Source organism: Acomys minous, assembly GCF_964271855.1.
Source record: "Acomys minous genome assembly, chromosome: 8".
In the NCBI taxonomy this organism is placed as follows: Eukaryota; Metazoa; Chordata; class Mammalia; order Rodentia; family Muridae; genus Acomys; species Acomys minous.
In genome coordinates this window covers 33,846,876-33,918,419 of record NC_140489.1, presented here as the reverse complement: position 1 = coordinate 33,918,419, position 71,544 = coordinate 33,846,876, and the positions used below count along the sequence as shown (strand labels likewise).

At 40.1% G+C, this 71,544-nt stretch overlaps 2 protein-coding genes across 6 annotated transcripts in view; both read left to right on the top strand.

The window, feature by feature from the left end:
• The first annotated feature begins 14,839 nt into the window (after positions 1 to 14,839).
• Positions 14,840 to 61,659, top strand: RBM25 (RNA binding motif protein 25). Of its 4 annotated transcripts, XM_084792069.1 has the most exons (21): positions 14,840 to 15,027; positions 22,240 to 22,305; positions 25,350 to 25,467; positions 25,579 to 25,699; positions 27,294 to 27,343; positions 28,291 to 28,458; positions 29,325 to 29,382; positions 31,339 to 31,499; positions 39,089 to 39,274; positions 40,078 to 40,131; positions 40,354 to 40,437; positions 43,699 to 43,979; positions 47,670 to 47,892; positions 48,013 to 48,102; positions 50,992 to 51,065; positions 52,040 to 52,190; positions 52,841 to 53,165; positions 53,540 to 53,814; positions 55,381 to 55,479; positions 56,698 to 56,745; positions 60,100 to 61,659. In XM_084792069.1, exons 3-21 carry the CDS (start codon positions 25,426 to 25,428, stop codon positions 60,190 to 60,192), a joined length of 2,583 nt encoding a protein of 860 aa, XP_084648195.1. In that variant the 5' UTR covers positions 14,840 to 15,027; positions 22,240 to 22,305; positions 25,350 to 25,425; the 3' UTR covers positions 60,193 to 61,659. The 4 variants fall into 4 exon arrangements, with proteins under 4 accessions (XP_084648195.1, XP_084648196.1, XP_084648198.1 ...); XM_084792070.1 differs by lacking the exon at positions 22,240 to 22,305; XM_084792072.1 differs by lacking the exon at positions 25,350 to 25,467 and having other exon boundaries at positions 14,841 to 15,027.
• A 5,581-nt stretch (positions 61,660 to 67,240) lies between these two features.
• The window catches only part of PSEN1 (presenilin 1), a 59,521-nt gene continuing 55,217 nt past the window's right edge, over positions 67,241 to 71,544 (top strand). The window contains exon 1 of one of the 2 annotated variants that reach the window (XM_084792117.1): positions 67,241 to 67,392. The gene's annotated coding sequence lies outside the window, so the exon portion shown is untranslated. The remainder of the gene's footprint in view (positions 67,393 to 71,544) is intronic. The other variant, XM_084792118.1, reaches the window with a different exon arrangement.

The window sequence follows — 71,544 nt, the reverse complement described above, 5'->3', positions numbered from 1 at the left end:
AGGCAGATCTCTGTGAGTTCGAGGCCAGCCTGGTCTACAAAGTGAGTCCAGGACAGCCAAGGCTACACAGAGAAACCCTGTCTCAAAAAAAACAAAAAAGAAAAAGAAAAAAAAGAAGAAACGAAGGAAGCAAAAGCAACAACTACACGTATGGGAAAGCCCTGAAGGTCTATCCTGTTACCATAATGATTAACAGCTGTGTAGGAGAGAAGGGCTCTAAGCAATGGACTATGAAGGAGTCCTGGGAAGGAGCCTGGAGCCTGAGCAAGCTGAGCCAAGGGATGGGCTAAACAGCAGAGTGCCTGGCAGAAAACGGAGGCCAAGGGGCATGTCTTTTGTAACTGGCTGCAGGTGACTCTCAGCATTTACTCCAATAACACTGGGAGTGAAATAGTCTTACCATCATGAGGCCAGAAGATAGAAGCCAAGTGACCATGGGGCTGCTGGTGCCTGTGAGCACACAGCGACTATAAACAGAAATCATTTCTGGTTTGGTTGGTTGGTTGCTTGGGTGGGTAGGTGAATGTCTTCTCAAGACAGGGTTTCTCTGTGTAGCCCTGGCTGCCCTGGACTCACTTTGTAGACCAGGCTGGCCTCGAACTCACAGAGATCGACCTGCCTCTGCCTCCCAAGTGCTAGAATTATAGGCGTGCACCACTGCCCCAGCAGTGAATGCTGCACGCCTTTAATCCCAGCACTTACTAAGGAGGCAGAGGCAGGAGGATCTCTGTGAGTTCTAGGCCAGTCTAGTCTATGTAGAGAAACCATGTCTCCAAAAACAAACAAAAAACCCAGCAAGTAAAATCTGTTTACTGCTGAGATTTCCAGCTATTATAATTATCAAAGATATAAATGGAGACAAAATTAACTTTTTTTTTCAAACAAAGAAAATCAGAGAGAAATCATCAGAAGCAAACCTGCACTATAGGAACAATAGAGAACATTGTTCAAGCAGAAGGAAAATACCCAAAGGAATTTAAATAGATACAAAGGAATGAAAAGTGTTAGAAAATATCTATTTTGAATAATTGTTTCTGCTCCAGGATTCCACCATCACCAAGGTGGAAATTTTTAGGAGATGAATACAACAGAGAGGCTCTACTCTAATGCATGAAATTTGCAGACTTATAAAAAAAACTGAAGGAAGCTGGAAGATAGGGAGATAGCTTGGTAGGTAAAGTGCTTGCTGCTTAAGTCTGAAGACCAGCGTTCAGTTCCTATCACCTACAAATAAAGCTAGGGACAGAACTCACCTGTAACTCCTTTGCTGGTAATGTAGAAGACAGGAGATTCCCTGGAACTCACTGGCTTGGTAACTTAGCCAAAGTGGCAAGCTCCAAGCTCCAGATTCAGTGAGAAACTCTGTCTTGATAATAAGGTGGAGAACAATTGAGGAACACCCAACCTGAACCTCTGGCCTCTGAACACCTGCACGTGCGCGCGCGTGCACACACACACACACACACACACACACACACACGAAAATGTATACATACAGCTGGCGTGGTGGCGCATGTTTCTAATCCCAGCACTTGGGAGGTAGACGCAGGTGGATCTCTGTGAGTTCAAGGCCAACCTGGTCTACAAAAAAATGAGAGTCCAGGACAGCCAGGACTACACAGAGAGACTGTGTCTCAAAAAACCAAAATAAATAAGTAAATACATAAATAAAGCAGCAGTAGTAGCAGCAGCAGCAGCAGCAGCAGCAGAAGAAGAAGAAGAAGAAGAAGGAATAAGAAGAAAGAAGAAGAAGAAGAAGAAGAAGAAGAAGAAGAAGAAGAAGAAGAAGGAAGAAGAAGAAGAAGAAGAAGAAGAAGAAGAAGAAGAACAACAACAACAACAACAACAACAACAACAACAACACACACACACACAATACTAGAGAGATAGCTCAGTGATTAAGAGTTCTTGCGGCTCTTACAGAAGACCTCAGTTCAATTCCCGGCATTCATATGGTGGCTCACAACAACCTGCAACTCTAGTAGGGACTCTGACCCCCTTTTCTGGATTCCATAGGTGTAGAGGAATTTTAATCCAGCAACATGGCTGCTCCAGCAAGGGATCACATTCAAAGACTTAAGTCTGTGTGATCCAGCTGAAATACAGACATACCCACCTTTAAGGTGTAATACACACCTTTAATCCTAAGCAATGCCATCCAACTGAGGGACAGACAAAGTGACGAATCAGAGAAAGATTTGACAGAATGAGTCAGAGATAGGATAGGTCCAACTCTTATGAGAACAGACAGGAAAGAGAAGCTACCTAAGAGCAGTGCAGGGGTGGAGGGAGTAAGAAAGTTCATGGAGACAGTCAGTCGAGTTCAGGAGTACAGTACAGGTCAGTACAATTCAGTGCAGTTCGGTGCAGTTCAGCTTGTGCAGTTCAGTTTGTGCAGTTCAGTTCAGTTTGCAGAGTTCAGAGCCAGTTTTTCCAAGTGAGCAATTCAGTCAGAAGTGGAGAGAAGCCAGTTTCAATCAGTCACCTTGGAGAGGGGTTTTGAGCCAGAACAGCTGACTTGAATGAGAGTGCCAGAGCTCAGAACTAGAGAGGGTGAGCTTGTTCAGCACTAAGTCTCAGAGGCTGAAGACATTCTAGGCCTAGGTTAGTAGACAGAGGCTGTAAGCTGAAGCCTTCAAGGTCCAGGTTTGCACAAGATTAGATTGTAAGGAGGCTAGAAGCTTCCAGGCCTAGTCCTAGGAATAGACAGAAATGCTTTGGGCTCAGCCCAAGCCATGTATTTGTAAAGCTTTGGTACAGTTCTTATCTCATCCCCTCATCTGAGGAAATGAAAACAACATATACACATAGGTATCTGCATACATGTAACACACATACACACACACACAAACACACAAATAAAAAAAATTTTAAAAAGAAAAAACATAGCTGGGTGGTGGTGGTGCAAGCCTTTAATCCAGCACTTAGGAGGCAAAGGTGGGTGGTGGTGGTGCAAGCCTTTAATCCAGCACTTAGGAAGCAAAGGCAGGGAAATCTCTCTCTCTGAGTTCAAGGCCAGCCTGTTCTACAAGGAGTCCAGGACAGCCAAGGCTAGCCCAGAGAGACCCTGTCTAAACAAAACAAAACAAAACAAAACAAAAACAAAAAACAAACAAACCCCCAAAAAACAAAAAGAAAATGACTTGAAATATAAATAGGTCCCACACCTTTAATCCCAGCACTTGGGAGGCAGAGGCAGGTAGATCACTGTGAGTTCAAGGCCAGCCTAGTCTACAAAGCGAGTCCAGGACAGCCAACACTACACAGAGAAACCCTGTCTCAAAATAAAAAAATATAAATAGGGTAAAGGGTAAGAAATATTTGCTATGTAAATACTATACAAAACTAATATTAACATCTGGAAGTATTTGGAAATTGAACACACCTTTAAATAATACTTCAGAGGCCGGGCATGGTGGCGCATGCCTTTAATCCCAGCACTCGGGAGGCAGAGGCAGGTGGATTGCTATGAGTTCAAGGCCAGCCTGGTCTACAGAGGGAGTCCAGGACAGCCAAGACTACACAGAGAAACCCTGTCTCAAAAAAACAAAAACAAAAAAAAAAATAATAATACTTCAGGCTAGCTGGGAGTATGGTTTCACAGTACTCCGTAACTCCAGTTCAGAGGACCTGATGTCCTCTTCTGGCCTCTGCAGGCACTGAATTCATGAGGTACATAGACATACATGCAGACATAATACGCATATGTATAAAAGGAAAAAATTTTCAAGTGGAAACAGTGCATCAGTGTCTAGAGAGATTTTTTTTTAAAGAGAGAGCTAAAAACCAATGGCTTGTGTTTCTACCACATAAAGGTGGAAAAGTAAAAGCATATGAGATCCAAAATAAGCAAGCACTATAATAAAGATTACAGAAGCTGGGCAGTGGTGAGCACACCTTTAATCCCAGCACCGAGGAGGCAGAGGCAGGACGATCTTTGTGAGTTCAAGGCCAGCCTGGTCTACAGAGTGAGGTAAAAAAAGAAAAAAGGAGGGGGCGAATATGGTACTAGTGTTTTGTAGTGATACACATCTGTCTATTCTTATTCTTGGTATTAGGGAGACTGAGGCAAGAGAAACACACAAAGTTCAACACCAGCGTAGGAAAAAAAGAGTTGGGGGTGTATCGCAGTATCTCATGGGTAGAGAGAGCACTTGCTCAGAATGTACAAGGCCCTCACACTCACACACACTATTATTTACTAATAATTTTATATGTAGGAGGTATAGGAGTGTGTGGAGGTTCCTGTGTGTGCATGTGTGTGCAGAAGCCAGAGCTTTTTTTTTTTTTTTTTTTTTTTTTTTGACATGGGCTCACTCAGTAGAACCTATTGCTCATTAGTTAAGCTAGCGTAGCTGGCCATCAGGCTCTGATTGGCCTATGGCCTCTCCAGCACTGGCTTTACAAGTATTCTACCACACTCAGCTTTTGTTTGCTTGTTTGGGTCTTGGTTTTTTTTTAAAAAACAGGGCTTCTCTGAGTAACATCCCTGGCTGACCTGGAATTCAATCTGTAGACCAGGCTAGTCTTGAACTCAGAGAGATCCAACTGCCTCTGCCTCTCAAATGGTAGGATTAAAGGCATGCGCCTTTATCTCTCTAACTTTATTCCATTACATAAATTTATTTGCAAGAAATGGCCAACTTGAGAGGCAGAGGTAGGTGGATCTCTGTGGGTTCGAGACCAGCCTGGTTTACAAAGTAAGTCCAGGACAGTCAGGGCTGTTACACAGAGAAACACTGTCTCAAAAAAAACAAGAAAAGAAAAGAAAAAGAAATGGCCAAATGCCTATCAGGGTAAAAGCTGCCAAATAGCACTCAGAAAGAAAGGACAATCTGAATAAACTTTTACCTAGTTAGTAAATTGAATTGTTGTTAAAATATTTTCCCAGAAAAATGATTCAAAGCCTGGGTGAATTTGCTAGTGAAGTTTATCAACCACTTAAGGGGGAAAGAAGCCCCAGTTATGTACAGATCCCTTCATGAAATAGAAAAGCAGGAAGCATTTCCCAACTCTTGAGAGCAGCATGACCCTGATACAGAATCAAAGGTGCGAGAAACAAAAACACAAACCAACCTCCCTCATGCCAACAAATACGCAATTTTTACAACATTTTTTAAAAATTATGCATGATGGAACACAACTGTGATCTGTGTATCTGGGGGGTGGGGGGGGGTTTGAGGCTGGAGTTGGAGTTCAGCTGGGACTATAATAAAAAAAACCTGGGGGCTGGAGAGATGGCTCAGAGGTTAAGAGCACTGACCGCTTTTCCAGAGGTCTTGAGTTCAACTCCCAGCAACCACATGGTGGCTCACAACCACCTATAATGTGACCCGATGCCCTCTTCTGGCCTGTAGGCGTACATGCAGTCAGAGCACAGTATAAATAATAAATAAATACATTTAAAAAAAATAAAAAAATAAAAAAATAAAAAAATTTTAAAAACCTGATTTAAAAAAACAACAACAAAACAAAACAGCCAGGAGTGGTGGCACACGCCTTTAATCCCAGCACTAGGGAGGCAGAGGCAGATTGCTGTTAGTTCGTGGCCAGTCTGGTTACAAAGCAAATCCAGGACAGCCAAGGCTACTTGAATTCCATCACTACTGCCTGGCCCAAAAAAAACGCTTGCAATGATGACTCCACCAATTAATTGATTCATTGATAAGAGCCCTTTGAGTCCAATCAGTTTCTAAAGTACGTCTCTGAACACTATTCCTGCGCTTGGGCAAACTTTCAATAGATGAGCCTTTGGGGTGACATTTTCTTCACATCTACTATTTAACACCTCCCAGCTCTCCTCTCAGAGTCGGGGCTTCGGTTGGCAGGTCTCATGTGCTCATGTGTGGGCAACTCCAGCCTTGGTCCCTAGAGTCTGGAAGGACGTACGCCATTTATTACCTATTTGTCTTTTCTCTGCAGTCCTAAGACCCATCTCAGAAGAGCACTTCCTCCAGGAAGCCTTCCCTGATTCCCACACACCTCCAGCATGGAGTAAGCATCATTGCCAACACCTCATAATTTTATTTTTCAGGGCTGAGTTTCTCATTCTCTCAACCCAAAGCATATAGTGTAACTTAATCCTCATTGACAAGGATGGTTATACATTTTGAAACATCTGTTTACTTTTATTTCAACTCTTCTTCTTCTTCTTCTTCTTCTTCTTCTTCTTCTTCTTCTTCTTCTTCTTCTTCTTCTTCTTCTTCTTCTTCTTCTTCTTTACTTTGCCTTGCTGTGTAGCTACTGCTGACTTGGAACTTGATATGCAGAACTGGATGGCCCAGAACTGGCTGTGTCTGGGCTTGAACTTGCTTTTGCTTTTGGAGTGCTGGGATTACAGGCGCGCACCTCTATACTGCCCGGAACTCCATCTTTCATTCAGCATTGCTACTTGCCGTTCATTGACTTCGGAAGCTCTAACACAGTGTAAAAAGGAGCGGGGCATGGGACCTAGAGACGGTCCAGCAGTTAGGAACTCTCCATCTGGAATCCTGAGGACTAGGGTCTGGATCCCAGCGCCCTGCACAACACAGCAGATAACCATGCCGAGCTACCCATCCAAAGCCTGCAGTAGAACTCGAAGCAAAAAAAAAAAAATTCTTGTATCCCCAGCTCCGAGGTGGGCAGAGACAGGAAAGTTGTTGCTGGTTTTCAACCTACCCAAGAAGGCCTGAGAGGAGGCAGGGGAGGGGTGGGGGGAGAGTAGGGAGGGGTGAAGCGGGAAGATGGTTCTGTGGTTAGGAACATGTACTGCTTTTCCAGAGGACCCAAGTTTGATTCCCTGCATCCACATCAGGCAGTTCAAAACTGCGGGTAACTCTGGCTTGAGGGTCCTGCCATCTATGGCCTCTGCAGGCACACACACACATACACACAAATGGATCTGCCCCCCACAACACACACACACAGGGTTTCTCTGTGCAGTCTTGGCTGTCCTGGACTCATTTTGTAGGCCAGGCTGGCCTTGGACTCACAGAGATCCGCCTGCCTCTGCCTCCCAAGTGCTGGGATTACAAGGACAGGTGTGTGCCACCACGCCTGGCTACAAATGGATCTTAAAATAATAAATAAAAGAAAAAGGAAGAAAGAAACTGCTGCTTCTTTTCCATTAACCTTAACTACCATTCCAATCTGTGGAAGAATAGACTAGGATTGGTGGCTGATCTAACCATTAAGTGGCCTAGTTAATAGGAGCAGCCACCTAGTCTTGTGCAGTGAGCTAAGTCCTCTGGATTTCATAAGCCAAGCGGTGAACAGGCATTGACACACACTTATGCGCAGAACTTCCTGGACTAGCACCTACCACACCCAGCCAGTGTGTAAGCACCCAGTGCCCTGGTGCTACACGGATGGCTGTCTCCAAGCTGTGCAGAGGCAAATCTGCAGCCTCACAGACATTTTAATCCTGTGAAGTAGTAATGGCTTGGAAGTCAAATGAAGCCTGAATTTGGTTTGTTTCATTTTTTTTGAGACAGAGTTTCTCTGTGTAGCCTCGAGTGTCCTAGATGGATTTGTAGACCAGACTGGCCTCGAACTCACAGAGATTTGGCTGTCTCTGCCTCCCCAAGTGCTGGAATTACAAGTGTGTGCCATCACATACAGCAATGAAGCCTGAATTTTTTTTGTTGTTGTTCTGTTTTTGTTTTCTGTTTTTTTGAGACAGGGTTTCTCTATGTATCCTAGGTTGTCCTGGACTGTCCTGGACTCACTTTTGTAGACCAGGCTGGCCTCGAACTAACAGCGATCCACCTGCCTCTGCCTCCCAAGTGCTGGGATTAAAGGCGTGTGCCACCACGCCCGGCGTGAAGCCTGAGTTTTGTCTTTTAAATATATTTATTTATTATTATGTATACAGTGTTCTACCTGCATGTACTCCTGCAGGCTAGAAGAGGGCATCAGATCACATTATAGATGGTTGTGAGCCACTATTTGGTTGCTGGGAATTGAACTCAGGTCCTCTAGAAGAGCAATCAGTGCTCTTAACTGCTGAGCCATCTCTCCAGCCCGGAAGCCTGAATGTTGAATGGCAAAGCCTGAAACAGAACTCAAAGCAAAAATGTAGAGGAGAAAAAAAATATATATCTAGTTGCTTAAAATTATTTTTTCTTCTTTCATTCTTTTCCTTCTTTCCTTCTTTCTTTCTTTTTCTTTTCTTTTCTTTTTTTTTAAGGTTTTTGAGACAGGATTTCCCTGTGTAGCTTTGGCTGTCCTTGAACTCGATCTGCAGACCAGGCCGGCCTCGAACTCACAAAGATCTGCCTACCTCTGCCTCTTAAGTGTTGGGATTAAAGGCATGTGCCACCACTGCCCAGCTAAAATGGTTTTTCTATGTTCTCTATTTTGTAAAGACATATTGTCTTTCCCCCCCATTAAACATTAATTTGAGGCTGGGTGTGGTGGTGCAAACCTTTAATCTCAGCACTCTGGAGGCAGAGGCAGGCATATCTCTACAGAGAAACCCTGTCTCAAAAAAACAAAACCAAACACCAACCAACCAAACAAACAAAAAACCCCAAAACATTGATTGGGTTAAACTGGAGAGATGGCGCAGTGTATCAGTCCAGTTAGAGTCATCTTGATTGACCTGGCGGTCACTTTTTTGTCCAGTGCTGGACATCAATTCTAACGTCTCACACATGTGGACAAATACTACTGCTGACTGCATTTCAAACTCCATGACATAAAGACCTTCGGCATCAACTTATTATGTCTTCTGTGTCTCTAGTTTAGTCTTGACATCTGCTTGATTCACCTAAATAATGCTTTTCCTGTTTAGGCAGTTTTTCCTAGCAGGTCACCCAATAGGCTGTTGAACACTTGTGCCAAATGTGCCTGTGGGGACAGTATCAGAACATGCATGTTTATTATCTACAGCCGTCTTCCTAGCAAGTGCCTGACACTGCAAGTGGATGGCTTAGCCTGTCCTTCACCAGCGAGAAACAAGCTTCCTGGTGGCTCATTCTCGTTTTTTCTCTTTTTAAATGTACGAATGCTCTGTCTGCGTGTACACTTGCATGCCAGAAGAGGGCATCAGTTCCCTTTATTACAGATGGTGTTGTTGTTGCTGGGATTTGAACTCAGGTCTCTGGAAGAGCCCCCCCCCCCCCAGTGCTCTTAATTTATGTACTCTGAGCTTGCCTCAAACTCCCCATGTAAGCAAAGATAACCCTGAACTGATCCTCTCGCCTCTACCTCCCAAGTGCTGGGAGTAAAGGGCGACAATTTACACTGGTGTTTGTGTTGCGCTGGGGATCCAATCCAAGGCCTCATGCATACTAGGTAAGCCCTCTACTCATCGAGCCAAGTCCTCTGCAGGAAAACTTTTTCAATAAACTGAGTTTATGTGTGGTGGTGCTCGACTTTAGGGAGGCAATTAGGTGGGTGGGTCTTTGTGAGTTTAAAGCCAGTCTGGTTAATTTAGTGGGGTCTAGGCCAGCCAAGACTACATACATAGTGAGGCCTTTCCTCAAAACAAAAACAGAAAAATCATGAGTGTACAAATGTCTTGAAGGACTTTGCGAAGTTACAAAAAGCCTACATGAATTTCTCCTGAGTAGGTTGTGACATTTTATTTTCCTTTATGCCTTTTCAAACCTATGAGAGGAATTATTTTGGCAGTTTTGCAGTAAGGTCTGGTGTTGTTTTTAATTATATGTATTATTAGTATTATCAGTATGCCTGGCTAACAATCAATTAAGACACTGACACCTGTTATATTTTAAAATAGCCTTAGCTAACCTGGGGCAGGGCAGACATTAATCCTCTAAACTACTTCCCATAGTGGGGCAGGTATGGGATCCCTGCTTCAATCCCATGCCATCTGTTTCTACTAACTTGGAAGCTACCTCCTGGATTTCCCATAATCCCAAAGACTTGCTAGTATTCTTCGTTTGGGCCAAATTCTCCATCCATGCCGGCCATGTGCTTCTCCTCTAGCTAACCAATAGTGGTCTTCTTCTTTCTCCTCTTGGGACCCTCTCTTTCTCCCTAAGCCCGGAAATCTTAGCCACACCTCTAACTCCTCTGCCCTGCCCAGGTGGGATGACTTTTTATTAATCAGAAGGTGGGTCACAGAGGCAGCAAGCAGTAATTAGCATCAAAATACATTAGACCATCCCCCAACAGTCTGGGTAGGTAGCTGCAGCCTTTTCGAATTTTCAATATTCCATGCATTCACAGCCTGCTAATGTTCCTTTTAAGGCCTAATTTGTTACCTCCCCCCTCCCCCCAAGACAAGGTTTCTCTGTGTAGCCCTGGCTGCCCTGGAACTCCCTCTGTAGACCAGGCTGGCCTGGAACTCAGAGATCCACCCACCTCTGTGTTCTGAGTACTGGAATCAATGGTGTGTGTCACCGCCTAGCTTCCCTCTTTTTTTTTTTTTTTTTTTTTTGGTTTTTCGAGACAGGGTCTCTCTGTGTAGCCTTGACTGTCCTAGACTCACTCTGTAGACTAGGCTGGCCTCGAACTCACAGCGATCCGCCTGCCTCCGCCTCCCGAGTGCTGGGATTAAAGGCATGCGCCACCACGCCCGGCTCTTTTTTTTTTTTTTCAATAATTTATTTTTATGTTGTGTACATTGGTGTTTTGACTGCATGTATGTCTGTGTGAGAGTGTCAGAGCCTCTGAAACAGGAGTTACAGACAGTTGTGAGCTGCCATGTGGGTGCTGGGAATTGAACCCGGGTCTTCTCTAAGAGCAGGTAGTGCCTTTAACCGCTGAGCCATCTCTCCAGCCTCCCTCTTTTTTTTTTTAACAGAATATTTTACTTTACCATTAATTTTAGAATATTAAGTAAGTTCCTTCTACTGAATTTTCTTTTTTTTTATTTAATTTTTCGTTTTTGTTTTTCAAGACAGGATTTCTCTGTGTAGCCTTGGCTGTTCTGGACTCACTTATAGACCAGGCTGGCCTCGAACTCACAGCATGGCTTTTGTTTTTCTAGTGGTTTCATTCTCTATCTTTCTGTAAATTCAGGGTTCTACAAGGCAGCTTCATCCACATCTCTTCACCGTCATTTTCATTCATATTACGAGAAAGCAGCCTATTCTCTATCTTTCTTTCCCCCCCCCCCCCACCACCCAGGGTTTCTCTATGTAATAGCCCTGATTGCCCTGGAATTCTTTTTCTAGACCAGGCTGGCCTTAAATTCAGAGATCTACCTTCATCTGCCTCCTAAGTGCTGGGATTAAAAGCTTAGGCCACCATGCCTGGCTCCTTTTATTTGGTCAGGTAGTTGCCACTCTTCAGTCTTCTTAAGACCTGATCCAAGCTGGGTGGTGGTGGCGCACGCCTTTAATTCCCATACTCGGGAGGCAGAGGCAGGTGGCTCGCTGTGAGTTCAAGGCCAGCCTGGTCTGAAAAGCGAGTCCAGGACAGCCAAGGCTATACAGAGAAACCGTGTGTGTGTGTGTGTGTGTGTGTGTGAGAGAGAGAGAGAGAGAGAGAGAGAGAGAGAGAGAGAGAGAGAGAGAGAGAGAGAGAGAGACCTGGTCCAATGTTTTTTCCTTTTTTAATTATTTTCTACATGTATGGGTGTTTGGCCTGCACGTATGTTTGTGCACCACATGTATGCCTTCTGTTTATGAAGGCCACAATAGGGCATCTGATCCCACAGAACTAGAGTTAGAGTTTATGAACTGTCATGTGGGTGCTGGGAATTGAATCCAAGTCCTCTGCAAGAGCAGCAAGGATTCTGTGGGTATGTTTACTTTTCTGGTTACTGTGCCAAAAAAGTCTGACTCTTCCTCCCCATTAGCCAAAAGGAAAAGAAACTGAAGGAAGAGTTGATTTTAGCGCTCAGTTGGTGAGTATAGTCCATTATGGCAGGAAGTTAATCTGTGGGTTCCACTGCATCCACAGCCAGAAAGCAGAAAGCATGAATACTAGCGCTCAGCCTCTCTCTGTTGAGTTCGGGACTTCAGCCCATGGAATGGGGTCACCAACATTTATATGTAGGTATTGCACCTCAGTTAATCTAAAGAATCCCCCCTAGGCATACCCTGAAGCTTGTATCCAAGGTGAGGCTACATGCTAGTTACACTATAAATAACCCTCACACTGGGTAAACGTAAACGAAAATACATACTCCACAAAGGTAGCCAATTGTCAGAGACCACTTGTTAACTGTTTTAACAACTTTATGTGTGTGAATATTTTGTCTGCATGTATGTGTACGCGCACTTCCTGCATGGATGCTGCTAGCAGAGGTCAGAAGGGGGCACTGGATCCCCTGGAACTGGAGTTACAGAGGATTGTGAGGCAACATTGGGTACTGAGAGCTTAACTCAGTTCCTGTGCAAGAGCAACAGTTGTTCTTTTCTTTCTTTCTTTCTTTCTTTTTTTTTTTTATTTTTGGTTTTCTGAGACAGGGTTTCTCTGTGTAGCCTGGGCTGTCCTGGATTCACTTTGTAGACCAGGCTGGCTTTGAACTCAGAGATCCACCTGCCACTGACTCCTGAGTGCTGGGATAACAGGCTTGTGCCACCATGCCCAGCTGCAACTATTATTAACTGCTGAAAACTCAGAGATCCATTTCTGCCTCTGTGCGCCACCACTACCTGGCTTATTTATTTTTTGGTTATTCTGTTTTCATTTATTTATTGCTTATGTGTGTGCCTATTTGTGCACTTGAGTGTATGGCATAGTGTTTACTTGTGGGAGTTTGGTGTCCCCTTCTACCGTGTGTGTTCAGGGATTGAACTCAGGCTGTCAATTCTGGTGGCAGGCACCTGTATCTGCTGGGCCATCTCACTGGTCCCCAAGGCTTTATTAAACAAGTGATATTATACAATGGAGGGTTGGCTCGGTTAAGGACACTTGTGGTTTTTGCAGAGGGCCCTGGTTCAGTCCAGAGTCCATAAGATGGCTCACAACCATTTCTAATTCCAGTTCCAAGCCACCTACTGCCATCTTCTGTCCTATGACGTGGCTCACAGACATATATGTAGTCATACTTATTTGCATAAAATAAAAATAAATCTTTAAAAACAAAAAAGAGTATATGTGGCAATTTGAGAGGATATCTATGTTTACATTTGTAGTTGTAAAAACATTTATAAAATGTAAGTAATGTTTAATGAGCATTTTCTTGTAGAAAGTACCTTCTCATATTAGTTAATTTAATCTTTGCAAAAGTCTTGGGAAGTAGGCCTTCACCTTTTTATAAAAACCTGTAAAAAGTAATGTATGTGAACATAACATTTAGGGAGGCAGTAGTGTCAAACTTTCCTATCCCCACTTTTCTTGCATTGCATTCTTTTGGTACCTATGAGAATTTCCTTTTTGTTGCTTTTCTCTCTCTCTCTCTCTTTTTTTTTTTTTTGAGATAGGATCTCATTATGTAGCCCTCCCTGGGGGTCCTGAAACCGAAGAGGCTAACATTGAATTCAGAGAGAACCTGCCTTGCCTCAGCTTCCCAGAGGGCTGAGATTCAAAACACATGCCATACCATACTGAATCATTTCCTTTATTCAACAAATGCTGAGACTCGCTAGATACCAGTCACTATCCTAAGCTCTGCAGCTGCAGAAGATGAAAACCCTGTGCACTCTTCCTGCTGATAGTCTAGTGTGGAAGGAACCGGTGGACCATAAAATGAGACTAAAACTAGGAGACAAAAGCCAGGAATGGTGGTGAACGCCTTTAATCCCAGCACTCAAGGAGGCAGAGGCAGGTGATCTCTGTTTGAGGCCAGCCTGGTCTATAGAACAAGTTCTGAGACAGCCAGGGCTACACAGAGAAACCCTGTCTCGAAAAACAAAACAAAAACAAGGTCTGCTATTTGTTACTCCAGTTCTCCCAGGACAGGAATAAATCTCACTATCTTTGTTTGAAAACAGGGTTTCTCGCGGGGCGTGGTGGTGCATGCCTTTAAGCCTTTAATCCCAGCACTGGGAGGCAGAGGCAGGTGGATCGCAGTGAGTTCAAGTCCAGGACAGTCAAGGCTACACAGAGAAACACTGTCTTGAAGGACAACAACAACAAAAAAACAAAACAAAAAACAAACAAACAAACCAACCAACCAACCCGAAAACAGGGTTTCTCTGTGTAGCCCTGGTTGTTCTGGAGTCAAACTCTGAGATCCACCTGCCTTTGCGTCTCAGAGTGTGTGCCTTGGCATCCAGCATTACACCAGGTACTTAGAGAGGAAAGATCCTTCTGAAAAATTATAATTCTTTTGAGCAGCAGAAGACTAAGCAGTAGATACTGCTTATAAAGCCCATAAATTGAATAACCCAGTAATTTGTGACTATTCATTTTCATTATTTTATATTCTTTTATCATTCGCACACTACAGAAAGTTGTGTTAAATATTCTTTCATGTTTTTGAAATTATCAAACATCTAGTTAGCTTTTTGACCCTATTACCTCGCCTAAGATGTCCTGCGTGTACACACAAAAAGTCCAAAAAACACAACATAGCCGTTGCCAGTTATATCTTGATGTGAGCAGTTCCTTTCGAAGGACAAATGACATTTGGGGTTTCTATTGAGGTCCTCGGTCCCGCCCAGGTATCAGCTCGTCGAACCTCAAAGAACCTGGACACCAGGGTTCTAATTCCTGGAAAACGAACCACCAAAAAGTGAGAAATCCTGTAACAAGCCCCGCGCGGGTAATCGGCCGGAACCTTGACCTCAAGATGGCGTCGCTCAGTCATAAGATTCAATCGGCTCCAATCAAAAATGGCAGGGTGGGTCGTAATTTACGGCTTGGGCCTCTCTAGGCCCACTAGGCGCTCCTTCTCTATGGTCATTCTTCTGTGCGTAGTGAGTCAGAGGCAACCGTGGAGACTCTCTATGTATAATCTTCTCTATGGTTCTCCCCCCCGCCCTTTCCACGCCTCCTAGCGCAGTGCACGCCGGGCAAGAGGAAGACCTCCAGAAGCTCCCCGCGCAGCGCGGCTGTGTTTGCGGCCTATGCGAGTAAGGCGCTTCGGAACCAGTCTCCTCAGTCCGGCGGAACCGGCGGAGCTCACTCATAACCTGACGCCCAGAGGCCGCGGAGACATTACCGTTTTCTCAGCGGCGGGTGAGTTCGCGCTTCCGAACGCGCGAGGAAACCGGTCGACCGGGGACCTCAGCTGCGGGAGGAGGAGGAGGAGGAGGAGGAGGAAAAGCCAGGGTAGCTGCTGAGGGCCGAGTGGGGTGGGGGGTGGGGGGGAGAGGGGGTGGGGAGGTGGGGGAGGGGACGGGCACGAGGCTTGAGCTGCTCTTGCTCCTCCAAAGGCCTCGGAAAAAAAAAAGAAAAAACAAACCCTGTAGGACCGGGAGGCCGTGGGAGGCCGGGCCCACGTCCTGATCGTTCCTTGGTGATTTTTTTTTTTTTTTTTGTCGCCCGTTTTTCTCTTCTGTTGCTTCACATTCCGGTTGGGAGAGTCGCCTCGGCCCCGGCGGGGCTCCGTGTTAGAACACGGATGGGCTCGGCCGGCCTGGAGGCCCGGCGCTGGAGGCTCTTTCCTTATCGGGCCTCCGGATCCATCCCCCAGTAGATTTCCGGGGCTGGGGACCCATGCGCCTCAAGGCTGCAGGCCTTTAAAATCGCCTTGCGCCCACTCTTTTAGCGAGGTGCCTGGGTCACCAACGGATTCCTTCCCCTCTCTGGTCGCCCAGTGCCAGCCGCCGGCAGGACGGGCCCCACCCCTCCTTGAATTTCGCGAGTGTCTACGTTTTGTGTGTGTGTGTGTGTTTTTTTAAAGCACCTTTCAGGCTTGTCGAAGGTGGTGATGGTGATGAGTTTCACCGTCTTGTCCCCTTTCCGATCGGAAGGATGCTGTAACCAGTTTATCTCCATTCATTCTAGGCCTTCCTATTAAAAACGTGTTACCATCCTTTTGTTTTCAGTATTGATTTGTAAATACCGTTTTCGAAATGGAGTATGAAGGTTATCTCGAAGTTATGTAATGATAGATTTATATTGACGTGGAAGTGCCACTTTGATACAGGACAGGGTAAAGCCAACCAAAAAAGGTGGCGCGGGGCGGGGGGCAGATTGGGCTTCTCTTGTGTCATAGTGCTTTAGAATGGAAATTTAAGTGTATCGGGTGGCAAGCAATATTGTAAAAACAGTTTTTTTTGGTATTGTCTGGGAACACCCTCCCCATCAATTTCCCTTCAGTTTAAAAATCTTGACCTCAGGAATAAGTGAATTTAACAAGTAAGAAGGTCACCGTATACTGTTGATACTTTGAAGCCTGAATATGGAATTAGGAAGAATTGATAGCTTAACGGGGAGTATTCACTCTACAAATGTAATTTTGTGAGAACTTTAGGTTGAGAGAGAGAGAGAGAGAGAGAGAGAGAGAGAGAGAGAGAGAGAGAGAGAGAGATATCCATCCCAAAACACTCAGAGGTCTCAAAGGCATTCCTTCAGTTCTTGTGATTCAAGCAATGTGCTCTTCCTATGAAACTTTAAGTCTTGATTTCCTTCTATAAAAAGAGTTATATTGTGATCCACTTCACAGATTCGACTTGGGGACTGAAAAAAAAAAAGATATAAACTGTTCGATAAAGTATTAGCTTAATATGTTGATTTATACTAATAAATTTTACTTCAGAGTTAGAGTCATAAGTTTCAGAGACTTTACATTTCTTCCTGTGTAATCAGAGTAGACCTTAGTATATAAGTTTCTTTCTTTCTAATTGGTATGTGGTAGAGTGAAAGAGCCTCCGAATTGGTGATTTCAGGATAGTGTGGTACTTTGGAGTCTCCACACACTGTTCCCTTGAACTAGTTAGCTTCTTCACCAACAGACAGTAACAATTGTACACCAGGTATAATAAGTATTGAGGGCTTTTGCAAATAAAAGTAAATAAAAATGTCAGCATCAAATCATTTAGCATTACCTTTAAATTTTTTTAATGTGTGTATGAGGAGTGTCACAAAAGTATGTACTTTAAAAAAATTTTTTTTGACAAATTTATGTGTATGGGTGTTTTGATTCCATGTATGTATACCACATTTATGCCTGGTGCAGCCAGAGGCCAGAAAAGGATCCTCTAGAACTGGAATTAAAAATGCCTTTCTCTAGGGGATCAAACCCACGTCCTCTGGAAGAGCAGCAAATGCTACTAAAGGCTGAGCTATCTTTTTCCTTTCTTTTGGTAGGATACCAGAAACGGCGAGGAAAAAAAATGTTTTATTGTTTTGGATTTAGCCATACTGTGTTAATAATTTTGGTTAAGTGGTTTTTATTTTGTGATTATCTTTTTATTGCAATGTTGAGTCTCTGGATAGAGATAACACACACACACACACACATACACTTGTACATGCTAATGATGTTAATGTTGAGTGATTACTTAAGAGCTGGTGAGGAATATTTCAAGTTACTTTTTAGCTACAGAACTTTGAGTTTATTTTCCTCATGTATGATTTGGAGGAAAATTCATTGTTTTATAGCTTTGAAAAAAGCTAACATTAAATTATTAGCATTGTTAAAAGTAATCACCATCTTGGAAAACTTTATATTTTTTAATCTTAAAAAAGCTTTTTTTGGGGACAGGATCTCTATGTAGTTCTGGCTATCCTGGAAATCACTATGTAGACAAGCTGTCTTCCAACTCACAGAGATCCACCTGTCTCTGCCTTACAAGTGCTGGGATTTACAGGTGTGAGCCACCATGCCTAGTCTTAAACATGCTTTGTGGGTTAACGTAGTTATTTACTTTGTGATGCTGGGCAGCAAATCCAGGGCCCTGGACTTGTTAGGCAAGTTCTGGTCCCTTGAGTTAGAGCTCCAGACCTTTTTAAAATCTCATGTCTTACAACTGCTATTCACATTCTTTAAGGGGCTTTTGATTTCTTTTTAAAGCCTTCTTGAATGCCTTTGTACTTTTGATTTTTGATGGAGGGTGTCATCAGTAAGTAGCCCAGGCTGGTCTCAAACTCAGGCTTCTCTTGCCCTGTCCTCTCCAGTGCTGGGATTTTAGGCATGCACCTAAACTTGGCTTCTTTTTGTACTTTGTTTTTATTTTGTTTATTTTTATGCGCATTAGTTTTTTTTTCCTGTATGTATGTTTGTGTGAAGGTGTCAGATCTTGGAGTTACAGAGACTTGTGAGCTGCTATGTGGGTGCTAGGAATTGAATCCAGGTCCTATGGAAGAACAGTCAGTGCTCTTAATTGCTGAGATCCTAATTTTTGTACTTAAAGCAATTTTTTAAGTATCTGGAGAAAAACTACTAAGAATTATTAGTATTTGCTGTTTTTCCTTTACCCTTTTCTTAAATTTGTGAGATAGTGTCTCCTACTCCAGCCCACGCTGGCTAGCACATGCAGTCCAGGCATACCAAGAACTCATGACATTGTGTTGTTTTTTTATCTTTTTACTTTGACATAAATTAAAATTTACCAAAAGTTACCAAATAGAACAGTGAGTTCTCAACCATCCTAACTCTGGGGTTCCTTAGATGTTAACATTTTTGCCAATTTGCTTTTGTACTTTTCTCCTCTCTGTGGTTTTCTTTTGACATATTTTGCTACGAAGTTGTAGATGTGATGCTCCTGTATCCACAACATAAAGTATTTCCTGAAAGCTCTACCAAATTCCTTTTTTATCACTTAAAAATAAATATACAGTGATCACAATCAGGAAATTAACATTGGTACAATATTGTTATGTCTTCGGACCTTAGATATTGGTAGTTGTCCTACACTGATAACTGCTCTTTCAAAAATAGTAGCTTTAGAAAGGTCAGTGCTTTATTTTTTTAAGTACATGTACTGAATTGTGCAACCATTACCCAGAAGCATCCCTCTAGCCTGTTTGTGAAGCGCTGTGTATTCCACTTTAGTCTGTCATTCACTAGTCTGTATAGGCAGTGCTGCATTTTTCTCGTTAAAAATGGTGAAGCAATACACTGAACAGGTAATGCGCTTTTTTCTCATTGAAAGTGAAAATTTCTGAGGGAAAGCTGATTTTTTTTTTTGTTTGTTTGTTTTGTTTTTGGTTTTTCGAGACAAAGTTTCTTTATGTTATCTAGGCCTTCGTGGACTCACTTTGTAGACCAGGCTGACCTCAAACTCACAGCGATCTGCCTGTCTCTGCCTCTCCAGTGCTGGGATTAAAGGCGTGCGCCACCACCAGCCGGCTAGATCTGCTGATTTTTTTGTGTGGGAGGGGGTTAGACTGCTGATTTTTTTTTTTAAGTGTTTTTGTCCAGTGCTAGGGCCTTGATAGACAAGAGCTCTGTGCCTACGCTATGTCCCCTACCTGTTGATAAGTTTTGCTATGGAATAAAAGTTTCTTTTCAACATTTTTATTTGGGCACAGGACTTTTTAAAGGAATGGTTTCTGCAGAATCCAGGTCTGTGTAAATCCAGTTAGTGATTTTTCTAAAGCAGTGTTTAGTGCTGTGCAGGCTGTAAGCAGGTTGAGAGACAGTGTCACATTCATTGTGGAGCTACTGGGCTAGTTGTAAAGGGTTATATAGTCACTTAAGATCTCATCCTTTCCTAACTAACACAGATGGTTTCTAGAGGAGAACTTGCAAAATAATTGGAGCTCTATGTACTTAGGAGTGTTTGCTAAGGGAAATCTTTTGGTTTATTCTTACCATTTCAGAAATTTGCTACATAGTGTTCCCTTGAGAGAGCTAATGTGTCACCCACTCCCTGGTGACATTTGTTTTTATCTAGGTAGAGATGCAGTGGAGGACTGTATACCTCTGTATACCAGTATATTCCCAGGAATAAGGGAAAAAATGGGCTGAAAAATAGAAAAAAGTGAGAGTTGAATTGAATAGTATAAATATATTTTAGGTCTTTTCTTTTTTAGACTAAACACATCTAAATTATATGTAATAAAATCAAAATTTTTTTTGTTTTTTTTTGAGACAGGGTCTCTGTGTAGCCTTGGCTGCCCTGGACTTGCTTTGTAGACCAGGCTGGTCTCGAACTCACAGCGATCCGCCTGCCTCTGCCTCCCAAGTGCTGGGATTAAAGGCATGCGCCACCACGCCCAGCCCATAAAATCAATTTTTAATTCCAGCGAGTCTTGACAAATAGAATAGTGTGATCACTATTAAATTAGATAGAGATTGGGAACACTTACATCACAGACAGTTATTTTGGCACAAAATAAACAAATAAAAATACTTTGAACTAGCCAGGTGGTAGTGGCTCACATTTTAATCCCAGCACTTGGGAGGCAGAGGCAACCAGATTTTCTGAGTTCAAGGCCAGCCTGTTCTACAGAATGAGTTCTCTCTCTCTCTCTCTCTCTCTCTCTCTCTCTCTCTCTATATATATATATATATATATATATATATATATATATTTTAGGTAGATAAATCTTCAAAAGTTAAAACATTTAGGCCAAGCATAGTGATACCTGGGAGGCAGAGACAAGAGGATTGTTGAGGCCAGACTGGTCTAATAGTTCCAGGACAGCCAGAACTGCATAGAAGTCACCCTGTTTTGTAAAACAAAAAACAGCTCCCCAAACCCCCAAAATAAAAAAACAAAATTTAAGCAGGGCGTGGTGGCGCACAGCTTTAATCCCAGCACTTGGGAGGCAGAGCCAGGTGGATCTCTGAGTTCAAGGCCAGGCTGTCTACAAGGCAATTCCAGGACAGCCATGGCTAACACAGAGAAACCCTGTCTGGAAAAAAACAAAACAAAACTTACAAAAACCAATTTTGTAAATAGTATTAAAATAATTTGAGTACTAATAACTGCATCTTTTTTTGACTTTTTTTTTTTTTTTAAATAATAACTGCATCTTATATCTAACATAACCCCTCAGGAAATCCTTTTGACTATCTTTAAAAATGTCCAGAACCTGAGCCAGGTGTGCTGGTGTGCAGGCCTGAAATCTCAGCACTCAGGGAGGCAGAGGCAGGTGGATCTCTGAGTTCCAGGCCAGCCTGGTCTGCAAAGAGAGTCCAGGACAGCCAGGGCTACACAAAAACCCTGTTTCAAAAAACAAAAGGAGCTAGAGAGATGGCTCAGAGGTTAAGATCACTGGCTCTTGTTCCAATGGCCCTGAGTACAATTCCCAGCAACCACATGGTGGCTCATAACCATCTATAATGAGATCTGATGCAAGCACACATACAGGCAGAATAATAAATAATAAATTAAAAAATCATCTTATAAAAACAAACAAACACGTCCAGAACCCAGCAACTTGTTACCTACTACTTTGATCATTCCTTCCTCCTTCAGGACACAATCTCTTGTTTGCATTATTGTAGTAGTTCTTTGCTTCCATTTTGTTCCCTTCCAGGAATAACAGGTGATAATTAAGTTGAGCCAGACACTTTTCAAAAATGTGTTCTGTCTCATTTAAATAGCAGTCAAATCTTTACAAAGCCCCGTCTATCCTCTTTGAACACTTCCTCTTCCCCAGTTAATGCTCACTTTTTATCTGACGCTGAGTTTGTTCTTCTTTAGACATACAGCTGGTTTGGCTGGTCTTCCCTCAAAGGCATGTCTACCTTAGTCTCTTTGTATTTCCTTTTCTTGGAAGGCTTTTGCCTCTGATATGAATAGGGCTTCCTGCCTCAGCCTCTTTCACATCTTTGTTTTGTGAGGCCTGTTCATTGGAACTGAAAGTAAACCACTCCCCAGCTTTTTCCTTTGCATTATTTTTCTATAAACCTACCAACTTTCATGTCCTTAAAACTTAGAAGATAGTATAATTTATTATTAAATTTAAATTTATTAAAAAATAAAATTGGTACCTCTTGCTTGCTATGATTGTATTTTTAGTTCACATAACAAAGCATAAAGCTGTTGATACTCAATGTTTAAAGTGAATATTTATATCATCAAAGTCATCAGCAATGTCTTTTTTGAATTTCCCAAGGAGAGGGGAACATTATCTTGAAGAAGGGGACTGTTCATAAACGTTGGACATTGAATATATTTTTTCATCTTGCAGTACAGTCCATGTTAAGTTTTGAGCAGCTTTAAATAAAAGAGAGGTATTTCATAGGAAAACTAGCAATGTATGCGATAATTATATTGGTAAAAACTAAAATGTATCTGGTTAATTAACTTTTAATATTAAACACCATAAAATAACTTTAATCCTTAATATAGCTTTATTTTAAAAGTACTGTTTATATCTAATACTGGTGGGAGAGAAGTGGCTTTAAAAGTGAATCCATGGCCCAAGTTTATACCATTGTGAAACTAGGCACTGGACTGTTGCTGATATGTAGTAGTGTTTAATAAATTTGTCAATGAGTCCTCAGATATTGTTTACTGTTCATTAATTAATGTATTTATTCAACAGGTACTATACCACCTGCCTTCCTAAGAAAGTGCTGAGATAGAGTATTATTATAACACAAGAGCTTCTGTAAGTAGGACAGTAGCCTTCTGTGTTAACAGACACACCTTCCTGCTCCTTTCCATGCAGAACATTTGTAATATAGATAATTTAAAAACTCAGTGGGGAAGGGGAACAAATGAGAACATAGTGTAATAACACATGTGTGAAGATGCCATAATTGAAACCCATTACTTAATGAGGTAATTTTAAAGGTAATAATTAGAAAAAAAAAGACAAAGAACACACCGAAATTGAATGCATGTCTTATAAACTTGTGTCTTTCCTTTGTTAGATATGCTGATGCTTACCTAAGTTTTAAAAGGATTTTCTAGCATCTTTTTGCTGATATAGAAATCATTGTGACAAGTCTTTTACTTATGAATAAGAACTGGCTTCTAAAATCAAAGTTTTAAGTTTTACGGAATATTTTTTAAAATTATTACTATTTTCTTTGTTTTTTTTGTTTCTTTGTTTTCCAAGACAGGGTTTCTCTGTGTAGCCCTGGCTGTTCTGGAACTTTGTCGATAGACCATGCTGGCCCGAAACTCAGAGATCCACCTGCCACTGCCTCCTGAGTGCTGGGATTACAGGCATGTGCTACCACCTCCTGGCAAAGTATTTTAAAAATATTTTTAAAGTTACATTCCTATTTACTTATTTTGGGGCCGTATGTTCAATGAGATGTGTGGAGGTCCGAGGACAGCTTGTGGGAGTCAGTTCTCTCCTTCCACCCTGTGAGTCCCAGGTGTGGAATTTAGGCTGTCAGGTTGGTGGCAAGTACCTTCATCTGCTGATCCATCTCACCAGCCCTTAGAGATGATTTAAAAAGTCAGAGGAACAGTCTAAGAAGAAACAGTTGTGAGCGTGGAGAAGTTTTTTTCTGTTTCAAAGAAATGCTTATTAACAGGTAAAAAGATAGTCAACTTTTAGGGATTAGGGAGCTAAACTGAAATAAGGGAATTGGGTTTGTTTGTTTTTAACCTCATATTCTTATAAGTTAATTGATTTATTCTAACACGAGGAAAGGATATATTCAATACACTGGTAATATAAGTAAACACATGTTTTGGGAAATGAGTTAGTACTAGAGTTTGGATGCAAACAGTGATAATCTGTATTACAGAAATGTTTGTGGGCTCACAAATGGCTTAGTAGGTAAGGGTATGTTTGTCACTATGCCTGACAGCGCAAGCTCAAGACCCAGGTGATGGAAGGGGAGAGTTGACTCCTTTGGCTTCTTCTTTGACTTCCATACATGCCGTAACCATACACAAACGAATAAATGTAATTAAATACAATTCTAAATATTTGCAAAGATAAAATTAAATGCCTAAGAATGCTCAGTGTTTTTCAAAGGGTTAAAAAGCTGAGGCAACTGGTATTTCTGTATTATATTGTGTTATAAAGACAAGAACTGATGTGAAGAGATGCCAGTGACATTGAAGGAGAAATGCAGGTAACAGTGTAGTATGAATACAAAGCATAAATTAGTAAATATTTGTACATCAAAAGATACATAGAAAACAAATATAGCAAAGTGAGATTTCTTGGGTGAGAAAAAGTAGAAGACACTGAGTTTTAAAAATTTGGCTACTGGAGCTGGGTGTGGTGGTATACACCTTTAATCCCAGCGCTTGGGAGGCCGGGGCAGGTGAATAGATGTGAGTTTGAGGCCAGCCTGGTCTACAAAGCAAGTCCAGGACAGCCAAGGCTACACAAAGAAGCCCTGTCTCAAAAATAAAACAAAAACAGAACAAAAAAAATTTGGCTACTGAAGGGTGAGTTTAAAAAAAAAAACCAAACAAACCAGGCATGGTAGTACATGTATTGAAAGGCTAAGGATGTTGGGTGTGAGACCTACTTGGGTCATGCAGAATATCTTAAGCAGAAAAACCAAATATTTATACTCAACTACTAAAAACAACATGCTTTTGAGGTAGGGTCTCATGTAGCCCAGGCTGTTCTCAAATCCAGCATAGCATTGCTACATAACAGTCTGGCCTTGAACTCATCCTCCTGTGCCTCCACCTTCCAATTTCAGAGTACAATTATGTGCCACCATGCCCTGCTTGGAAAATATGTTTATAGCATATGGGGAGGTAGAGGCTGGTGGCTCACTGTAAGTTCAAGGCCAGCCTGGTCTACAGAGTGAGTCCAGGACAGCCAAGGCTACACAGAAAGAAACTGCTTTAACAATTCTAGGCTTTCTCTGTTACAGAGTGTGGGATTTAATGTTATAGGTGTAGGCATTTTTGCTAGTGGTTTAACAGTGGTTTACTGCTTAGTAACAAAACAAAACAAAACAAAACCTCAAAATTCTACTGGAATCAATCACCAACTACCAACTTATTTCAGTTTTGGTTTTTGAGACAGTATCTCCCTATGTAGCCCTGGCTGGTGTGACTGTGTAGACAATGCTGTCTTTCCTCTGTCTCTCCAGTGGTGGGATTAAAGATATATGTCTCCTTGCCCGCCCCAGACCTTGGATTTTTGAGACAAGTCCTAGCATAGTCAAGATTCTTCTGCTTCTACCTCTGGGATTGGGATTGCAGGCTTGTGCCACCAGGCCTGGCTAGAGGTTTGCTTGAAGAGAAATATCTTAACTGGTATGGTGGTATATACCTGTAATCTCAGTACTTGAAATAATTGAGATCAAGTGTTCATAGTTTTCATCAGCTGAGTAGTGTTATAAGTCCAGCCCTGACTTCCTAAGGTCCTTGTTGCCAAAAAGAAAACTGTTAACCTTACTGCAAACTGTGGGCTCCTTTCCGCCTTAGAGCAGTTACTATGTGACCTGATAGCAGGCACACCCTCTTTCTCCTCAGTTGGTAATTTAATGACACATTTGTCTTTGAAGAACTAGCTAAGTCAAGTATTGTTAACCTTGTTAGTTTAGTTTTAGGAGAGCTATTGAGTTAAGTTGAATGTATCAGAACACTTAAAACTTAGCTACCCTCCTGGATTCTGAGTTTGTTTTAAAAGATTCATTGATGTTTGGCGTTTAATTTTTTGATATTAACTGAACCTCAAAATTTTTTTCTTCCTTTATATGTATTCCCACATGATTGTAGGAGTCTATCCTGAACTTAGTTCGTGTACATTTTGGGAACTTATTTTAGAAAAGATCTAAGTTTTAAAAAATTCTCAATGGACAGACAGAGAAAAGAGGGTCTTTGCCAACTCCTTTGGGTAAGAAAACTTTAGAATTTTGCAGATAACTCTAAAAATGAAGGTCAACAATATAGGCATATCAAGATTGGAAAAGTTTCAAATAAGATGATTTGTCATTTCTTCCTTTAGACTGGTGCAGTCAGAATGTCTTTCCCCCCTCATTTGAATCGCCCTCCCATGGGAATCCCAGCACTCCCTCCAGGGATCCCACCCCCACAGTTTCCTGGCTTTCCACCCCCAGTACCTCCAGGTAAGCTGGATCACATTGTCTTTCTTTAGCCTGTATCTTTGTCACTGTGATATTTTTGGAACATAAACATATGTGATTTATGAAAATGGTTGTCTGAATTTGCTTTCTTTGGGGGAGGGCTGGTTTTGACAGAGTTTCTTTTCCTTTTTTTTTTAAGATTTATTATTAAATACACATTGTTTTGCCTGCATGTGTGCCAGAAGAAGGCACCAGACCTCATTGTAGATGGTTATGAGCCACCATGTGGTCGCTCCGATTCGCACTTGGAACCTTTGGAAAACAGGCAGTGCTCTTAACCTCTGAGCCATTTCTCCAGCCCCTTGACAGCATTTCTTTGTGTATTCTGTCCTACACCACAGCGTTGAACCAGGCTGGCCTTAAACCCACAGAGATCCTCCTGCCTCTGCCTCCTGAGTCCTAGCATCAACAGTGTATACTATTAGTGTCTGGTTTTTCTATGGCATTAAGTTATTGTTTAAAGATAGAGTCTGTGTAGCCCTAGGGGTACTTCTACCTCTCAGTTGTCCTTCAGGCTCCAGAATGCTGGGATTATAGTTTTGAGCAACTATACCTGATATGCCAATAGATTTGTATTTGTGTCTGAGTTTCAGACTCATTGTGGGAATTCCTTAAAAATTGTAAATATTGCCAGACCGTAGTGGGCATGCCTTTAATCTAAGCACTTGGGAGGCAGAGGCAGGCAGATTGCTGTGGCTTCAAGGCCAGCCTGGTCTACAAAGTAACCTTGTCTTGAAAAAAATGGGAAAGGAGGTGTCTGGGTAGGCTTTCAGGTGGCCTAGGATGGTCTGGAACTTGCTGTATTAATCAAGCATGGCTGATCTTCCTGCCATACCTCCCAAGTGTGAGATATGTGTGTTCACCAGCACGCCTAACTCTGAGTATGTTCTTGTAAGTCCTTTTCTTTGTAGCCTTGACTATCAAACCAAAGGGCCTTCTGATTTTTTTTCCCTGATTGTTAATGTTTTATATGTGTGCATTTATTCGTTTGCAAATACAAGGGAGAGGACAAAGGATAGCTAGTAGTTGCCGTTGGCTCTCTCCACCATGTGGGTACCAGGGGCTGATAGGCTGTCCGTCTTGGCAGCAGGTACTTTTATCTACTGAACCATATCTCTAGGCCCCTCTGTCTGATGCAGAATCTTTTACTGGAACCAAGGATTCCTGTTTGGGCTATGATGGCCACTTAGTGATACCTGCGGACCCACCTGTCTCATGTTCTCCCCTTGTTGGGGTTAAATGCACTAGTCCTAAGCCTTTTCTTTTTCTTTGTTTCATTTTTAAAAAGATGTATTTATTTATTACATATACAGTGTGTTCTGCCTGCATGTGTGCCTGCATGCCAGACGAGGTACCAGATCTCGTTTAGATGGTTGTGAGCCACTGTGCTGTTGCTGGGAATTGAACTTAGGACCTTTGGAAGTGCTTTATCTTCAGAGCCATCTCTCTAGCCCATTCCTGTGCTTCTCATCTTCATGCTTGTGAAAGAGACACCTTAGTGTGCAAAAATCTCTCCAGCTCTGTAGTTATTTTTTAATCGTATTATTTTAAAAAGCATATGCTTTTTCCCTCTTAGGGACACCAATGATTCCTGTACCAATGAGTATTATGGCTCCTGCTCCAACTGTAAGTATAATTTTTCTTTTTCTTTTTAAGACAGGGTCTCATCTCCTCCCCCTGGCTTTACTTTGTAGCTAAGGATGACCTTGAACTTTGATCCCCTTGCCTATACCTCTTGAGTGCTGGAATTGCACACACACTAGCTACGCCTGGTTTATGTGCTGGAGATTATAGGGAAGTACTCTGCCAAGCTGAGTACTCTTACTTCAGCCTTGTAAATATAAAGGGAAATTAAGATTCAGGATAAGGACAGCACTTTTTGAAATACAGAACTTTGGTAAGCTGAGGTAACTTAAAAGAACGACTGCGTGTGTATGTGTCCTGCTTGTCAGTATGTGCAGCAGTTGCGTGCAGTGCTTTTGGAGGCTAGAAGGTGTTGGTCCCCTGGAACTAGTAGTGTTACAGGTGGTTGTGAGCTGCCTGATACAGTTTTGCACTGAATCTGGGTCCTATAAAAGCAGTGCCTTAGTAACTTTTCTATTGCTGTGACAAAACATCGTGATGAAGGTGAGTAATAGAAGGAAGGTTTGAGATTATTAAAAAAACAGCTAGAAACAGCCAGGCGTGGTGGCACACGCCTTTAATCCCAGCACTCAGGAGGCAGAGGCAGGCGGATCACTGTGAGTTCGAGGCCAGCCTGGTCTACAAAGTGAGTCCAGGACAGCCAAGGCTACACAGAGAAACCCTGTCTCCAAAATCCAGAAACAAACAAACAAACAAAAAACCCTCTAACATAAACCTTGACATTTTTGTTTCCTTTTTAAAAGTAATTAACAATCGAAATTCATTTTTGAAGAGAAAATTTGCATTAATGAAGCATACTACATGGTTTAGGAGTTTTAGGTCAAGTGTTCAGGGTCTTTAACGATATATATTTATACGTTACAGTTGGTACTTTTAGCATAATGTCATAATTGCCATTTCAAAATTTTTTTCCCTTTTCTTTACCATAGGTCCTCGTACCTACGGTGTCCATGGTTGGGAAGCATTTGGGAGCAAGAAAGGATCATCCAGGCTTAAAATTAAAAGAAAATGATGAAAATTGTGGTCCTACTACTACAGTTTTTGTTGGCAACATTTCTGAGAAAGCTTCAGACATGCTTATACGACAGCTCTTAGCTGTAAGTTAAACTTTATTTTCCATTTTTAAAAACTTACAAATTTCAAACTAAACAACAACAAAAAACATTGAATAGCTTGTTTTTTTTATATGTGTGTGTTACAGCATCTCAAGTAGTTCAGGCTGGCCTCAAACCTGGGAACCTCCTGTTTCTACCTCCCAGATGGTTGAAACTGAACCCTATGACCTCATACCTAGTTTCTCTCTCTCTCTCTCTCTCTCTCTCTCTCTCTCTCTCTCTCTCTCTCTCTCTCTCTCTCTCTCGGGTTTCTCTCTCTCTCTCTGTGTCGCCTTGGCTGTCCTGGACTTGCTTTGTAGTACAGGCTGGCCTGGAACTCACAGAGATCCACCTGTCTCTGCCTCCTGAGTGCTGGGATTAGATATGCGCTACCACTGCCGGATAAGGCTTTATGGGTTTTTTTCCCCCCAAGACAGGTTTTCTCTGTGTAGCCTTGGCTGACCTGGAATTCATACTGCAGACCAGGCTGGCCTCAAACTCAAAAGAGATCTGCCTGCCTCTGCCTCCTAAGTGCTAGGATTAAAGGCATACACCATTGCACAGCCAGGCTTTATGTTTTTGTTTAAACAGTTTGCTATATATTTCATGTTTATAGGCGATTGGAATAATTTTAACAAGCTTAGTTGCTAACATGCTAAGAATTTTTTTTTTCCTCTGTATTGGTGGTAGTGTTATTTTGAGACAGGGACTTGCAGGGGTCCAGGCTGCCCCTCAAATTTGTAATCTTTTTTCAGACTCTTGGTTTATAGGTGTGAGCTACCATACTCTATAGCTTATAACTGATCTAACTTATCTTTAAACTGTTTTATTTTGTTTTGAAGTGACAAATTCTTAACTTTCTTTTTAAGAAATGTGGTTTGGTGTTGAGCTGGAAGAGAGTACAGGGTGCTTCCGGAAAACTTCAAGGTATATATATTTTCTTTATTTGTTGCTCCTACCTTAACCTGTTTGTATAAATCACTTAACATGTTTTACTTTTATTTTCTTAGAATGTATTAAAAGATAAAAAGTTTTGGCATTAGAAGATTCAAAAGTTGAAGCAGAAAAGGAGGTAGAAGAGGAAAAAAATTAAAATTATTCAGTTTCTTTTTTGTTTTGTTTTTTGTTTTTGTCTTTACTCTTTCAATATACTAGACTGGACAAACCCAGCAGTTTTTTTAAAAAAATCTTTTTTATTATTAACTGCCTGTAATTTGTGTGGGGGTTTCTGCATGTGAGTGCAGTGTTTATCAAAGCTAGAAAAGGGTGTTGCCTGCCTTAGAGCTGGAGTTAAATCTGTTTTCCAGATACCTAAGGGTCCTGGGAATCTTCTGTATGAGTAGTATGTATTTTATTTTTTAATTTTTTTAAAAAGAATTATTTATTTTTTTATATATACAGTGTTTTACCTGCATGTATGTCTGCACACCAGAAGAGGGCACCAGGTCTCATGGATGGTTGTGAGCCACCATGTGGTTGCTGGGAATTGAACTCAGGACCTTGGGAAGAGCAGCTAGTGCTTTTGAACCTCTGAGCCATCTCTCTAGCTCCCCACTATTTTCTTACACGTTTAAGGATATTTCCCTTGAAAGTAAGGCTGTCAGATCCAGTTGGAGGGATTAGAGTTTAGGAAAAGGATAATCAGATGGCCTGTTTTCTTCCTTTTCCTCTTTCTTCTTCCTCCTCTTCTTTGTCCTCCTCCTTCTCACTTACTCTTTTTTCCTTCCTTCTTTCTTCTTCTGTGTATAAGTATGTGCTTACATGTATGCTTGTGCCTCTCATGTGTTCAGTTCTGTAGAGGCCAGAAGGAGTCTGAGTCTCTGGAACTGGTGTTATAGATGCTTATGAGCTACCCTGTGGATGGTGGGAATGGAACCTGGGTCCCTGCAAGAACAAGTGCTTTTACTGCCAAGCCATCTATATAGCTGCTCTTTTTTGTTATGTATATGTAGTCATGGTTGTTGGTTTCTCTTTGTCTTCTTCACTTGCTCCTCATAATAGAGTCTGTTGGTGAAAGAGCTTGTAGATACTAATATAGATAGCCAACTTGTCCAGGGGATTTCCTCATGTTTGCTTCTGAAGGATGGGATTACTACATGTTACTTCCTCTCTCATTGGGTACTAGGGATCAAAACTGGTCTTGACAATTCTATGTCAAATGCTTTCCTGCTTACAGACGGCCTATTATATTACTTTTGAAAGTAAACTATTTTTCAGTGTAGACAGAAATACTGTTTAATTCCCTGTTCTTGGTGCTTTGGATGAAGTCTAGTGTTTTATATATGCAAATACTCTTTATCACTGAGCTGTACCTAGTCTTGATTGTAAAAAACTTCCCCCCACCCTCCTTGGTGTTTTGAAGACAGGGTTTCTCTATGGAGCCTTGGCTGTCCTGGATTCACTTTGTAGACTAGGCTGACCTCAAATTCACAGAGATCAGCATGCTTCTGCCTCCCTCTGTCTTGAGATTAAGGCGCACACCACCACACCCTGCTTGGTTGCTGGATTTTAGTTTTTCTCCTTTCCCATGTTTTTTAAAATTTTTTATTTTTTGAGACAGGGTTTCTCTGGCTGTCCTGGAATTACTCTGTAGACCAGGCTGCCTTCAAACTCAGAGATAACGCCTGCCTCTGCCTTCTTGGGATTAAAGGCATGTGACACCAATGCCTGGCTTTTTTTCTTTTCTTTTTTTAATACCCCCTCTCCCTCGGTTGGTTCATGGATGTTAAAAGTGAAATGGTTATTAGAGGGTTAAAGAGCAGGGTTGGAGTGATGACTTACTACCCTTATAACTTTTGTATTTAATCACTGCTGTATTTTTTCATTTTTTAATAATTTTCTTAATACCTGAATATTTCACACATTCCTCTTATTTATTGCTAGCTTTTGGATTTTGTGAGTATAAAGAGCCTGAATCTACCCTCCGTGCTCTCAGATTATTGCATGACCTTCAGATTGGGGAGAAAAAACTACTTGTTAAAGTTGATGCAAAGACAAAGGCACAATTGGATGAGTGGAAAGCAAAGAAGAAAGCCTCTAATGGGGTATGTAATATCTTTTCTATTCTAGGTGTGCTAAGTCAGGCTATATATTCCATATTGTAAATAAATCAAACATGGAGACTCACAAGATCATTATCATTGTAATATGTGCTTGTGGCTTATGCAGGAGTATATTTTTATAGTTTGTAGATAATAAGTCTTTTATCTACCCACAGTGGGTGGATGACTGTTGGTTTGCTTGTTCCAGGTTGGGATGAAGGTAGTAAGGGAGGCTGGACAAGGTTTACTTGCCAGAGAAAACACTTGTACAGACTATTCCAATCAGAGCTAATTCATTAAGGCAGCTTTGTAAGTAAGTATAAAATAAATATATTTACACAATGTTTATTAGTTATCCTCTCTTGTAGACGCACACCGATTGGATTCTGCAATGAATGAAAATAAGACTTAATACTTCATGTATGGGGTGACTTTACTCAGACAGTTTTTTTTTTTAATTTTAAATGAGGACAAAGGAGGTTTTTATGTCTTGTGTGGTAATGTATTGTCTCCTTTACAAAACAAAAGGAATCTTAAACCAGAGTATATACTGTGTCCCATTCTTTTTCTTTTGTCTTCCTTTTCTCCCTCCCCAAACCAGCAAACCAGCCTTTGCTTTCATATATACTTTTAAAGAAATTTATTAAACTCAAATTTAAGCAAAATATAAAAGGAATTTTTTTCCTTTTTTGGATTTTTGAGACAGGGTTTCTCTGTGTAGCCTTGGCTGTCATGGACTCACTTTGTAGACCAGGCTGGCTTCAAACTCACAGCAGTCCACCTGCCTCTGCCTCCCAAGTGCTGGGATTAAAGTACCTCAAGTACTTTACTATAGACATTTTGGTCTCATGTTCTTGTTTTTAAAAAAGATTTGTATTTTATTATATGTACAGTGCTCTGCCTGCCTATACACCAGCAGGCCAGAAGAGGGTGTCCAATCACGTTATAGATGGTTGTGAGCCACCATGTGGTTGCTGGGAATTGAACTCAGGACCTCTGGAAGAGCAGTCAGTGCTCTTAACCTCTGAGCCATCTTTCTAGCCCTGGTCTCATGCTCTTAAAGATATTTCTTTCTGTTAAACTGAATGTGGTCTTCTGGCCCCTCTTATTTTTTCTTTCAGTATTAGAGTATAGCCCATGACTCCTCTGTCATATGCATGTATTACACCTATGAGCTACATGCCTACCCACCCCATGAGTATAGCTTTAATTGGAATATTTTTATATCATAAACACAGGATTAAAGCCAGCTATGATAGTTCAGTCCCTGCAGTTGGGAGGTAAAGGCAGTGGGGCAGGAGCTCAAGCTTATGAGCGTACAGGCCAGGCTGGGTGACGTGAGACTATCAAAACCAAAAAGGGTTAATTTTTAATCAGGCTTCCTTCTGCTTAATTTTTGTTTCCTTTGGATTTCTAGTACTTAAGTAATTTCACCGACACATTCTGCATGTATTTACAAGAAATAATTACTGTTACTTATTTGTCAGACTCAATCTTAGTGGTTTGAATTTCCTTACAGAGGAAGCCTGTGTTTGGTGTAGTATTCAAGTTTTGTTGTATTGCATATCTCTTGGTATTTGTTTTATTTTGTCTATAGAGATGTATTTTTATTGATGTGTGAGTGTTTGTGTGTGTTTATGTGCACTGAGGAGGTTATTATTCTCCTGGAACTGGATAGAGGTAAAAACAATTGGGAGCCATCATGTGTGTTCTGGGAACTGAAACAATCTCTCCAGCTGCTCTTTTGGCTTTTTTTTTTTTTTTCATAAATAGGATCTCATGTAGTCCAGGGTGGCTACTTACTCCCTGTGTAGTATTGACCCTGAACTCTAAGGCCATCCTCCCAAGTGCTGGAATTAGTCAGATGTTATTAAGTCATTTATTGAATTTTTAAAGAAATTTGTTTGACTTTGTGTTTGAATGTGTGTATGTGGAAGGGAGAGGACAACTCGTGGAAGTTCTCTTCTTTCATGTGGTCCCAGGGATCAAACTGAGGTTGTAAAGCTTTGTGGCAGGCCCCTTCATAGGTTGAGCTACCTTCTGGTGCAAGTCCACAGATTTATTTTTTGTCATTACTTGATGTCGTTGGTCATTATTACTCATCCTCATTAAAATTTTATCCACCTAGTTATAATTAACATGTCCTTTGATTTATATAGCTGTTCTATGATGAAGCTTTTATCGGGGAGACACAACACATGTCAACTCACCCCATAGAAGGAGCTCATGACAGACCAAAATATGAATGCATCTGAAGTCCAACTTGGAACCAATGTGCTTCATTGGTGTTACTTATAGGAATATGGGTGAGGGGATTACAGGAGCAGAAATGATTCAAAACAGCTACATCACCAAGGCCTACTCCAACATGGGTAACAGCTCACAAAAACTGGGAAACTTGGAACATACTGCACAGCCTGCAGGCAGCTCCATAGATTGGAGAGTGTTCTTTTCAAGTGATTCTGGTCTAAACCTCCTCTTGACAGCTTGGGTGGCCTGTTCTTTCTGGTCTCAGTCTTTTTTGCAGCCTCTCTCTTCTGAGGTACTTCTTTGAAGCTTTCCATCAGAGAAAGCTTTTATTTTTTTATTTTATTATTCTTTTTAAAGATTTATTTATTTATATTATGTGTATGAGTGCTCTATCTACATATTCACCTGTACACCAGAAGAGAACATCAGATCACATTATAGATGGTTGTGAGCCACTATGTGGTTGCTGGGAATTGAACTCAGAAACTCTGGAAGAACAGGCGGTGTTCTTAACCACTGAGCCATCTCTCCAGCCCCTCAGCCTTTATTTTTTATTCTGGCAGGGTAATTTGATCAGTTTCAGGGACTTCCTGAAATTACCTTCAGTTGTTAACCTTTCTGCTTATAACTATAGGATTGAATGTCTGAATTCAGAAAAATTTCCACACAGCAATAACTCTTACCATTTATTGTCTTGTGTTTGAATTCTGTCTTTCTGTTTACACTCCCTTCCCACCATGGTCTCTAGTATTTACTTTCTATTGCTCTCATAGCCCATTACACCTTCTCTGATTCTCATATTCTGTCTACCTTCTATATTTTCAGTAGAAGGGGAAGTAATTTGAGTAACTTTGCTTTTGTACCTTCCTTATCACCTAGGAATCTGTCTTCTAAATTAATAATGGAGTGAACATTTACTGAAAAGCAGCAGCAGTAAGAGTAGTAAACTCTTAGTTTACTCTGACTCTGAGGTAAAAGAGAGATAAAAAAACAAAATAGTTTTAATGAGTCAAAGAAAAACAAGAACATGTATGAAAGGAATGAAATATTTGTCCTGATTTTGAGTTTTAAGAAAAGGCTTCTTGTCAATATTTAAGTCTGTAAGTGAATTAATTTTCTGGCATTTAGTAAAATTGTACTTCCTTTGATCTATTTAGTTCATACCCTGCTTGCTGCTTCCTGTCTGCCCAGCAATGAGTCTATAGAGATAGATAAGCTTGTGTGATTGTTTTAAGATGTATTTGCTACCCATGCATTCAAGAGTAAACTGGGCTGGAGAGAGGACTCAGGTTACTAGCACTGGCTACTCTTGCAGAGGACCCGAGTTTGATTATCAGCACAAAGAGAAGCTCACAACTTCCATGTTGTCTGGCACCCTCTTCTGGCCGTGCCTCTGTGGGTACCAGGCATCTAAGTGGTACACATACATACACATACTTATAAAAGAACACACTTACAGCACCCATACACATGAAAGAAAAACAAACAAATTGGTGATCTTGTTGTTATGGTTGGTACATGCCTTTAATTTTAGTATTTGGGAGAGAGGCAGGGTGATCTCTGAGGCTAGCCTGGACTGTCTATTAAATCAGGCTAGCCAAGACTAGCAAAGTCTTAGAAAACAAAACGAAACAAAATGAGAATGAACTGGTAATTGTTGAAGTATAGATAATCTCTGAAAAGCCATGTTCATTACCTTCTAGTAGATAAGGGAGTTTCAAGTAGCTGGTGTGGAGGCACACGCCTGTAATCCCAGCACTTGGGGAGGCAGAGGCAGGCAGATTTCTGTGAGTTTGAGGCCAGCCTGGTCTACAAAGTGAGTCCAGGACAGCTAAGGCTACAGAGGAAATCCTTAAAACAAAACAAAAAAGGCTTCATGTGAATATCTTCACATACTTGCTTCTAAATACGTCTAGTTGAGACAGTATTTTCTGAAAGGACTGCATTTGCTTTAGGTCCCCTTAAGTTGCTTATTTCAGATTATAGACGTTAGTCTTGAGAATGTCTCTAAAAGCTGTTACATTACCTTACCCTTGTTAGTGTTGCTTAGTATCCATTTTGGAATTTGGAAGTGGAAGTTGAAATTGAGAAATTGTTTGGGAACTCAGTGAGAGCTTTGGATCAGAGTTGGTGGCCTGTCTAATTTCTTACCTTCAATGATCTTTCAACATACTCTTGTTTTATTGATAATTAGCGATCAGTTAATAGACTTAGGCCACTAAACTTTCTTTCTAAAAATGTAGTTCAAGAGGCTACCTGCCATTTGAAAGATAGAGTGATTTAGCTTTTTTTTTTTAAATATAAATCCCTCATGGTTATAACTCTGGCAAATAGCTGTATTGATCCTTAAATTTTCAGTTGTTGGGATGATAATTTAATGTCTGTGAGTGAATTATTTTTATATTAGCAGGCCTTTGAATATACAACTCCACTCTATTCTTATGAATAGAAACCCATGGAGAGTCTTCTGAGAGATGAAAAAAAAATCAGGAGTGTAGAAAATGTCACACAGATTGTATGCTGTAGATAGTTTAACTTTATGACCCTGGTTGGCCTGGAATTCATAGAGATCCACCTTCCTCTGCCTTCCAGGTGCTGGGATTGAAGGCTTTGAGCACCACACATGGCCCAGCAGTATGCTTTCTAGTGAATATTTTGATGGTATAGAATTTAGAATCAAAAGTCAAGTTTCAAGAAACTGGATTTGTTACCATATAATTGTAGTTTCAGCAGTTATGAGCTTGTGACAGTATAGTAAGTTCCATGTGAACAAAAAGGAAAAACAACAAAACACTGAAAAAACTAAATTTGAATGTCAGTCATGTTATTGGAGCGTTCTCTTTCATATAAAACTTTGAGAAGGCATAATTATTAAGGATTTTAATGACAGGTGTATAAATTCAAATACCATTTTTCTTTATTTTAGCAATTTGAAATAAAGTTGCCATAATTATACTTAACTAATATTGTTGATAAATAATTTTAATAGTTTAATTTCAGTCCTGTGTAAAACATCTTGTCTATATCTAAGATGCCAAGTAGAAAATTGGCAATAGGAAGATTGGATGAAGATGCAGGTTTGAGAAAGTAAGAAACTCTTAATAGAGTGGATTGCTTTATCTTTGACACAATACCTTATGCCTTCTATTTCTTATACAAGTGAATGTTATGGGGAAAGTTCTGATTTAAAAATTTGTTCTTATGCTTTCTAACAGTATTATAAAGTGTGCTCTGAATAAGAATTTTGTTTAAATGAAATTTTAATATATTTCTTATTGAATACGTACATGAAAATATTTCTAATGAAAGAAACATCTTAATGATGGTTGCTATGAAATAACTGATAAGTTAAAATTACTAAATAATCACAAAGCTTGAAATTTATCTTCAGTAAAGTTGAATGTGAAGATTTTTCTCTTAATATATTGGTAGTTGTTTCCAGAATTTCACAGGTTAGGCATGTCCCGTGCCACTGAGCCATACCCCTGGCTTTACAAGTATGATTTTTGTTACCTGCAAATGTACTTAGTATATATTCACCATGAAAATTGCTATTTTAGGAAATATACATGTGTAATTTTAGTTTAGTAAAAATGGCTTTGTATGTGCAGTTTTTCATGTTTTTTTCTTTGTCATTATTATTGTTGTTGTTATTATTATTATTATTTATTATATTTTATTTTTGGTTTTTCGAGACAGAGTTTCTCTGTGTAGTCTTGGCTGTCCTGGACTTACTTTGTAGACCAGGCTGGCCTCGAACTCACCGGGATCCACCTGCTTCTGCCTCCCCGAGTGCTGAGATTAAAGGCCTGCGCCACCACCAGCCGGCTTGTCATTATTTTTTCCCATGTTTTGAGTAAAAAGGTCAGTTGAAAGGGAGGGGAAAAACAAAAGTTTTCAGGTCATAGTATAAATACTATTTTTAGTTTTAACTGAATTCCATATCTAGGGGCTTTCAAGCATGATTAGAAGTTATAATAACAACATGTTAGTAGTTTTTTTTCCCTGAGAGACAGATGTATGTTTGCTTGCTTGTTTTGAGATAAGGTCCCCGTATTTAAGGGACTCTTGCTTAGTGATTACCATCATGCCTGCTGAAGGCTATTTTTGTTATCACTGCTGGCTTTGAGTAAAGGTTAAATTTTTAACTTTTCATTTGTGGCCTTTGCAGATTCATAGATTTATCCTGTTTTTGATGTCTTTGTATCTAGTTAAAAGGAAAGGGAAAGTCATGTAATCCAGCTGCCCGCAAATTCCAAATTTTATCTTCGCCTCTACAGTGCTGGGAATACAGACATCAACCACCATTGGCCAATCAGAAATTGAGATCCCTCCCCCCCATCCCCTTCTCTCTCTTTTTCCGAGAGAGAGTAGCATTGGTTGTCCTGGACTCAACTTTGTAGTCCAGGCTGTCCTTTAACTCACAGAGATCTGCCTGCCTCTGTCTCCCAAGTGCTGGGATTAAAGGTGTGTGCCACCACGCCAGGCCAGAAATTACTGTTAAATGATTATTATTAGAGTATGATACTGCTTTGGAGAAACATTAAACAAGTTGTATGTGTATGGGGTTGATTAATTCTTGTTGTTCTATTCTTTTTGAGACAGAGTTTCTCTGTATAGTCCTGGAATTTGCTCTGTAGACCAGGCTTGTCTGGGATTGGCTTGACTTTCCCTCCTTCTGGCATTAAAGGCATGCACCACCATTCCTGGCTAGGGTTTGATTGATTCTTAACAGTATTGCATGTGCAAGTCAGGGAAAGACATGTATATGGTATAGAGAGCATATGGTGCATGGTGGAAACATGGTTTTCACTCTGTAGCTCTAGTTGTTTTGGACCCATATACAGACAAGTCTGGCTTTGAACTCGGGGATCCAGTGGCCTGTGTCCTAGGTGCTGGGATTCAAAGAGTGTACCTTCCTTGCTGGCAAGATATATGGTTATTATAAGCATCATTTGCTGTACCATAAAAATTGTAGTAGCTGGCTGGTGCGATGGCTTTTTAGGTAAAGGAACTTTGCCGCCACACTTGATCACCCAAATTTGATTCCTGAGATTCATGTGGTGAAAGGAGAGAACTAACATCCTCTTGATTTCCACATGTATGCCATAGTGCGCACACATTCACATGTACAAATAAATAATTTGGTTTTATTTTTAGGATTATAAAGTATGTAGAAGCATATGTGTGGAAAGAAACCATCATTTGCAGCATATAACCTTTCTGATTTTTACGTTTTTGTGGATAAAGCTATCTAGTATTTTTCTTTGTTTATTTAATTCAGCCTATTCATACTCTGGAGTAATTTTTTCCCGTTTTTCCCAAATTGTCTTGGTTTTAAGAATGCCAGACCAGAAACTGTCACTAATGATGACGAAGAAGCCTTAGATGAAGAAACAAAGAGAAGAGACCAGATGATTAAAGGGGCTATTGAAGTTTTAATACGTGAATACTCTAGTGAGCTAAATGCCCCCTCACAAGAGTCTGACTCTCACCCCAGGAAGAAGAAGAAAGAAAAGAAAGAGGACGTATGTGTTCTGACAATATAGTCATTTCTATAACTTACTTTTCTGGAAAACTATAGTATTTTTTTTAGAAACTTAAGGATTGTCTGCATCATCAAAAATGCTACTAAATATACATATTGGCTTTTAAGAGATAGTGAAAAGTTATACTATTTTGAGTTTTAGTGGCTTTTAGGGTCGTTTTTCTTTGGCCAGGTATGTTTGGTCTTAAAAGCGGAGTCTTCTTGGTCTTACTGGGAATACTAATTTATAAAGTTAGTCAGGTATTAGGTAAAATTGAAAATGTCTTCCTCCATTGATGTTGAATAAGAATAATAACTAATAATAATTGTGAGGGTAAGTTACAGAAATACTGTTCTTTAGCAAGAACTATCAGCAAATCTTTCTGTAAGGTAGTCACATTTATTTTATTTACTTACATATAAAGACGTATTTTATGTATGAGTGGTCTATCTGCATGTACACCTGCATGACAGAAGAGGGCGTTAGATCACTTTATAGATGATTATGAGCCATCATGTGGTTGCTGGGAATTGAACCTAGGACCTTTGGAAGAGCTAACACTGCTCTTAACCTCTGAGCTACCTTTCCAGCCCCAGTCCTGGTACTCTTGAGGATCATTTTCCCTGTCTGCTCCAGTATGTTATGGGTGATAGAGGAGGAATTTAAAGAAACTATTTTTACTGTAATTTAAGATCAATAAAATATCACAAGTAGTGTGTTGTTTCCAGCGTAAATGCATAGTCAGTTGAGTTACAGCGTACTGTGAACTGTTGTTAAAAAAATCTTTGTGGGTTTCTCTGCAGATTTTCCGTAGATTTCCAGTGGCCCCACTGATACCTTACCCACTCATCACCAAGGTTCGTCTGAACTATAGGCTTTGATCTTATGTGTATGCTGATGATTGCCAGATTTGTCATTTTTATTATCATCATCATATAAAATAGAACATTAGATTTTGATGCCAAGTTGGTGATTTTACCTAGTTGTATTTGTAGTATTGCTCAAAATACTGAATCATTATATTTTATATTAATATATGTAAATCCCTTATTTATTCCTTTTTGTTTCCTTAATTTTAGGAGGATATAAATGCAATAGAAATGGAAGAAGACAAAAGAGATTTGATATCCCGAGAGATCAGCAAATTCAGAGACACACATAAGGTAGTATTCTTGTTTTTTTCACCTGATACCAATCTAGACTTTTTACAGAATCCAAAGCAAACAGACAAGAAAAATCACCTTTACATTAGAATATAGTTTATTGCCTTTGATAGGCTTAATTAATACTGAAGTAGAAACAAAAGAACAGAAGACTAGGACCATATTTAAAAAGTGGTCACCGCTAATTTTTCTCAGTCACTGACTACAGTCATCTCACTTTAATATAAACAAAAGTTAATTCATAGGTTGCAACATGAAAGTCAAAGTCAGATTAAACTATATTCAGGGGGCATCAGGATAACATACATGTAGTTTAGCTTATTTTTGTGGGCAGTTCTTTAAACTTAGGAAAAAAAGAGCTGAGATATAAATTTAAGATTTATATTTGTGTGGATTTAAGTTTGAGTGGGGGAGATATTAAAAAGTAGGTCAGTGATTACCAGACTTACCAAATTATAGATGCATGGAAGAACTGTAAATTCCCATAAAGCTAATCTATTCATTGACCCCCACCATTATGATAGAGATCATATGGTGACTAATGCAAGATGAAACTCTCAGCTTGGAAAGTAACAAGGAATAGGATGTAAGTATGAGCTTCTGTTTTTTATTATATTTATGGATGCCCCCTCAGAAAAATATGCAAAGGGGTAACTGGCTTGGAAATGGGTGTTTGTATATAGTAAATCCCACTCACGAGTTTTGCCTATTTAAAGCTTCTCTCAATGACAGTGCATCTGTGAGTGTTCGCTGGTATTGAAGGTGGTGCTTTTGGGTGGTGAAATAAAGTGCATGAGATGTATTGTAATGTTAGAGGTGATAAGATATTACTGGTTCTGACTAGACTGAGAGGTACATAACATAACTCAGTGGTGTTAAGTGTTCATTCTTTCTATTGAATCTTACTTTTTTTTTTCTCATTGCTTTCAAAATCCCAAGTTGACAATGCTGATGAGTCAATGCTGCTGAACACTTAATGTCCAGATGCCCAACCATAGTTCACATGTAGTGCTTTTTCAGGAATTAAATGTGTTTAAAAGCACAAATGTAACTCCCAGAATTTGAGAGTTACAGTGGTGGTCTGTGGAACGTCATTGTAGAATATTTCTATGTATGTTCACTATTCCAATTCAAGGCTGAGTAAGCTTAAAAATGGTATACAGTTGTGTGTGTGGTTTACCCCTTCTGTTTTTATTTATTTGTTTTAAACCCTGTCATGTTATTGGAAATGAAGTTCGTAAAAAATTTAATTCATAAGATACTACTTCAGCATTCTAAGGGTTTGTCAGACATTTTACTGCCTTAGTATTATATAGATGGGAATGGTCTGAATTTCCAAAATGTGATTTAGAAATCAGTCAAAACAAAAAAATAAAAACCAGTTTTCTTTGGGTGGTGTGGTTAATGGGATATTTGAATTCTTAGCAATAAAAAATGAGCTCAGTGAACCTTTGCATGTTTTGGTATGAGTTTATTAAATAACCACAGACTGTCAGGGTATCAGCGTGGCAGGGGGCGTCCATTTACAGCACGGATGAGTCTGAAGAGAGAATAAGGTAAGATTTTTTTTAAAAAAACTCTTTCCTTTTCTCTTCAACTTTGTTTTAAGGAGTCACTTGTTTCTTTAATCTTTCTTAAAACATACGCTATATCTGCTTGTATACATACACATATTGCATATATAACTTCTTAGAAAGCATTTAATATGAACTAGATTTTCTCACTTTTGCTTATATAGAACAACTAAGCTTTTTTAAACAATGAACTTTGAAAGAAATTGTTTTTACATCAGAGAAAAGGTAGCATATTAAACAACAGGAATTAAATAATTGAGGGCTTTGACAAAAGAAATTAAAAATCTGTAAGTATATATTATCTCCGAAATAAATTTCTTAAGTGTATATAACACTGAGGTAAGTTTTATTTAGTCTAGTTTCATTTTAAAAATAAAATTTAAATTCCATTAAGAATGTTTCAGAAATTAGATTTTATCCCTGTAATAGCTTTCAGTTTCTCACCTCTCTCCATGTCTCCTATCTTCCCTTCCTAATCTCAACGTATTCAGTATTGGCTCTGCCTGTATGCTAATTTAGTTCAGCAGCTGGATATATTAATGCCTCATACACTAGCTTTTCTTTCATAATCCTCTATCAGTTCTTTGGTCCGTGAGCAAGAGAAAAAGTATCTAACAGGTAAGACTGCTTTTTAAAGTTTTAAATGCTTTACATGACTGAGAAAAAGAAAATGCACAGTTTGTTGTTGTAGTTTAAATTTCATTTCAGTGAAATTAAACATGGGACTTCAGGGATAAATGTGTTTTGTTTTTGTTTTACTTGTTTGGGGTTTTTGTTGTGTTTTCTTTTTTCCCCTTCTTAGTTTGTATAAAAATCTTGTGGTACACTGGTAATCTTTCAGGATACACATTGGTTTGACTGTTAATTGGTTTATTGTGAACCGTGTACTTGCTCTTCCTCCCAGAAACATAGCTTATAGGCAAGGTTAATCCAGTGTTGGCGATCCATGTCCTAGCACAACATCTGTAAGTTAACACAAGATCCTTGCAAGATGGATTTATCATTGTAAATATATGTTCTATTGTGTTACAGGCATAATGGTGGGCATAACTATATTGCATTTAACTACTTAAAATACTGTAATTATGTACATGTTGCTTGAAGTGATTGGTTTTCAAAGCTTCTGTATTTGGTGTACTATCCGTTTTGTAATGATGGGCATACATACTTCCATGGTTACAAAAAAAGGTCTTGACCAAATTCAGCTTCTGTTCCTATTGGAGGGTGGTCAACCTGGAGGGCAGAAGATTGTTGTTACCATGACTTGACTCTCTTCCACTACATTTAAGTAGTGAAAAGTCTTGGGTTATAAATACTTTCATAGTTCCCACTGACTTGAAGATAATCATAAAGGGCAGAATTAAGCATTAGCTTAATCGATTGTCTTTCTGGAACTTACTTGGAATCATAACATTCTTTATGGCTATTTTATATCTAGTCAGTGGTCTGCTTTTTAAACACAGTTTTCCCCACTCAAGATTAGACATTCCTGGTTTGTGTAGAATATATGGCTGTACAAGAAATCTAGCCTTGTGATAGCTTCACTTTAATTTGTCAAATAAAGCCACAAGTATGTAAAGTCCTGGTGGTTTGATGCTTTTCTTACCAGTATTGGGCATTGCGCCGGGGAGAGTCTGAATACTGGAGCCACAGAACTAACTCTAAAAGTACTTTTATTGGTTTCTAGAAACTGGAAGAAGAGAAAGGCAAAAAAGAAAAAGAAAGACAGGAAATTGAGAAAGAACGGAGAGAAAGAGAGAGGGAACGTGAAAGGGAACGAGAAAGGCGAGAACGGGAACGAGAAAGGGAAAGAGAACGTGAACGAGAAAAAGAAAAAGAACGGGAGCGGGAACGAGAACGGGATAGGGACCGTGACCGCACAAAAGAGAGAGACCGAGACCGCGAGAGAGAGCGGGACCGGGATCGAGAAAGGAGCTCAGATCGAAATAAAGATCGGAGTCGATCAAGGTAATACTTCATACAATCCATTGCTTCTGATAGCTTAATTGATTTACAAGATTGCCTTTATGTAATCATTTTTATTCAAGTGATACATTTTCCATAGCTTGGCATAATAGCATCATCAGTGAAAGTAACAATTTTATTTTTTTTCTAATGTTTTTGAGCCAGCGTCTTTCTGTGTAGCCCTAGCTGTCCTAGACCTCTCTTTGTGGACCATAATGGCCTCCAACACACAGAGATCTGCCTGCCTGAGTGCTGGGATTAAAGGCTCGCACCACAACTACCTCCACACCAAAACATTCTAATCTGGCATTGGTTGGGCATGCCCATAATTCTACCAGTACAAATAAAGGTGAGGCAAAAGGATGACTTTACAGCTAGCCTAGGTTACATTGTAAGTTCCTAGCTAACCTGATATATAGTGAGCTCATCTCGAAAACAAAATAATAGGGCTAGAGAAACGTCTTAGCAGTTAAGAACACTTGCTATTCTTGCAGAAAAGAGCCAGGTTCAGTATCCAGAACTAATATGGTGATTCCGAACTATAGTTCAGGTGATCTAATGCACGGAGCATGTAGGCAAAAACACACATGAAATGAAAATAATGTGCTGGGTGTGGTGGCATACATCTTTAATCCTAGCACTCAAGTGTTGGAAACCAGAGAATCTCTTGCAGTTCCAGGCCAGCCTAGCCAAAACACTTGCACCACCACGCCCAACTTAGGATGTCTTTTTATTGCAAAATTTTGTAATTTATTTCTAATACTTAGAGAAATAAATGAAATAAGAAAATAACAGTGGGGGCTGGAGAGATGGCTCAGAGGTTAAGGGCACTGACTGCTCCTCCAGAGGTCCTGAGTTCAATTCCCAGCCAACCACATGGTGGCTCACAGCCATCTATAATGTGACCCGATGCCCTCTTCTGGCTTGCAGGTATACATGCAGCCAGAGCAGTGTATGCATAATAAATAAATAAATCTCCAAAAAAAAGTAATTAAAAATATAGAAAAACATTAACCGTTTCAATCTTCTTTCAAAATACTTGGCATGTTGCAATGTAGTTTAAAGGGGGAGGCTCACTTTGATACCTGTCTTAGAGTTACTGATAAGATAAAACACCATGGCCAAAAATAATTTGGGAAGGAATAAGTTTATTTCAGTTTACTGTTCTAAATCACAGTCCATCATACAAGGAAGTCAGTAACAGTCACTAGACAGTTGGTGAAGCAGACACCACGGCTGAAGATTGTAGCCTGTGCAGGAATGGCACTCTCTGTAGTGAGCTGGGTCCTTCCACAGCAATTTTTTTAAAAAATTATTTAATTTTATTCCATGTGCACCAGTGTGAGAGTATCAGATCCCCTGGAACTGGAGGTACAGACAGCTGTGAGCTGCCATGTGGGTGCCAGGAACCAAACCTAGGTCCTTTGGAAGAGCAGACAGTGTCCCCAACCACGGAGCCATATCTCCAGCCTCCTCCACAGCAATTTTTAATCAAGACAGTCCCTGCAGATTTGCGTACAGGCCAATCTGATGGAAGCATTTTTCAATATTTTCTTTTCCCAGATATTTCTAGGTTTGTGCCATGTTGACAAAAACCAACCAGCACAATATTGATGGGATTGCATGCATACTTAGTACATGCTATCTCAACTCTTTTCCCCTTGCTTGACGTAGCTCTTAATGAGAATTTGGCGTTCTATGAAATCAAACAGTTTTCTTTTCAAAGATGTCCTTTAAAGCCAGGCCTAGGGTGCACACCTTTAATCCCAGTAGATTGGAGGCAAATGCAGGCATATCTCTGAGTTTGAGCCTGGTCTCTAGCAACTTGTAGGCCAGTTAAGACTGCACAAGTAAAAATGTTCATCAAGGCATGTTGTCGTAATAATTGCTCATGGACTTACTGGTCACTAGGCCAACATTCTACTGTATTTTGCAGTGTAGGTGTTTCTTTATTTTTTCTTCCTTTTTTAAAGATTTATTTTTAGTTATGTATGTACATTTGTCAATATGCATACAAATGCAGAACCCTCAAAGGCTAGATCCCTTGGAGCTGAAATTATAGGCAGTTGTCTGATGTGAGTACCAGGATCCAAACTGGTCCTCTGTAAGAGTAGCAAGTGTTCTGGACTGTGCCATAATTTTTCTAGTCCTTACAGTGTAGTTTCATTCTGAATTAAATACTCAATTCATTCGTGTGGTTTTGGGAAGAAGGGATGGATATCTGGACTTTAGTCTAGGTAAGTGGGCCTTGAACTCCTGATTCTCTTATTTCAGCCTTGTAAGTGGCTGGGATTATAGGTATGACCCACCTATTATTTCTTTGTTTTTAATTTTCTTATTTATAAGGTTTATCTAGTGTGTAGGTTGGGAAGTTTAAGAATGTGCTAACAACAACAACCAAAAAAAAAAAAAAAAAAGAATGTGCTAACATAGCATGACAAAATCAAATGTGCTGACTTCAGAAATTTTGAGTGCTTTTGATGCACATAGCATGCCAAAATTTTCTTTTTGTCTACATGTTTGACAACAGTATATTCCTTAATCACTAGAGAGGTAGGTAACCTTTTTAAAACAACAAAAATTTCAGTGACAATCATGTTGCCCAGCCCCACCCCTATCTCTATGTGATTTTGTGTGTGTGTGCATGCTCTATAGTGCCTTTTAAAAGGTTTTATTTATATATTATATATTTTTACTTATTAATTTTTGTTTGTTTGTTTTGATTTTTGAGACAGTGTTTCTCTGTGTAGTCTTGGCTGTCCTGGACTCCCTTTGTAGATCAGGCTGGCCTCGGAACTCACAGAGATTCGCTTGCTTCTGCTTCCCTGAGTGCAAAATGCCAAGTATTTTGAAATATTTATATATTTATCAGTTTTATCCATTTTTATGTGCATTGATATTTTGCCTGCAAGGATGTGCCAGATCCTCTGGAATTGAAGTTATAGACAGACAGTTTTGAGCTGCCATGGGGGTGCTGGGGATTGAACCTAAGTCCTCTGGAAGAGTAGCCAGTGTTCTAAACCATTGGGCCATCTCTCTAGCCCCCTAGATTGACTTTTTAACATGCTTGTTAGTCTTTTATATTCCATTTGGGTGTGAGGAATATACCCCATCCTTTTTATTATTTGTTTTTTAATTTTTAAAATTAAAAAAACAGAAAACAAAGGCAGGGTCTTACTATGTAGCTCTGGTGGCTAGAAACTCCTACTTAGAAGACCAGGATGGCCGCAAACTCATAGAGCTCAGCATGCACTGCTTTCCAGACATTGGAATTGGAAGTGTGTACCCCCATGCCTAACAATATTCTTTTGCATAAAATTGTGTGTTTAAGTATCTGGTTAGCCAGGGTTAGTAACTTTTCAGGATTTTATGTAATCTTACATTGGGGTTTATGTTTCTTTTATGACATGTGAATAATTATTAGCATTGATTTCAGAATGCAGCTTAGAACTTGTTGTTAGAATTAACATCTGTTGCTTTTGTTTAATTCCAACATTGGGATTAAAATGCAAGGCCTTGAATCATTCCCTAGTCTGTGTCACTTTGAGTATACAGAAATACACAATGTCCAAAAAATTGATACTAAATTCTGACTTGTGGCTTATAATGTTTATAATATATATTACAGTTTCCCTTGGTCCCTAAAGAAAAAGAATAGAATCACATGATAAATTTAATGTTCTATTTCCATAGAGAAAAAAGCAGAGATCGTGAAAGGGAACGGGAGAGGGAAAGAGAGCGAGAGCGAGAACGGGAACGAGAAAGAGAACGAGAGCGAGAGAGAGAAAGAGAGAGAGAACGGGAGCGTGAAAGAGAGAAAGACAAGAAAAGAGACAGAGAAGAGGATGAAGAAGATGCATATGAACGAAGAAAACTTGAAAGAAAACTGCGAGAGAAAGAGGCTGCTTATCAAGAGGTAAACTGAAGAAGTGCTCTTTCTCAGAATGCATGGTGTACTTACATATAGTATGGTTGGTTAGGCATGTTTCACGGAATCCTGTGTGAAGTATTAAAGTTTTGAAAATTTTTTTTTTAGCGCCTTAAGAATTGGGAAATCAGAGAACGAAAGAAAACTAGGGAATATGAGAAAGAGGCGGAAAGAGAGGAAGAAAGAAGAAGAGAAATGGTGAGATTTTTAATTTTAAAAGGTGTATTCTCAAGTGAAAAACATTCAGTTTTACTGTCAAATAGAAAACTTTATAAACGAAATACGACAGGTTCGCAGCTAATAATTTCTCCTTTGCTTGTAGCTCTTGCTGTCCTGGAATCCATAATGTAGACCAGGCTAGTCTCAAAACACTTAGATATGGTCTGGATTTCTTTTTTTAAATAACTTTGAGATAGACTGAGTATGTATCTCTTCCTACTTTTCAAAATTTGCTGCCTGATACGGAATATTTTCATGGTATAAATCTATCCTGGTGGGTTATAGAAACTTTGATAAAGATTCTAAAAACTTGTTGAATTGAGAGTGTCCTGCAGCCATAACCCTAAAGTTAAGAGTTCAGCCCCCAGCAGCTACTCAGTTGAGAGGGAAAACTGATGTCCACAAGTTGTATGCTGACCTCTATATGTGTGATGTGACATCCATAGGCACATGCACAAACAGCTGTGGAATAGTTGTTTGACTAGTCAGTGCAGTTGTTTCGTATTCTTAGGGGAGAATGTTGTTTGTGTTTATTTGGGGGTGGGGGTGGGGTTGAGACAGGGCTTCACTGAGTAGCTCTGGCTGTCCTGAAGCTCACTCTGTATCAGGCTGGCCTCAATCTCAAGAGATCCACCTGTTTCTTCCTCCCAAGTGCTGAGATGAAAGGTGTAGGACACCATTTGATTTGTTTTTTGTTTTAAGGTTTATTTATTTTTATTTTAGGTTCATTGGTGTTTTCTCTGCATATATGTATGCATCAGGGTGCCAGATCCACAGGAACTAGAGGCAGTTGTGAACTGCCATGTGGGTGTTGGGAGTTGAACCTACATCCTCCAGAAGAGCAGCCAAGAGCTCTTAACCACTCAGCTATCTGTCCAACCTCTCTTGGCAGTGTTTTTGGTTGATTGTTTCTCTGTACAGACCTTTGGCTGTTCCAGCCTGGCCTGTAACTCAACAGGGATCCGCCTTCCGAGTGCTGGGATTAAAGATGTGCACCACCATGCCTGGCTCTTGGCAGTGTTTTAAATAGTATTTAGTTAGCACTTACCATATTCTCTTTACATTGTCATACGATTAGATTTGTTTCATTTACACTGATGACATTTGGCACATTTGATGAGTGTAATGATAAAAGTTGCTTCAACAGTGTGTTCTGTAGAGCCCGGTTGTGTAGCTCATGCCTTTAACCCCAGCACTCTAGGCAGAAGCAGGCAGGCAGATGTCTTGAGTTTCATTCATGCCACCATAGTCTACATACTGAGGTCCAGGACAGCTAGGTCCACATAGTGAGACCCTATCTTAAAAAACCAACAAACCAAAAAATATGTTGTGTCTGTCAGAGTAGGAAGTTTCTTTTATCTTTAGTTTCTATCTTATTCATTCAAAAACTCTTCAAGATGAAAACAAAGTGAGACAGGGAGTTCTTTAAGTAACCAAAGGGTATATATAGCAACTAGATAATACACATTCTCTGAATCATAGATTCTTCTTATCAATAGAATTATTAAACCAAATTTATTTGAGCAAATTAAAGTAGAATGAAAGTATCCGTATGGAATTTCATTTGTTATCCTTAATGAGGCAATTGGAAGAGAATTGTAGTGAGTGATAGATTTAGAATCAGACGTTCAGTCAGAAACCAATATCTCCTTTTTATATAGATATAAATCTATTAATAGTGTTTTGATATAAGCCATAGTAAATAGATGCAGGTTTTAAATATAGCAGTTGGATCTTACGTTCCCAAAATAAGATTTTGTCTATCTTCAAGGTTTATTAACCATCATGTTAAAGACGATGAGAGTTCTGGACAGAGAAGGTGGTTTTTCCCAAGTCGTAGCTTTACCTTTGTTACAACATTTAAACAGTATTTAAATCTAGATCTTGCATTATACTTAATGAAGTTTAAAATTCTTTTATCTATCATATACATGTAATAAGTAACATTGTTATGCTTCATGGTGTGTTTAGGTTTTTATTGGGAAAGAACATTTTGGGAATCATATTCAGAGATACTTATTTAACATACCATGCACATGGATTTTTTTGTTTTGTTTTTGTTTTTTCAAGACAGGGTTTCTCTGTGTAGCCCTGGCTGTCTTGAAATTTGTAGACCAGGCTGGCTTCGAAGTCACAGCGAACCACCTGCCTCTGCCTCCTGAGTGCTAGGATTAAAGGCATGCTCAACCATGCCCTTGAAGTTTTTGCCTTTGTGTACACCTTCACCACAGAAGAAGGCACCAGATCTCTTTTATAGATGATTGTGAGTCACCATGTGGTTGTTGATAATTGAACTCAGGAGTTTTAGAAAAGCAGCCAGTGCTCTTAACCTCTGATCCATTTCTCTAGCCCATATGTGGATGTTTTTCATGTCTCAGATATGTCCTTAATATAACTTGTTTAAAAGTTTAATATGAAGTCGGTCATGGTGGTGCACGCCTTTAATCCCAGCACTTGGGAGGCAGAAGTAGGTGGATCTCTGCAAGTACAAGGCTGACCTGGTCTACAAGGTCTACAAGTCGAGGACAGACAAGCCCACACAGAAACCTTGTTTCAAAAAACCAAAAGAACATAGTCTGCTGTGATACTCATATGTGAAGTAAATGTGAATTTTTTTTTTAAATTTTATTTCATGAACGTTGGTATGAGGGTGTCAGATCCCTTGTAACTGGAATTACACATAGCTGTGATCTGCACTGTGACGGGTGGGATTTAAACCCGGGTCCATTGGAAGAATAGATAGCCCCGAGAAGTATAAATTTTAAGTGTTATGATTTGGTGAAAATATTTTCCTAAGAAAGGGGAAGGAAGTAAACTGATTCTTACCTGAGTTTTTTCTTTTATACTTTCTCCTTCATTTCTGCAAAGGCTAAAGAGGCTAAACGACTAAAAGAATTCCTAGAAGATTATGATGATGATAGAGATGACCCGAAGTACTACAGGTAAGCAAGCGTGGACTGAAAGGCTGCTCGTGACTATGCAGATGTCAGGTGTGTTCTTCTGTTAGATTCAGTAGTCCCATGTTTTAGAGGGAAGCCTATGATTGAGGTTCATTTAAAATTTTTTATTTATTATTATTTTTTTAAGATTCATTTTATTTATTGCATATGAGTGCTTTATCTGTGGAAATGGGTATCAGATTACATTATAGATGGTTGTGAGCCACCATGTGGTTGCTGAGAATTGAACTTAGGACCTCTGGAAGAGCAGGCGGTGCTCTTAACCACTGAGCCATCTCCAGCCCCTGAGGTTCATTTTTATAGCAAGTTATAGCTAACACATTTTAACTATTTAGGTTGTCCAGGAATTTGTCTTAAGTGTTTTTTGTAAGTTTCCCATCTGATCCCCACCTACCATCTCTCTATATTGATAGAACTGTAAAATTGTGGATTGAACTACTTGATCTTTAACTGGATGATACATTTTACCATATAGTCCAAGCTGGCCTTGAATTTACAACTTTATGCCTTGGCCTTTTGATTGCTGGGATTAGTGTCATTCACATTACTCCCAGTTGTTTTGGTGGGACAGTGAACCTCATACACATTAAATATTCACTCTGTATTATCTGAGTTACACCTTCATCCCCAAAGTGTATTTAGTAATTCTTATGTTGTCTTACTTTACCATCTGAAAAAATAAAATTGAGTGTTGACGCTTCATTGTGGAATAAGCACAAAACACCTGTCTTTCCCTTGAAAGTTATTTTGGCTTTTTGATATAGTAGTGTGTTTTTTCAGAATAAAATGACAACTCAATACTTGATACACATTAATGTAGACAGCACATTGTATTGGGTATTCGGCCGAGGTTAGCATTGATTTATGTGGTTTCTAGTCCTGAGAAAAGGCATTGTTGGACATTTTGGGTACTAGGCGATGATCTGATTATTAAATGAATCCTATTAATTTTGCAGAGGTAGTGCTCTTCAGAAACGGTTGCGTGATAGAGAAAAAGAAATGGAAGCTGATGAACGAGACAGGAAGAGAGAGAAGGAAGAGCTAGAGGAAATCAGACAACGTTTACTGGCGGAAGGACATCCAGATCCAGATGCAGAGCTCCAGAGGGTGAGATATTGTAGCATGTAAAATAATTTGTTTTAACTTAGATTATCATTTAAAAGTCAGTTATGATATATTTTAGTGTGTAGGTAAGTGGAATACACAACATCTTTGGGACTTGTTGCTAATAGTTGGAAGGTTATTATTAGTATTTCTGTAATTCTAGTCCAGAAATTATAAAGCTCAATTGAATCCACAACTTTGTGTATGTGTGTTTAAGGGATGGTGCACATATGGAAGCCAGAAGTCAGTCTCATGTGTCTATATATTCCACAGGAGCACTCCACCATGGTTTATCTGAGACAGTCTCATTGTTAATGCTCTTCCGGAAGAGCAACCAGTGCTTTTAATGTGAGCCATCTCTCCTGCTCCTAGTACTCAGTTTTTTGTTTTGGCTTTTTGAGACAGGTTTCTCTGTGTAGCCTTGGTTGTCCTAGACTCCCTTTATAGACCGGGTTGGCCTCGAACTCACGAGATCTTCCTGCCTCTGCCTCCCGAGTGCTAAGATTAAAAGGCGTGAGCCACCCTGGCTTCCAGGATTGAGCCTGTTGGTTAAGTAAATCTTTTTATCCACGGTTTGACATAATGTGAAAAAGAGAAGAATTTATGGTAGTAGTGTTTTCTAAAGTTAAATCAGATGGATCTTTTGCTTGCAGATGGAACAAGAGGCTGAGAGGCGCAGACAGCCTCAAATAAAGCAAGAGCCTGAATCAGAGGAAGAAGAAGAAGAAAAGCAAGAAAAAGAAGAAAAACGAGAGGAGCCCGTGGAAGAGGAAGAAGAACCAGAGCAAAAGCCATGTCTCAAACCTACTCTGAGACCCATCAGCTCTGCTCCATCTGTGTCTTCTGCCAGTGGCAACGCAACACCCAATACTCCTGGGGATGAGTCTCCTTGTGGTATTATTATTCCTCATGAAAACTCACCAGATCAACAGCAGCCCGAGGAGCATAGGCCAAAAATAGGACTAAGTCTTAAACTGGGTATGTTTGCTGCACCTTCCTTCTTTCGTCCTTTCCTCCCATGTCCCAGTAACATTGAGTTTAAGGACGAAGCCAGTCCATACATACATAGTCCTTTGGCAGGTAGATAGTAAAGTACTCAACAATGCCTTCCTAGCTCACCATTGTTTTCATAGTTCTACTAGTGCTCCTATATCTCCAGCTGCCTCGAGTTCTGAGAAGAAGTGAAAAGTTAAATTTTCTAGCACTTGTGAGTAGAGAGTTACTTTTTTACAGTTGGGATCTTTGTCGGAAAATTGTGGAAGTATATTTGCACTTTTTTGAGGGATGATGGGCTGTCAGATTTAGCATTTAGAAATGTTGGTTTTGTACTAAGATAGTGTTTTTAACTATAGGTGCTTCCAATAGTCCTGGCCAACCTAATTCTGTGAAGAGAAAGAAACTTCCTGTAGATAGTGTCTTTAACAAATTTGAGGATGAAGACAGTGATGATGTGCCCCGAAAACGGAAACTGGTTCCTTTGGATTATGGTGAAGATGATAAAAATGCCACCAAAGGCACCGTAAACACTGAAGAAAAGCGCAAGCACATTAAAAGTCTCATTGAGAAAATTCCCACAGCCAAACCTGAGCTCTTTGCTTATCCTTTGGATTGGTCTATTGTCGATTCCGTGAGTAGCACATTACATGTTGCAGCATTTGGGCTGATTTTCAATGTGATGTAGTCTTACTTGATTTTAGTAATAACAAACAGGTTGAAATAATCTTTGTCATGCTGAATCTTGTCACTAAGTAGATGCCATGACAGAGGTTTCTTGTTTTCCAGACAGGATTTCTCTGTGTAGTCCTGGCTTTCCTACAACTCACTCTAGACCAGGCTGGCCTTGAACTCAAGAGATTCACCTTCCTCTTTCTCACCAAGTGCTGGAATTATAGGCGTGTACCATTGTGTCAGACTGGGAGATGTTTTTGTATCACTGAGATAATTTCTCTCTCCAAAATCCTCCATAAAAATCATTTTATTGTAATAAACTCACCAAGAAAAATGCCACATGACTAGATTAAGACAGCCACTCAAGCACTTGCCCAATCTTAAGCTTTGTACATTTAATAAATTTGTAAATAGAAGAATTGTGATGCCATAAAGTTTTGCTTAGGATCTTAGACTTTCACTGTTAGTTAGCTTTTTTTTTTTTTTTTTTTTTTTTTAATTTTCTTCAAGACAGAGTTTCTCTGTGATAGTCACCCTGGCTGTCCTGGACTCACTTTGTAGACCAGGCTGGCCTCGAACTCACGAACATTTACCTGCCTCTGCCTCCTGAGTTCTGGGATTAAAGGCATGCGCCACTATGCCTGGCCTTAAAATTTATTTAGATTTTATTTTATGTGCATTGGTGTGGGGGCAAGGGTGTCAGATTCCTTGTAACTGGAGCTGCCATATGGGTGCTAGGAATTGAACTCAGGTCCTTCGGGACAGCAGACAGTGCTCTTAACCTCTGAGCCATCTCTCTAGCCCCGTTAGTTACATTTTTATGTTCTTATCCATCACGTACAAAATAATAAAAACAAAAATGCTGTATAGTTGAAATTAGAAAAACAGTTAGCTTTTTATCTCTTTCTTATATAATATATATTCTTTTTTCCTACATTCTTTCCTTCATTACTTAATAACTACCTTGTTCTAAGTCCTCTCTTTAAATGTTCCCCACATTCTACAGCTTAATAGTGTTTACACATGTACTAAGCAACATGACACATGTGGATTTTTTTTTTTTTTTGGTCTCTGTTTGGGTGCCCACACTCAATGCATTCATTTTTCGGCAAATTTCATTTTATATTTCTTTATATATTTTTTTTTATATGTGTACCAGATCTCATTGTCCTTTCATCAGTTCATCCATATCTTGGTTGTTTCCCTGTTCTTGTAGTGAATAGAGCAGCAAAACCATGGAAGTTCAGATGCCTCTGTGGTACAGTATAGAGTGGGTGCAATACACACACAGGTATATCCCAGATGTAGAATACTGGGTCATATGGTAGTTATGTTTATTCGTTTATTTTTGAGGCAGTATCTCAAAATGTAACACAACTGGCCTTGAACTCACAGAGGTCTGCTTGCCTCTTCTGACTCTGTGCCCCTATACTTGATTTATTTTAATCTTAAAAATTGTGAATTTTGTGTGACTGTAAGAAAAAAGTTTTAATTCATTTATTTTTAACCGGGCTTCATTTTGCAGATACTGATGGAACGCAGAATCCGGCCATGGATAAATAAGAAGATCATAGAATACATAGGTGAAGAAGAAGCTACACTAGTTGACTTTGTTTGTTCTAAGGTTGGTCTTTTCCCTTTTACCATTCCCAGCATTTATTTTAGACCCTTCCTAAAACATAAAAAGTTCCTCGGCGTACATGATAATTTAGTTTTAATTAAGTGACCTGATGTTTAAAAGAAACCTACCTCATGTCAGTCTCATCATACCACAACTTTAGTTCAGAGTCAGGACAAAATTGGTATCTGTTATCAATTACATTTTCTCTTCTTTTCTATTGTCTTGGGTTTGAATTTGGCAGAGATAAAAATTCCTCAATTGATTTGGCAGTCACCCATCTTTAGAATACTCCTGTCGTTATTAGTGTTTTGTATGTACTAACTGACTTAGAGTTCTAGGCAGACATAGTGTTTCTGTTTTATGTAACTTTTCCCTCTTTTAACCTTTTAACAATCTTAGAGTATACAAGTCACTGTTGTTATCCTTACTATATTTATATATGAATTAATTGAGGCTTATGAAAAGATGTTTCTTAACCATTATTGTACCAAATATAACAACATTTTAAATCCTATGGACTTTTTTTGTTTTGTTTTGGAGACAGTTTTATATAGCACAGGGCGACCTTGATCTTGCCTCTATTTTCTGAGTACTGAAACTAATGGCATGCACCAGTGCATGATATATTTTGTAGTGTGTCCTTAAAGCAGAGTTTGATTTTATTAATAATATGGTTATTATAGTGGGAAACACTCTATTTCCTCTATAAATGCTCTTCTTCTGCTTTGAAGAGCATAAGTGCCTATAATATAAATGTGCCAGTCTTTTATTTTGAAGAGCAAATATGTCTTCTTTGTTTATAATTATTATAGCATCAAGAGTTAAGTAGCCACGCTAGGCCCACACCTCTAATCCCAGCTCTCAGGAGGCTGAGGCAGTGAGTTCAAAACCACTCTTGTCTACAGAGTGAGTTTCAGGACAACCAGTGCTATACACTGAAACCCCTTGTTTCAAAGAAACAACAACAAAAAAACCCAGAAAGTAGCCAAGTGTAGCAGTTTTCTATAATTCTAGCACTTGGGAGTCTGAGTTAAAGGAGCCTACTTTTAAGGGCAGCCTAGGTTGCATAACATGAGGGAGAAAAAAAAAATGTACAGACTCTACAGGATGTGGCTGGGAGGTGATGGCTCAGGCACAAAAAATATTCCCCCAAATTTAGAGGTTTTGTACCTCTGGTTTTGTTTCTTCATAACATGACAGTTAATTTTCTTTTTTTTTAAGGTTATGGCACATAGTTCACCTCAGAGCATTTTAGATGATGTTGCCATGGTAAGTTGGAAGAGCATTTTTATTGTTCCCTGTCTATGTTAACAATCTACTTCATATATTTAATGCATTTTCCGATGTTTTTATTGGCCTGAATTAAAATTTGAGTATGATTGTAAAGTCGTTAGCAGTTACAATTATTAGATATCTATTCATTTAGTGTTTTGTGACAGTCTCATTCTGTAGCCCAGGCTAGCCTAGAACTCACAGCCGCCCTCCATACTAAGCCCCTTGAGTCCTGGGATTGCAGACATATACCCCGTTCCTGGAGATGTCAAGCATTTAAAACAGTTGATCTTGATTTTTTTTTTTTAAGCATTCTGATTTCCCCTTTCTTTTATTTGTATTGGTTTAATCATAGATTTGATAAGAATAGTAGACTAGTACAAAACTGGGAAGTAGATGCACAGGTGCTGAATCGATACCGTGCTTGCTGTTAAGGAATGCGCTTTCATGGAAGAGGAGCTGTGGCACCTACTAGTTGTAAGAGCGATGCAGAGAATGTAACATAGGAATCCCTCTACATGAGGCATTCAGATTCCACAACTATTTTATTTTTGGAGTGAGCAATGCTGAAAAATCAAGTTCCTAGTTGCATTTGACTTTGTATTATGGCCAGTGTTTACTTTTATTTAACATTTTGGTTTTATAAGCAGAGGGAGAGGAAGAAGTATGCATTTTAAATGACAAAGTTTTGCATGAAATATGAGGGCCAGTTACGAAGAAATGTTTTAGTACACTCTAGTTTGAGTCAAAGAACTGGTATGCCACTCAGGCAGTGGGAGATTAGATTTAAGAAACTGGGAAAAGGTTACTCTCAGTAAAATGGTAAAGTAGAACTAACTGGGCATGGAATTGCATGCCTTTAATCTCAGAATTTAGGAATCAGAAACAGGTGAGTCAAGCTCAGCCTATACTTACTGAGATTCTGTCTCAGGGGGGAAAAACCCCCATAAAATTAGTATGTTAGGGGCTGGAGAGATGGCTCAGAGGTTAAGAGCACTGTCTGCTCTTTCCAGGTCCTGAGTTCAATTCCCAGCAACCACATGGTGGCTCACAACCATCTGTAATAGGATCTAACGCCCTCTTCTGGAGTGCAGGTGTTCATGTAGGCAGAACACTGTATACATAATAAATAAATCTTTTTAAAAATATTGGTGTGTTAGTCTAAATGATGGCAAGTGCATATCGTAGACTTTAGAATTCTCAAGTGCATTGATTGTGATGCGGATTAGAGAAACATACTGGAGCTAGGTGTCAGCTTCAGGGCACATTATTTTCACCACAAACAAACATTCAGTAATTGCTTTTCACAAGAAAAGCTTTTATAGGCTTGGAGCACATGTAGATAAAACCTCTTACTGTCAAGTATGATGCTTTGCAACCAATATAGTAGAAGTGCGCTTGTGCAGGGGCACACTTTTTATAGACTAGGAACACACACACAGATCTTGTTCTTGTGTATAAGTTTTTTCAAAGTGCTTACTGCTCAAGGTTCTGTCCCCAAAACCTACTTAAAATGTTGAGCATGGTGTTATGCTTTTCCAATCCTAGAATTAGGAGGCCGAGACAGGCAGATTATTGGAGCTTGCTGTCCACCCATTCCTACTTGGTAAATCCCAGGTCCTAGTAAGAGACATTAATAGACACTGTCTTTAAAGAAGTAAGATCTTCCTTAATCTTAACAGCATAGCATCCTTGGGTGCCAGAGCCTTGTTTAATGTTAAAGGCTAAAGGCAGGAGTAGTGGTGGGAACATGATGTAGTTGATAGCAAAATAACATAGTTTATTCATTTGACAATAGAAAAAGTAAGTTATTCAGTATCCTAGTGCCCTGTGGTGATGCTGTTCACTTAATTTTGTTTACTGCCTCCTAAAGATTAGCAAATTCTCATGTAACGCTTAATTCAGTGTCATATAATATGTATTTAAGTGTTAGGTAAGATGATAGATAAGTTTGGTATGGGATAAATAAAATGAATATACATACATAATACATACATACATATCCCTAGGCTAGGTTTTTGTTTCCTTAGCTGTCCTGGACTCATTTTGTAGACCTCAAACTCACAGAAACCTGCCTGCCTCTGCTTCCCTCAGTCTGGGATTACAGACATATGCTACCACACCTGGCTATAAATTTTAAAGATTATTTATCTATTTTATGTGTATGAGGGTAATGTCTGCTTGTATGCTTGCATGACAGAAGAGGGTATCAGATCCTATGGTTGTGAGCTGCTGTGTGGTTGCTGGGAATTGAATTGAGGAACTTGGGAAGAGCAGCCAGTGCTTTTAACTGTTGAGTCATATCCCAAGCCCCATAAAATGACTATATGAAGATACATAGTTATATATTTAAGTTCTTTATAAATTATTGTTTTCCCAAGATAGGGTTTCTCTGTGTAACTCTGGATGTCTTGGAACCAGGCTGGCTAGGTTGGCCTTCAACTCACAAAGACCCACCTTCCTCTGCTTCCCAGGTGGTGGGAATAAAAGCATGTGCTGCCACTGCCCTGCACCCCACAAATTATTATTATTATTATCAATTTTTAAATTTTTTTCCTGAGACCGGATTTCTCTGTGTAGCCCTGGCTCTGCTGGACTCCCTTTGTACACCAGGCTGGCCTTGAACTCACAGTAATCCACTTGCCTTTGCCTCCTGAGTGCTGGGATTAAAGGCGTGCGCCACCATGCCTGGCTATTAATAATTTTTAAAGGATTATTTATTTATTTATTATGTATATGTATACAGTGCTCGGCCTGCATGTACTCCTTCAGGCCAGAAGAGGGTGCCTTATATTAGATGGTTGTAAGCCACTTTGTGGTTGTTGGGAATTGAACTCAGGATCTCTGGAAGAACAGTCAGTGCTCTTAACTGCTGAACCGTCTCTCCAGCCCCATAAATTATTTTCTATGGCATAGTTTTGATTTACTTACAAAGTAGCTTGGCCAAGCACGTGTAAATGTAAATTTTATATAAAACTAACATCAAAATAAAAAAGTTATCCAGAAAGTATGAAAGCAGGACTGGTTGCACATGCCTGTAATCCCAACACTTGGAAAAGGTGTAAGGTTATCCTCTGTGTCGTTTACATTTAAGGCTAGGCTGGGCTTTGTGTCTTAAAATCAAACCAGTAAACAAAAAGTATGATAAAATTAGTATATAGTAAGCCATGGAATTGGTTGAGTCATTATTCTTTTGTAACTTAAATGTTTGGTTTAAGACATTTTTCCTACTGGGCAATTGTTATTTTAAGTCATTATGTTGATTGATTGGTGGGTGGGTATTTTTTGTATGTTACTGTTGTTTTGATGCACTGATAATTATCTTTACAAGTGTTACTGTTTGTCTTCTAGGTACTAGATGAAGAAGCAGAAGTTTTTATAGTCAAAATGTGGAGATTATTGATATATGAAACAGAAGCCAAGAAAATTGGTCTTGTGAAGTAAAACATTTTTCATTCAGAGTTACATTTCAGATTTCTTCTTTCACACCCTTCAAAGGACTTTGAATTTTCTGTGTCTTCAAAGACATTTGTGAGATCTGTAATTTTTTTAATGTAGAAAATGTGAATTCTTTTGTCCTCTAATTCATTGATGCCCCGTGTATTCACTTGGTTGTAAAGCCATCTGTATCCTTGGTTCTCTTTTTACTCACCAGGCACAGGTTACTGGTATGTTTTATAAGCTGCAGCTACTGTACACAGCCTAGCTGATAGAATCTTGTTCTGCTGATTTGTTCCTTGTAAATATTAAAATGGCTCCCCAGTTTCTATTTTTTATTTTTGAAGAATTCCACCTAATATTAAAACTGTACTATATAGGCGCCAACATGAATAATTTGAATACTAGTCATACCCATCCCACTCCCCTAATCAGAAATGGCAAGCCCTTGTAAAGGCATGGAGTTTAAAACTAGAGTCCAAAAGCTAGCAGACAGCTCATGCCTAATGTATCTCTGTATTAATGTGTTTATGTGAATGTATGTATAAAAGTTTTTAAAATTTTCTTTGGGCTCCCTTAAACATTTCGTAATTCACCAATAGACTCGAAAAGGAAATTGATAACTGTGCCAACCCAAATAACTAGTGCAATTACGGTGTGAGTTTTCCAGAGCGTGGTATTCTGCAGTGAGCAGCAGTCTGATGACCAGATTTGTGTTTCTCTGTGAATAGGATAACAGATACATCACAGTCTTATCCCTCCCCTCATTTGATGGCTCAAAATTCTAAAATTCAGTACATTTTCAGTTCACTAGTCTTCATTTAATTTTGTTGTATTCCTCTTAATAAAACAAGATTAATCCCAAAAATATAATGGCAGGGAGGAGCCCACCTTCTTTAACACAAATGACCAGGGAGTGCCTCAGTGGGAGAGCTCACGTGTAGCATGACAGAGGGCCTGGGTTCTGTCCCTAGCACCAATAAATAAGTACATAAGGTAAGTTCACAAAAGAGATTTTGAGAAAACACAATAGTGATTTCACCATGGTAGTTAAATGTTTTCATCTTTCTTCCAAAGATAGATATCATTCTTGGCTGTTTTCTGCCCACAAATTTTTATTACTGGTCATCAAACTTTAAATAAACATTGATGGCATGTTTAGAGAAATCCTTGGGCTTTTATTAGTAATTCAGATCACCAGGGGGAAAATTTATTTGAAAAGTACCAAGTTCTAAACAGTTCTAACTGACAAATTAGGTGCAGCTGTTGCCATGTTTGTTTATTAAAAAGGAAAGACTGGCTGGTTAGGATAATGTAACCGAGCTTGAGTTACCAGGTTTTTCTTTTTCTTTTTCTTTTTTTTTTTTTTAACATCTTGAGGACATCCAAAACACTGTTTTTAATGTTGAACCTTGACATGGCTTCATTATGTAAATATTTCAGTTATTAAAAATGTATATATTTGATCTTGGAGATGCTTTCTTTGACTCTTGTAAATAAATGGCATTATGTTATAATTGTGTAGTGCATATACTAGAAAATAACCTCAAAATATGAGCTGAAGTTTTAAAATGAATTTATATGGTATCAGAAGATCAAAGAGAATATCCTATTTTGGATAAGACTACTACACAAATACCTCTACATAGTGTTGATAATATTTTAAGTTTGATTTCTCAAGAGAAAGTTTCCTAAAGATGGCCCTTCCACTTACAAATTTATTAACCTTCCCCCCACCCCCAGATTAGTTTACCAATAGGCCAAGACCTTGTTTTAGCAATTTGTTTCTCTGCCTTCTAAACACATTGAACATTTGCTTTGACCTCAGTGCTAGGTTTTTATTTAGCTAATACTGCCACAAAGCTTTAGTCATATACATTTACTTTACCTTGCCAGTCGCTTGGATAACTGTAAAAACTAAAGATGATGTTACTTGAAGCTTTTAGGAGTGTATACCTTATATAGCATAGCGCCCTCCTTTCAAATCCTTTCACACCCCTTCAAAACATTTCAGCCGAGCTGGGATGGTCATGTGTGTGGTAGAAAAGATGATTAAACTTATAGTTGAATATACTTTTCAGCTGGGCGTGGTGGCGCACGCCTTTAATCCCAGCACTCGGGAGGCTGTGAGTTCGAGGCCAGCCTGGTCTACAAAGTGAGTCCAGGACAGCCAAGGCTACACAGAGAGACCCTGTCTCGAAACAAAAAACAAAACAAACAAATAAAAGAATATACTTTTCAACCAGATTTTACCACTGAAAGCTTACTTTACAAATGTTTAGACATCTCAGTTTTTATCATACATCTATACATTCCTTTTAGGTATTCTATTGGTTGGTATTGCTCATTCAAGTTACAGAAACACAGACGGTCTTAACTAAAATGTTTGTTTTTTTCTTTGACCTCAAAGTGCCCTAGGACAGTGCAGATACTCTAGGATTTATCTCAGCCCCTGAGGATGTTCTTTAAATGTTCAAGTTATTTGCTTGCTTCCCTGTCTATAAATATTTCAGTTATTTTCTTTACAGTGAAGTTTCAAATAATCTGGTGTAAATACCAGCTCTGGTAGATTTTAAAAACAAAACAACAACAACAAAAACCCACAGGCTTGAGCCAAAATAGATAATTATCTGTATTTTTAAAAAACTACCATGGAACAAATAAACCTGCAAATACATATACATAGGCATCCAGTGTTTGTGGGGCCTGCTTTACCCAACTCTTTGGAGGTCTGGCTGTAGAATGAAGGCTTTTATGTCAGGGTGGTTATAGGTTTTTCTGGTGATAGTTCAGCTTTATCTATTTGCATTTGAGAGCTTGCTTTCTTTAACCCTGGGGTGGTGGTGTTCAAGACAGGGTTTCCCTTTGTAGACCAGGGTGGCCTCGAACTCACAGAGATCTGCCTGCCTCTGTCTCTCGTGTTTGGGATTATAGGCGTATAGGCGTGCACTACTAGGCCTAGCTTGTTTTCTTGTTTTTAATTTGATTCTATTTTGTTATTTGCTCTTATTTTTGAGAAAGAATGTAGACAAGGTATACCATCATGCCTGATCCTACTTGTGTGACCAAATTAGGAAGGGTTAGATATATCCACAGAAAAAAAATGATAAGAACAAGAATGAAATTATACTACTTGAGTTGGATTGATGGCCTTTATGTTCTTAAACAGAATGGGAGTTGAGTTGTGTAGTAGTCTGTTTTGTGCCCCCCCACCCCACCCCATAGCTCCCCCTGCCCTCCCAACATCCCCCCCCCCTCCCCCGAAAGTTTGCTATGTAGTTAGTTCCTCTGACTGTCTTGAAACAGCCTTGAGCTCACAGAGATCCTCCTGCTTTTGCCTTTTGGGTGCTGGGTTTAGAGGCATGCACCGCCATACCCAGAAGCCCCTTCTTTTAAGTGTGTACTTTTTTCCTTCTCTTTCTTTCTTCCTTCCTTTTTAAAGATTTATTTGTTCATGCATTTTATGTATGAGTGTTTCTGTCTTCATACTCAGCAGAAGAGGCAATCAGATTCCATTGCAGATGTTGTGAGCCACCATGTGGTGGCTGGGAATTGAACTCAGGACCTCAGGAAGAGCAGGCAGCGCTCTTAACCACTTGGCTATCTCTCCAGCCCAAAATGTGTACTTTTTCATTGGGCTTCACTTTATTGAAGTCCTTCCTTTCTCATTGTCCTCTCCCCTTTCTGTCTCCTCCTTTGTCCGGGTACCTGTCTCACCTTGGAGCCCACTTACGGAGTCCAGGTTGGCTTCAAACCTGAGAGTCATTTCCCTCAACTTCCCATATACTAAGATTACAGAATCAACTCCAACAAAACTCCGATTATTTTTTAGATAACAAAAGGAGAAATGTAGAGTCCCAACAGCTGAAGGTTCATTTTTCCCCCTATTAACTTTACAGTGTTGGTAATTGTACCCAGTTACAGAGAATGAAGTAATTAGAATTAGTGAGAATATAGATGCCAAGATTTCTTCTGGCTGAGCATGTTTCTAGACAAGATTAGAAATAAGGGCAAATTTTTTATTGAAAAAATATTTCTGTATGAATCATGATGATGTTAATATGTGTGAGTAAAAGCAAGTTATGATCGTATGCAAGTGTTTGTTGTATAGTACCGTGGAGTCACTGGTAATAAGACCTGGCCTTCTCATTCACGAGGCCCAGACTTTGAGTGAGGACTTCATTCATACTCTACCCTTGCAGGGCCCTCTCCTAAAGCAGTCCTTTCCTGTCCAGGGCTTAGTTCCTGCTTCACTCGTCACTAGTCACTACTGGATTTTCTCATCCGCATCATGTTACTCCTGTTCCTAAGTGTTGAATATTGGGGAAAATAAATGCCACACTGCAGAGACTTTTTTCTTTTAAGATTTATTTATTTATTTATTATGTACACAGTATTCTGTCTGCATGGGTGCCTGTATGCCAGAAGAGGGCACCAGATCTCATTATAGATGGTTGTGAGTCACCGTTGGCTGCTAGGAATTGAAGTCAGGACCCTTTGGAAGAGCAGACAGTGCTCCTCACCCGAGTCATCTCTCCAGTCCCGACTGTACTGTTTGGTTGTTCTTAGGTTAGCTTTTACTGTTTGTAGACCCTCAATGCTAAACTGTAACAACAACTCCACAAGCCTACCACACACAACAAATAACCCTCAAGCTTAACAAAATTTCTGGTTCTCTAGATTATGAATATAGTAATCTTAAGTCTTACTGAGTTTCAAGAACAACACACACAGAAAAACTTAACTTGGGTCCTTTGTTTTTTCCATTGCAAGTTATTTAATATGTAGGCACCTTTCAAATGTTTCCGGTCTCATTCAACCTCTATATTTCCATAGATGCCTGAATGGGATACATTACAGGTTTATCTTGGCACTCTTAAGTATTTTCTGTCTACTTGATACTCACTGATTCTTAATGTTTAATCATCTTTTCCCTAATGCCTGTCTTCCCACTTTGTTTTATATAATGCATGTTGGGGCTTTATATCCCTAAAAAGAATGTAGAGAATAGGAAAAATATCTGTGGTCTAGTTACTCAGTTCCTGTTTACTCTTGGGGGCCTTGCTTTATTTTTTTCAAGAATGTATTCTGACATTGAGTGTAAATACAACTGCCACTTTTTCCACTGGACAACACAAATTCTCTTGCACATAGCTTTTGTTGATGAGTTTTATAACATAGGTGAACCCTGATTTGTTTCAGGATGAGTTTTCTTATTTTTATATACCAATACTCCATGAACATCTTTGCACATACACACACAAAAAAAGTTTATGTTTAAATTGGCTCAGTGTGTATATTTCACAGCAATTGCTATCTTACCAAATAGATTGCAATTAAAATAATGAACTTTACAAATGGGTTTTAGACTGTGCATGTTTAGTTTAGTAAGTGTATAGAGTGTTGTTCTCTGTGGTCTACACTGTTTTCTACATTATCCTCATATAAGTGAACAGTTGAGAAAGCTACCTAAGGATAAGTTATTAGGTATTTCCAATTAGGTAAGTTGTTAGGTCATTCTGTTGGTGGAAAATACTAAAGTGTAAAGTTTTTATGCATGAAAATAATGAATTCTGAGTAGGGATGAGAGTTGGGGAGAGGGCTGAGTGTGGTGGCGCATGCCTTTTTATCCCAGTACTTGGGAGGCAGAGGCTGGCGGATCTCTGAGTTTGAGGCCAGCCTGGTCTATAAAGCAAGTCCAGGACAGCCAAGGTTACACAGAGAAACCCTGTGTCAAAAACAAACAAAAAAAGGAAAGAAAAAAGAACTGGGGAGACAATGGAAATGAATTAGACCGAGGCATTCTGGAAAATAGAAAAACGTAATTTGACCCTCAGTTTGTCCTGTAATTTGCTAAGAAACTCAGTCTGCCCTCAACTGCCTTGCCCCCATCTCTTGAGTATCAGGATTAGAGTCCATCCAGGTGTGTTTGTCTCTTGTGGGGATGGAACTAGGTTCTAGCAGACTTCATTTGGGAATTTGAATGATTTCCCTCTGATGCCTTTTGGCTAAGTGAAATGTTGAGTGGTGTGCTGAGAACTGTTGATAATCGTCTTTACAATTACATAAAATATGATGGATGCATTGTAATGCCCAAGTCACGACTAGAGACCAGTCAGATTGCAGTGTACACAGGGTCTTTTTTATTGATCTTGCTCCCGAGTAAGGACAGTCGGTTCCCCAGAGGCTGAGGAAGGTGGGCCGCCTTGACTCCTTCGAATACAAAGTTTTTAAAGGCAGAAACCACAAGCGGGACTTTCCCAGCCTTGGCATCACATAATTGGGTAAGGGGCATAGGGGAAGTTGGCCTTAATTGGTAAGGTAAAGGGCTGAGGAGCTTTGAGTCATGCTGCAGGGGGACTCTAATACAGCACATTTCATTTGCTGTAGCTGTTTCACTGCGGGGTCTCCCACACAACTGGGGAAGGGGAAGCTGGCTCTAATCTGATAATGTGAGCTTTTGTTTGGATCTCAGGGAAGTGAGCCCCTCCTCTAGCTCCCAAGCCAGTAGACTTGAAGCTGATTGAGCATCGGGCAGGGAGGGGGCTTCTGCTCAGGGAAGCCAGCCCTTGTCCAGTTCCCACAGCATAAATCAAGATGGGAAATATTTTTCTGCTCTCCAGATGCCACCTAGGAAGGCTTTAAGCCTTGTTGCCTAGAATATTAGCGTAGTTTCTCAGGTTCTTTGACTTAATGAGGGTACACACAGCAAATTATATCCATTTTTGAGGAACTGTTCAAATAAGTACTTTGGAGAAGTGAAATTTGTTTTTTTCTCTAAAGGTCATCACAAAGCCCGGCATGGTGTGCTCACGCGGATGATGGAGGCAGGATAGATGGGCTCAGGGCCGTCTTTGCTACATAGTAATATTTGAAACCGGCAGAGAGCACACGAATCAGAGTCTCAGGCAAAAGCAAAAGGGAAAGTGTTACTGGCCTCAAGCCCTAGAGGGGCCTCAAGTCACGCAGAACCTTAGACCTAGGCTAGTGCACCCGCGCGGCGTGCGCATCGCCGGAAGTTCCGTCTTATCCCGTGTCTAGTGGCCAACGTCGCCGGTGCCGGAAGTTGCGACACCGATGAGGCCTCTAGGGCGGGGCCTAGGACGACCTGCTCAGTTGGCCGCGAGTTCTGGTCGGAAACAAAACAGCGGCAGCTGAGGCGGAAACCTAGGCTGCGGGCAGGCGGCCTGGGCGCAGAGAGAGAAGGTGCGTGCCCAGGGTCTAAGGGCGGACTGTGTGCCTGCTGGCTGCGTTCGCCGGTGCCTGCCGGAGGGCCTGGCCTGTGTTTCTGCGGGCGGTGTAGCCGGCGCCCTCGGGGATGAGGGGCGGGGTCCGGCCTGGCGGAGATCAGGGACCAAGACATGGGAAACGGGGGACAGCCGATTTTTCGGGCTCTGGCCGGCACGGCCAAGCTGAGGGCGGCCCCATCCGAGCTTTGGTCCCCGGAAGTGCTGGCTTTCCCGGGCGGCGCGGAGCAGGTGGCTGGCGTCGGGGGTGGCCTCCTGGACAGGAGTGGAGCAGGAGATAGAGGAAGCGCCCTAGGCTGGGTTTGCCTGAGCAACTGGTGAAACTCGTGCCTCCAGTGTGTCATAGTCCAGAAGTGAGTGGCACTCGGGGCTGACTTCTCAGTGTCTGTATTGCTGGGCGGAGAGTCGTATGGCGCTTGTTTTTTTTAATCAGAACTGTCAGGATGCATGTGTGTCTGATGCTTGTAGGCACGTTTAGCGCCTGCTTTTTCCCTTTTACGTTTACAAATGTAGCACTGCCATGAACAGAGGTTTGCTTCAGGCACATCCATCTGGTAGTGGAGGCTGGAGTGCATAAGGGAATTGAGGTAACTTTTATGTAATTAAAAGAGATCAGAGTTCCAGCAACAGCAACAACGTAGAAGAAACGTGAGTAGGACAGGCGATCAGTTCAGCTAACGTGTAAGATTGGTTCAAGTTTGGAGTATGAGAGAGTAGTAAGGAAGTTTGGAAGTGGTTTAAAGTGTCAGCGGGTGAAGACGGCCCGAGGTGAGAGCTGTAAACTGTAAACATGGGTCACTTAAGTAGATTTACTGTTAGGTGTGGGAGCAGCGAACTGGGTGGACACTTTGGGGACTCACAGATAGCCAGGTGGAAGGAGCTGGGGGAGGCAGCTGAGGAGGAAGAGTGCCAACCACAGCAGTGCAGTGTCACAAGAGCTAAGGCAGGCAGGGAAGCTTTGGTATGAAAGACCTGGTGTTGTAGAAAAATCTGAAGATTTGAAGCAGCGTTGTACCATTGAAAGGTGAATGTGAACCACAAATGTTAGTTTTACACGTTCCCACAGACACCCCACCCACACCCCCCCTCTGCCCCCCTCCTCCATCATCCCCACCCCCCACCGTGGCTTTTCAAGACAGAGTTTCTCTCTTGTAGCCTCGGCTGTCTTGTACTCGCTTTCTAGACAAGGCTGGCCTCAAGCTCACAGAGATCTGCCTGCCTCTGCCTCCCTGAGTTCTGGCCAGGCTTCCCACAGTTAAAGGTAGCAAGAATCAGTTAAACTTAGTCTTAATGATTTGTTAATCCAGTATAGCCAACAGTTGTATTTTAACAAGTAATCAGTGTCAAATTAACTTGTCTTTGCAGCCAGAGAGTAAAGAGAAGTAATGTCTGATCCTGTAGTATCCCTAGAACCTGCCACAGGGTTTCATTGTGCAAAAGAAACCCACTTCCTATTTGCTGCTGGGACAATTGGTGTTTGGTTTTCACAATGCCTTGTCCAGTTTCTTGTGTAAGTTCAGTAAAAGCAGAAGAATTTAGGCAAGTTAATTAAACGTAGATATTCATTTTTTAATTAAAAATTAGCTGTATTCTATCCATTTCCACAGAAGGTTGAGACCGTGACTCACAATTAAATTAACTTCATTACAGAATTATTAAAATTAAAATAACTTTGGGAGGAAGAGTCTTTATAGTTGGCAGGTGTGGTGGCATGCGTTTGGAGTACTAGCTACTCGGAAGGCTGAGCAAGGAAATCAAGGCCAGCCTTGATGACAGAGAAAGGGTAAGCGAATGAGTCAATGACATGAGATTAGGCGATCTTAGTCCTATCTGACCTGAATCTATTATAGTCTATAGTCTATTTATAGGCAGTGCAGGTAGATATTGCGTGGGTGTGGGATGTGGTGTACTTTATATTGCAAAGGTATCGTCTTTGTCTGTATATGTGGCTGCATGCATGCAGTGCAGAGGCCAGAGGTTGTGGGGTTCCATGGCGAATGTTCGGAAGTGTAAAGTTAGCTCTCTCTCCTTCCACCTTTACGTTGGTATTGAGGATTGAACAAAGGTGAGACAGGGTCTCTCTGTAGCTCTACCTTTCCTGGAACTCACTCTGTAAGCCAGACTGGCTTCGAGCTCACAGAGATCTGCCACCATACCAGCTTTAATTTTTTGTTTTCTGTTTTTGTTATCTTTTTCAAGACAGAGTTTCTCTATGTTAAGCCTTGTGGACTCGATTTGTAGAGCAGTACTGGGATTACAGAGCACCCAGTTGCAGCTTTAATTTAAAAAAAAATTAACTGTGTGTGTGTGTGTGTGTGTGTGTGTGTGTGTGAGAGAGAGAGAGAGAGAGAGAGAGAGAGAGAGAGAGAGAGAGAGAGAGAGAGAGAGAGAAGGAGAGAGCGCCAGTGTGCCATGATACACAGATGCCATGGTACAAGGATAATTTTGTGAAATCACTCTTATCACTCTTGTTTACGTTTTTTGTGGGTTCTGGGGATTGAATTCAGGTTTTCAGATGTATGCTGCAAATCCTCATCAGCATATACCTTGTTTTGTAAGACAGGGTCTCTTCATTGAACCTGAAGCTATCTCAGTTGGTTGGGCCGGCCATCAATCTTCTGGCATCCTCTTGTCCCCGCCCCCCAGTATTGTGATTGTAGGTACAGCAGTTATGCCTGGCTTTGGTGTGGTGCTGGGAATTTGAGCTCCATTCTTTTTACTTTCACAGCAAGGGCTTTTACTCCCTGAGCCATCTCCCTAGACCCTTACTGTCATGACAAATGTGGAAACTGTTGGTCTGTTTCACTGTACACCTAGATGTGTTTGGCTTTTGAGATTCTAAGGCTCTTGAAAGTACTCACTATATTTGCATCAATTGCCTTTTACAAAATCCAAAAGAAAACGTGTATTCTAAATATATTTAATCCTGAAGGTTTGAAGTAAATTCTGAGCCGACTTTAGCGCATTGTCATTGCATCCTTTGAGGCAGCCAGCATCAGCAGTGTTTTAAAATAAGCTGCAGCACTAAGTCGCCATAGCAGCTTAGAGCACTTAAGTCTCACCCAGGCCTGTGCTGCAGGGTGGAAGTGTGTGGGACCCCTGAGACCATCTGGACCTGAGCGTCTTATGATGAGGCTTAGGTTGAGGGAACAGGGACCACCGATCCGTGCTAGCATCTTCTCAAGGCAATGCCAGATGTATAAGAAGGCAAGGCCAACTGTGCAAGCACAGTTCACATGTCTGCCAGTGTCACTCAGCTAAGATTGCATTGACAAGGGCTCATTAGAGGACTCACCTAAAGACTTAGAGTAGATAATGGATGTCATTAGATAATAAGGCCAAAGAGAGACTCTGGGTTGGTTCTAGGACCACTAAATCCCCAAATCTGAGGATGTTCCAGCCCTTTTATAAGACGGTGTAGTATTTGGGGCTGAGGATGTAGTCATGTTCAGAGAGAGACCTTGCTTGATCCCCATCAGTGAAGAAAAAATTCCCAGCAAAAATGTATTTATTACTTATAAATCCTCCTGTATACTTTAAATCCTCTCTTCATTATGATACATACTAATGTAAGTGCTGTTTAAATAGTTGTTACACTATGTTGATTAAGGAAGAGCAAAGAAAACCACATGCCAAGTATTTTCAGTCTATAGTTGATTGGATCTAAGGACCCTGAACTAGAAGATATGAATGCTAGCCATTCTTCCCTTGGGGACACTGGAGGAGGGAAAGGATGTTTACTGAATAATAATTTTATCTACCACAGATGGTTCACAGAGGTGGAGTGGGATAGAAAAAGGGAGAAAAAAAACCACCCTCAATAAGATGCATCACTACCATTGCTCTTTTTAGTCCTATTACTTTAAAAAAAAACAAAACTCTCTTGTAGGGCTGGGGAAATGATTTGCTCTTTACACCTTAAAAATCAAGGTTCTTGTCTTGGATATTTCCTTTCTTTCTTTCTTTCTTTCTTTCTTTCTTTCTTTCTTTCTTTCTTTCTTTTTCAAGACAGGGTTTCTCTATGTAGCCTTGGCTATTCTGGACTGCTTTGTAGACCAGGCTGGCCTTGAACTCACAGAGATCCACCTATCTTTGCCTCCCGAGTGCACCG

What these genes read in the sequence shown, in the direction of transcription:
- RBM25 (XM_084792070.1), top strand. Translation starts at nt 25,426, where the DNA reads ATGGACAGACAGAGAAAAGAGGGTCTTTGCCAACTCCTTTGG. An exon ending in AAAGATCGGAGTCGATCAAG is followed by an intron (nt 43,980 to 47,669) that starts GTAATACTTCAT and finishes CTATTTCCATAG; the next exon opens with AGAAAAAAGCAGAGATCGTG. An exon ending in AAGAGGCTGCTTATCAAGAG is followed by an intron (nt 47,893 to 48,012) that starts GTAAACTGAAGA and finishes TTTTTTTTTTAG; the next exon opens with CGCCTTAAGAATTGGGAAAT.